Source organism: Gallinula chloropus (assembly GCF_964237585.1).
Source record: "Gallinula chloropus genome assembly, chromosome: 34".
Taxonomy (NCBI): Eukaryota; Metazoa; Chordata; class Aves; order Gruiformes; family Rallidae; genus Gallinula; species Gallinula chloropus.
Window position 1 is genome coordinate 1,009,804 of NC_140119.1, and position 70,438 is coordinate 1,080,241.

Genomic DNA, 70,438 nt, shown 5'->3' on the forward strand with positions numbered 1-70,438 from the left:
TGTCATACTGGAGAGCATCCCTGTGTACCATAGATGTGGCAATGGACAGCCTGCCTCTGTACCAGGGGTGTCACAATGGGCAGCCTGGTTCGCTGCCACTGGTTTCGTAATGGACAGCCTGCCTCTGTACAGGGTGTGTCTAGCACCCCTTGCCTCGGTACCGGGGTGCTGTAAAGGACAGCCTGCCTCTGTATCATGGGTTTCTTGCACCCTGGGTGTCTGTACGGGGTGTGTGGTAATGGACAGCCTGCCCATGTACCATGTATATCGAAATTAAAAGCCTGACTCTTTATCAGGGTGTTGTAATGGAAAGTTGGCTTCTGTATCAGCTGTGTCTGGCATCCCATTCCTCTGCACCAGCTGTGTCTAGCACCTCATGCCTCTGTACCAGGGTGCTGTAAAGGACAGCTGGCCTTGAACCAGAGGTGTCTTGCACCCTGTGTGTCTGTACAGGGTGTGTGGTAACGGTCAGCCTACCTCTACACTGGGGGTGTTGTAACGGACAGCGTGACTCCATAACGGTGGTGTCTTGCACCCGCTGCCTCTGTACCACAGTTGTCATAATGGACAGCCTGGCTCTGTGCTGGGGATGTCATAATGGACAATCTGCCTCTGTCTGGGTCACCTCACACACTATGCCTCTGTACCAGGGTGCTCTGAAGGACAACCTGCCTCTATACTGGGGGTGACTCGCACCACAAGTCTCTATAAGGGGTGTGTGGGAATTTAAAGCCTTCTTCTGTACAGGGGGTGTCTTAATGCACAACCTGCCTCTGTACCAGGGATGTCATAATGGACAGCCTCCACAGCTACTGTGGATGTCACAATGGACAGCCTGCCTCTGTACAGGGTGTGTCTAGCCCTGTTTGTCTCTGTACTGGGGTGCTGTACAGCCTCCCTCTGTATCGGGGGTTTCTTGCATCCTGTGTGTCTGCACAGGCTGCATGGTAATGGACAGCCTGCCCATGTAACAGGGGTGTCGTAATGGAAAGCTTGTCTCTGTACAGGGTGTGTCTGGCACCCCTTGCCTCTGTACCAGGGTGCAGTAGAGGACAGCCTGCCCTTATAACCAGGGGTATCTTGCACCCTCTGTGTCTGTACCGTGTGTGTGGTAACGGACAGCCTGCCTGCGGAAGAAGTGTGTCTGCAACCCCGCAGCCATGTACATGAGATGCCAGAATAGGAAGCCTGCCTCTGTCATAATGGACAACCTCCCTGTGTACCATGGATGTCACAATGGACAGCCTGCCTCTGTACTGGGGATGTCACAATGAACAACCTGCCTCTGTCCATGGAGTCTGGCACCCCGTGCCTCTGTACCAGGGTGCTATAAAGGGCAACCTGCCTCTATGCCAAGGTTGTCTTGCACCAGGTGCCTCTGTATGGGGTGTGTGGTAATCAAAATCCTTCCTCTGTACCAGGGATGTCACAATGGACAGCCTGCCTCTCTACCGGGGGTGTCATAACGGACCATTTACCTCTGTACTGGGTGTGTCATAATGGACAGCCTGCCTCTGTACAGGGTGTGTCTAGCACCCCTTGCCTCGGTACCGGGGTGCACTAAAGGACAGACTGCCTCTGTAATGGGGGTTTCTTACACCCTGTGTGTCTGCACAGGGGGTGTTGTATTTGGCAGCCTGCCTCTATACTGGGGGTGCTGTAATAGAAAACTTTACTCTCTACAGGGTGTGTCAAGTGTCAGTTGATAGGGCCTTGCTGTCGGAAGATTTCAAGCTGTACAGAAAGGTAGGACCCACCCCCTCTCCTCAGGTAACCAATAGTAGGTAGCCAGTGATGTAAGCAGACGGAAGAGACATCTGACCCCTGGGGTATAAAGCCCCGTGCCCCTCTCCAATAAACGCCATTTGCCGTCCCCCACATTGGTGTCTGTGAGCTGATGGACCGTGCTGCCAGAGTTCGGCGCCGTTGCCGTTCCTGAACCAGGTCGCCACGTCTAACAAAGGCAACAAGTGGTGCCGAAACCCGGGAAATTCGCCTGGATTCGGGTGAATGGTGGCCGGAGTGGTGGGACCAGCCCGGCGGGGAGGACGCTCCCGGACCAACAAGGAGGATGGAAGCCCTTGTGAAGGTTGTATTGGAGTTGCATAAGCAGTGGGGTATTGAGAGTAAGGCTAAAGATTTTACTCTCGTCGTTGCGAGACTTTTAGAAATCGGGGTCATTGACCAGCCGGTTGATATTCTCCACCCTGAGGTGTGGGGGAAGCGTACTAATCCTTTGGCTGAGGAAACTATTTCCTCAGGTAGTGGGAAAAATCTTAAATCGTGGGGGAGGGTCGTGCAGGCCCTCCGGAAGGTGATACAAGAGCAGGAGACTTGGAGGGCGGCAAAAGAATGTTTGTTGGTCACCCCAAAATTGGGCATCGGGGCGGCCACACAAAGTTTGCAGCCCCCAGACGGTGATAAGCCTGCTGAGCCCAAAGATTGAGAGGGCGATAAGCCTCCTCCATCCCCGAACCCCGATCTGCTTACGGAGGGTCAGATCGAGCAAAACCTTTTACGGAGGGGCAGGAGCGAGCAAAATCTTTCTGGGGAGGGCTAGCCAAGGAGGCCAGGGCTGCCGCTAGGAAATCAGAATCTCAGGAAGCTGCTCGGAGCCACCTCCCTATATGCCCAAAGATGGTGCCGAGAGCGGAGAAGAAGGGCGGGGCAAAAATCCTTTTGGTGCGAACAGGGATGAAATTCCAGAGCTGGCTGGCTGACGTGAAAGGGAAGGGTGGTAGAGATAGAGAAGGAAGGGACAGGAACATGAGCGACAGGCGGAGAGCCAATCAGAACCCACTGAGGAGGAGGGGCGGGTCGAGGGGGCGGGAACAAAGACCCACCCACAAAGCTGGTGGGCGGGGTTGGAGCCCAACAAAAAGGAGTGGAAAACCGTAAGTGGCCAGTCAGTCGAGTTCCAGCTCCGAGTCGAATACCAGCCAAGGCGAGTGGCTCACAATTGATCAAATTAAAAGCCTAATTCTCTCCATCAAAAGCAAAAAGGACCAGACCATCGGGCGCCTTGGTAATCCGTGCACCCTGGTGGCTGAGGAGGACAACAAGTCAGCAAACACCCTGTCCGCACCTGGAGGTTCCACACTGGCAGAATCCAAACGATGGCGAGACAAACCCCCATGGCAAAGGGCCACAATGTCTCTGGGTGATTTTACTTTTCGGGTTTGTCGTACCGTCTACTGGTTTGTATGAACATCGACCGCGGGAATGGGTGTTAGGGAGATGGGAGGACCAGAAAATACTCCAGAAAATCGTCACCTCAGGCCCTCCTAGCTTTAAAGTGCATCTCTGTAGCTCAGTCTCAGTGGACCCTTGTCTGTGGGATGCAAGGTACTATGTATGTCCTAGCTTTAATCCAGGCAGACCTCAGTGCAACTCCCCTAGTCAATACTATTGTCCTACTTGGGGATGCGAAACCATAGCCTCTGACTGGACAGCAGCAGCAGGACCAGACAGGTACCTCAAAATGCAACTCGGACCTCACAATTGTGTAAGGTACAAAAAAACAGTAGTGGGGAGATCTTGGAGGGTTCCGGGTGTAAGAAGACCTAAGGATGGAGAGTTATGTAGATATTTTATACTCAATGTAACAAATGAGAATGACTGGGGATGGACTAATGGCAAAACCTGGGGCTTTAGGTACTGGGAAGGTGGCATTAATAGGGGAGGACTATTTATTATTAAAAGAAAGGAGCTGAGAACCACCTCAGCAATCGTTCCCAATATTAGGATCGAAAGCAATAACCAACAAGAAAAAGAAAACTTGACAGTTCCTACTTCGGCCCCAACCAGTCCCCTACCAGCTGAACAAAAGGTTCCCTTAGGCAATTCGATCACAGACTCCCACCTTTTGGCTGGCAAATCATTCTTAGGTGTGTTAGATGCTACTTTCCGATCACTGAATCAATCCAACCCCAATCTTACTAAGGCATGTTGGCTGTGTTATGATGCTTATCCCCCTTACTATGAGGGTATTGCCCTCAACACTCCTTTCAGCTACTCATCGAAAGATAACCCGACTCAGTGCAAGTGGGATACACCACGGAGAGGAATCACTTTGGACCAGGTTAGAGGCCAAGGCATATGTTTTGGCAATGCCACCTTAGCGAGCTGGAACAGCGCGGTCTGTGCAAAAACCGTTGCGATCGATAGAACCCATAAATGGGTCGTCAGACAGGTCTGACCCCCTGTGTGTCCATTAAGCATTTCAACCCTACAACTGACTTTTCTGCACAAATTTTGATTGTTCCCAGGTCCTATATCATTCAGATGAAGAAATGAGCTATCATTGGGGAGATGCAGACAACAGGATCCAAAAGAGAGCAATACTGACAGCACTGACAATAGCAACACTGCTCGGCCTGGGAGCAGCCGGCACAGCCACAGGAGTGACCTCTCTGGTGAACCATCAGTGAGACCTGTCTCAACTACAAACCGCCATCGATGAAGATCTGCAAAGAATCGAGGAATCTATGACCCATCTAGAACAATCTGCCTCTTCACTCTCAGAGGTTGTCTTGCAGAACAGACGAGGACTAGACCTCCTGTTCATGCAGCAAGGAGGCCTTTGTGCCGCCTTGAAAGAGGAATGCTGCTTTTATGCTGACCACACAGGATTAGTCAGGGATTCGATGGCTCAACTGAGAGAAAGGTTAGCTCAAAGAAAAAAGGAAAGAGAGGCCCAATGAGGATAGCTGGGATCATGGTTTAGTTACTCACCATGGCTAACCACCTTAATATCTACCTTGTTGGGACCAGTTGTAGTGATCATAATAGCACTGATTTTCGGACCCTGCGTACTGAACAAGCTCACAGCATTCGTCAGGAGTCGTCTAGAGAGGGTTAACATTCTCTTTGTAGAAAACAGACAGATGCTTTAAGAAAGTAACCACTGAGCACTACCCCTACTGTTCTGTAGTTGTCCCTAGTATACCCTACTGTCTAGGCTACCTCTGAATATCATTCTCCTAGTGTGCCTTATGTTATCACTATTATAACTTACCACTATTATAAGCTATCACCATTATAACTTATCACTATTATTAACACTATTATATATTATCACTATTATATATTATCACTATTGTTATCACTATTATATATTGTCACTAACGTAGTCCAACACTGTTATGAGCTATCACCATTTTATATATCAGTATTGTGTGTCACTTTTGCACTTTGCACTATAAGTAGTTTTAGTGAGCACAGGGAGGATGGAAATGTCAATAGATAGGGCCTGGCAGTCGGAAGATTTCAGGCTGTACTGAAAGGTAGGGACCCCCCCTCTCCTCAGGTAACCAATAGTAGGTAGCTGGTGAGGTAAGCGGACGGAAGTGACATCCTATCCCTGGGGTATAAAGCCCCGCGCCCCTCTCTAATAAACGCCATTTGCCGTCCACCATATTGGTATCTATGAGCTGATGGACCGTGCTGCCAGAGTGTGGCGCCGTTGCCGTTCCTGAACCAGGTCGCCACACCTAGCAAAGGCAACAGGGCTTGGAGGACCTTCTCCCCCTACATCACCGACCTCATTGTCTGCAAAGTCCCTTACACTTTCTCACTCCTTTTTCTGGTGGCAAAAATCAGCTGCTGATTTTTATTTTCCTTCTTAAAAATATTGTCACAGAGTTGCTCTTAAAAATGCTCTGCTCCACATCGCCAATACATTGTCTCTGCCCCTCTGCCATGGCAATGCTGTTGTCCAGTTCTTCTGTGAAATCCCCAGATCCTCAAGCTCTCCTGCTCAGTTGCCTACCTCAGGGAAAATGTAGTCAGAGCTTGTCTAGCTTTTGGGTGTTTTGTGCTCATCGTGGTGTCCTATGTGCAGATCTTCAGGGCTGTGCTGAGGATCCCATCGGAGCAGGGACAGGACAAAGCTTTTCCACCTGCCTCCCTCACCTGGCTGTGGTCTCTTTGTTTGTGAGCACTGGTGTGTTTGCCAATCTGAAGCCCCCCCTCCACGTCCTTCATATTTCTGCACCTGGTAGTGACATTTCTTCACTTAGTGGTTCCACCAGCAGTGAACCACATCATTGACAGCTTGATATCCTAAGGATCTCTTTTCAGCAGACTGCCTGGACGTATGCACTTCACTTGGCCTACAGGTTTCCACCTCTGCTTGCTCTTAGGTCTTTCAGATGATGCTCAGTCTCCGGTGTCTGATTTGAGCTTCAGAGAGTTGGAAAACATCCCATCTTTCAGTACTCTTATGAACTGTTCTGGCAGGAGGTCAGTGTGTTTGTTAGCGACCTTTCTATGTATCTGATTTAAACTGTTCTGGGAGAGACTGTGAGGAAAAGTGTTGGGAGTCCCAGGAGGCCAGCTGGGGAACTGTTGGTCTCCAGGAAGAGCAAGGTTCTCCATAAAAGGTTGGATCTTAAGAAACTGCCTTTCCTGCCTGTCCAGATCTCCTTAGGAGACAGATATCCATCACATGATGCAGCTGTCACTCCTTATATCAACTGAGCCATGGCAGAAAATACCTAAGACTGGAAAAAGCTCCTTCATGGGAAATTCCTTTGAAATCTTCATCACTAAAGACCTAACTAAAGTCCAAGTAGTTGTGGAAGTCTTGAGTTCTTTAATTTGTTTTTTTTTAAATTTTGAGACATTCTTGTAAGGGCTTTCTGGATGTTAATGAGCCCCATGGTGTCTTTTATTCTCAGATACCTCAGATACCAAGTGGAGAGTGAGGAAACCTCTCAAGAAGTTCAAGTCAGGAGTAATGCCCAAAGTACCTTGAAGCATTAACAAGACCCACTGGGAGCTGTTACTGACAAAGCCTCCCCATGGGCTCCTTAAAGCAGACAACTGGAGGCCATGAGGACAAACACAGGCTCAGCGCAGGCAGCTCTGATGCTGAGGACACCCTGGCTTGGTCTGATGAAGCAGAAATGCCAAGTGCTGACCCCCAGCCCTTGGGCAGGGAGACTCTGACCCCCACCTGTGTCTCAGGGCTCTTCCTTGGGGTGTGATTACAAGGGACGGACATTGGTATAACAAATGGTGTCCTCCCCTGCCATGGATGTAAGGAGGCAATGATACTCCATGACTGTGAGGACAATGTGTCTCCTCTGAGGCCTCTATGGCAGGGATATCAGCTCTAGTCAAGGAGTCAAAGACCTGGCTGGCACCCTTCTCCATCTGCACCACAGCCCATCCCACACTGCCCCACGCCTGTGCTGTTTCCCTGCAGGCTGCAGGTACCCAACCCCCTTCCCCACCTTGATCTCACTCCATGATGTACCTGCCTGTTCTGCTGTCTTTCCCTCCTCATCAGCTGTTCCCACAAACACAAAGCCACCAGCTCATCCACATTTCCTCCAAGTGACTTCAAGCACCACAGCACTGCCCTCAGAGTGACATTTCTTTATCCTCATGGCAACTCTGACCTTCAAAGCTGCAGTTTCACCTTGACTTCCTTTCTTATGTTTTCTTCATGTAGCACAAGAGGGCTTCCCTCAGGCTCCCCTTCCCCAGGCTAAAGAAGCCCAGGTCTGTCATCCTCTCCACACAAGACCCCTACCCGTATCTTGGCAGACTTTCTGCCCATGTGACAGTTCCTCCCCATTCCTCCAGACCGGGGAGCCCCACACTGGGACTGGCTGCTCCAGAGGTGGCCTCACCTGTGCTGAGTCCAGATGGACCAGAAGGGCACTTGTCTGCGTGGCCACGTTCCTCCCAGTGCAGCCCAATGTGCTCATGGCCAGATTCCAGTTCAGCACCTCTGATTGCTATGGCATCCCCTGCAATGCAAAAATTCTTCTCCTTGCAGCAACTTCCCCATCTAGTCATGTCTGAGCTGCCTTGATGTGTGGGTGTTGTGCTGGAACCTTTTGTCATGGTATCTCCCTAGAAGATTTAGAAGATTTGAGAGAGAGAGAGAGACAGACAGACAGTGTGCAGCAGGGGAAGGGGGTGTGGATTTCCACCCCCTCCAACTAAGAAGGAAAACAACTCGGGAGCAACTGACTGAAACCACATTCCCCCAGGCCCTGCCTCTCCCTGTGTCACTGTGGGGTGGATGACAGGAGAAAAATCATGACTAAAGTGAAGTGTGCTAAGAAGGGAGGGATGGGGGAAGGTGCTTCAAGACCTGGACACTCTTCTCATTACCTGACTCTGGTGTCACTGGGTGTGTAGCTGTAGTGTAATAAATTACTTTTTTTTCCTTTATTCTGTGTTGAGTTTGTTTTGCCCGTGACACTAATTGCAGAGTGATACCTCTCTGTCCTTATGTCAAATCCTAAGCCTCCCACTATCTATGTTCTCCCCTTTCTGGATGAAAAGGGGAGTGATAGGAGGATTTTGATGGGCATTTGGCCTGTAGACAGGGCCAAACCACCGCAGTTTTCAATAGACTGTGGAGGGGCATAAAGTGCCTGTATTACACATGAAAAACCTGTTGGGGAAGACACTCTGGGATGTTCCTTCTTCAGACAAAGGCAAACCCATCCACAGGATTGCTTTTGCTCAGGGATTTTGGTCCACTTGGTGGGGGATGTGAAAGAATGGGGAAGTCCAGTGTGTACCCAAAGGGGTTGTAGTTCTAGTTAAGCATAGACAGTAAATTTTTGGTGTATTACTAAATGGGTCCATGGCAGATGTTCTACATAATAGATCAGTGATGTTATGAGCGTCCCCAATACTCTGAAAATGTAAGGTCTGGCCATGATGTGTATGGTGTGGAAACAGGGGTGGATAATGTCCTGGTTCTGGCAGTCTGTCTTTGCTGTCAGACAGCACTCTGTAATTGTCAGGTCAATAAGGTACCCTGTGTTAGCACTGGCTGTCAGTGTAACTGGCCAATATTATTCTACCTTCATGGTGAATTTTGTCAGCAAACTGTCCTTATCCCCTTCTGTCAAGGTGGGAAAGCATTAACATTACAGGCACGTCCTCAATTTGTTCAGCTGATGAAAATGTTCTTGTAATTTTTTTATTAATCAAAGGGTAAAAAAAGAGGAAAAAAATGGCTCTGTGGAAGCAGACATGATGCAAAGAAAGCACAGCTCATCATTACATGGAAGAGCAGAAGATACTGCATTAAGAATGAGACGAACGTTGACTGTGTTTTTATAGCTTAACAAAACTAGAGTGAAACCAAAAAAGAACAACGAAAACCCCTATTAAAAATGAACTGATCATAACAGGAGTTACATTTTCAGTGGTATGCAGAAGACAAGCAGTTTATTGCTGCTTAGAAACATCCAGTCATCACTTTCCACATGGCATCCTTGAGCTCCTGGTTCCTCATGCTGTAGATGAGGGGGTTCACTGCTGGTGGAACCACTGTGTAAAGAAATGCCAATACAAGGTCCAAAGATAGGGAGGAGATGGAGGGGGGCTTCAGGTGGGCAAACACACCAGTGATAATAAACAGGGAGACCACCACCAGGTGAGGGAGGCAGGTGGAAAAGGCTTTGTGCCGTCCCTGCTCTGAGGGGATCCTCAGCACAGCCCTGAAGATCTGCACATAGGACACCACAATGAACACAAAACACCCAAAACCTAAACAGGAACTGAACACAAGGACTGCAGTTTCCCTGAGGTAGGCATCTGAGCAGCAGAGCTTGAGGATCTGGGGGATTTCACAGAAGAACTGGTCAAGGGTATTGCCATGGCAGAGGGGCAGTGAAAATGTACTGGCTGTGTGCAGCACAGCATGGAGAAACCCACTGCCCCAGGCAGCTGCTGCCATCTGGACACAAGCTCTGCTGCCCAGGAGGGTCCCGTAGTGCAGGGGGTGGCAGATGGCAACGTAGCGGTCATAGGCCATGACAGTGAGGAGACAGAGCTCTGTAGAGATCAAAAATAAAAAGAAAAAGAGTTGAGCCACACATCCTGTGTAGGAAATGGCCCTGGTATCCCATAAGGAATTGGTCATGGATTTGGGAACAGTAGTGGAGATGCAGCTAAAGTCAAGTACAGAGAGGTTGAGGAGGAAGAAGTACATGGGGGTGTGGAGGTGGTGGTCACAGGCTATGGTGATGATGATGAGGCCATTGCCCAGGAGAGCAGCCACGTAGATGCCCAGGAAGAGCCAGAAGTGCAGGAGCTGCAGCTCGCGTGTGTCTGCAAAGGGCAGGAGGAGGAACTGGCTGATGGAGCTGCTGTTGGACATCTGCTGACATTAAGTGTGGAGACCTGTCCAAGAAGGAAAAGGCAAAGAGAAATTAGGGAATCTTTCCTTGAGGAAAATCCCTTCCACTACTTATGGAATGCCCTCAAATTGACTCTCTGTATTCAGGGAGAATTTTGTCAGGTCCCTTTTGGGAGGTCTGCTTTGTTCTGGCTTGATTCTACCACTGCTGGAAAGAGGGAAGTCCTACATATTGGGGTCCTGAAGTGAGGGTCAGCTCAAGGTCAGCCCCACCAATGGACATGCCCAGAGCCCCAGGTAACCAGGAGACAAAGGCAGTAAGGACAGGAGAGGAAACAGGGAGAAATGCTCCAGCCCAGGCGGGAAGTACAGGGACAGACAGACAGGTACTCGGGGGTTTTTCCTCTCTGTGGGTTGGGCTGCCAAGGAGAAGGCTCAGCCTGAAACACTGGCACTCTGTGTGCAGAGTCTGTGCTGGGTGACAGAAACCAGGGGTTTGGAGAGGGAAAGGCTCTGCATTGCAAGGAATGTCAGGGAGGTACCAAATCGCCACTGCCAGGGCATTTCTGGGAGCAGCTCCTTCTCTCTCCCTGACAATGTCTCTGCTGCCTGGAGATGACACTGCAGCTACCTGTCTTTGCCCATGTCACCTCCTGCTCTGTGTTCACAGACCTCATCCAACCTGCCCTGCGGTCAGCTGTGCTCTGCAGACCCCTCCTGGCATCAGGGCACTGCCCAGGGGAACCTCTGTGTGTGCAGGGCTCAGGAGAAGCTCTGACAAATCCTAATGACCAATGAGCTTGCACTGCCTTCTGCAAAGTTATCGAGAAAAGCTCAGCTCCCACTTCCCATCCAGACACCAAGAGCAGAAAATTCAAAGCAAAGTCTCTTTACCTTTCTCTTGCAGTGAGCTCTCAGCTTCCATCAGCTCTCAGCTTCACAGGTCTCCCCTCAGTGCCTACAGGCAGTGTCCCCAGCCCTGTGTGCTTGGCAAAGGAGCTGCTCCTGGGCAGAGCTGTCTCTCTGCAGCGCTGCTGGGTTGCCATGAGCTCTTTCCATCCCAGGAGCCTGACTCAGATCAGCAGGAGAAGACACGTTCTTGTAGGCTCCCTCTTGGTGTCTCAGACCTCATGGGGATCACTCCCTGATCTCATCTCTGAGATCATTCTGCCTGGGAGCAGAATGATCAGGACAGAGAAATCAGGCAGGGAGAAAGCACAGGGGGAGGTCATGCAGCTGTTACTCTCACTGGCAATACAGACTTGACACCAACAATAAAATCAATCTATTGCATCACTCAATCCAAAGAGAGCAGAGAAATGAGAAAAGAACCTAGAGAAATGAAATTTTTAAACACCCACCGATGACTCTCCCTTCATATCCCAGGGTCCACTTCACTCTTTAACTCTCTACTGTCTCCAGCTGAGTGGCACTGGGGAACAGGGAATGAGGGTTGGGGTCTGTTCATCGCACATCGTCTCAGCTGCTCCTTCCTGCTCAGGGGGAGGACTCCTCACTGTCTCCCCTTGCTCCAGCATTGGGTCCCACCCACAGGAGACAGTCCTGCATGAAAGTGAGTCTTTCCCACATAACTTCAGATAATTACAGGCTGCTCCAGCGTCGGTCCTCCACAGCCCTACCAGCAAACCTGCTCCAGCACAGGCTTCCTATGAGGTCACAGCCTCCTTCAGTGTCCTCACATGCTCAACCTTGGGGACCTCTATCGACTGCAGGTAGAATCACTGTTCCACATCATCCAACATGGGCTGCAGAGAACAGCCTCATTCACCATGGTGTTCTCCACGGGCTGCAGGGGAATCTCTGCAATGAGGCTTGGAGGACCTTCTTCCCCTACTTCACCGATCTTGTTGTCTGCAAAATCCCTTACACTTTCTCACTCCTTTCTCTGGTGGCAAAAAGGAGCTGCTGGGTTTTATTTCCCTTCTTAAAAATACTGTCACAGCGTTGTGATTCACAGTGCTCTGCTTCCCACGGCCAATGCATTGTCACTGCCCCTCTGCAAGGGCAGTGCCTGTGACCAGTTCTTCTGAGATATTTCCCAGATCCTCAAGCTCTCTCACTCATGGTCCTACCTCAGTGAAATTGTAATCAGAGCATGTCTAGCTTTTGGGTGTTTTGTGTTCATCGTGGTGTCCTATGTGCAGATCTTCAGGGCTGTGCTGGGGATCCCCTCGCAGCAGGGACGGCACAAAGCCTTTTGCACCTGCCTCCCTCACCTGGCCGTGGTCTCCCTGTTCCTCATCACTGCTGTGTACACCTACCTGAAGCTCCCCTCCATCATTTGCACCTGGTAGTGACAATTTTTAGTCAGTGGTTCCTCCAGAATAAAAATTTCCCATCTACAGCATGAGGAACCAGGAGCTCAATGATGCCGTTTGGAAAGTGATGACTGGATGTCTCAAAGCAGCAACAAACTGCTCACTCTGTGTATCACTGGCCATGTAACTCATGTTAGGACCAGTCTGTATTTAGTAGGGTTTTTAGCTGTTGGGTTGGGTTTTTTTTCCCCTCCTAGTTTGTCTCAGCTTTAATAACATGGACCAGCTTCATCCCATTTCTAATGCAGTATCTCCTGGTCTTGTGTGACCCAGACACTGCGTAATGATGAGCTGGGCTCTCTTCCCATCATCTCTGCCTGGAAAGGGGCACAACTTTTTATTCCGTTTTTTCCCCCTGACATTTATAAAAGTTTTACAAGCACATTTCCAACAGCAGAACCACTCAACTATGTTTCTGAAATGACAGTGCTTTCCCACCATGACAGAACAGGAATTTCCTGGAAGTGTACCAGAGAATCATAGAATCACTTAGGTTGGAAGAGACCCTTATGATCATTGAGTCCAACCAAAGCCTACCCCTGCCTAGTCCACCTCTAGGCCATGTCCTCAAGCACAACATCTATAAGAACCTTTTAAATCCCTCCAGGGATGGTGACTCCACCACTTTCCTGGGCAGCCTGTTCCAATACTTGACTAATGTTTCAGTAATGAAATTCTTCCTGATATCCAACCTAAATCTCCCCTGGTGCAATTTGAAACCATTCCCTCTCATCTTATCACATGTTACCTGAGAGAAGACACTGGCTCTCACCTCTCTACATTCCTCCTTGCAGGTAGTTGTAGAGAGCGGCAAGGTCTCCCCCTCAGCCTCCTTTTCTCAAGGCTAAAACACCCCAGTTGCCTCAGCTTCTCCTCAGAGGACTTGTGCTTCAAATCCTCCATCAGCTTCGTTGCCCCTTCTCTGGACACGCTCCAGCATCTCAGTGTCCTTCTTGTAGTGAGGGGCCCAAAACCGGACACAGCACTCCAGGTGCAGCCTCACCAGAGCTGAGGATAATGGAACAATCACTTCCCTACTCCTGCTGGTCACACTATTCCTGATCCAGGCCAGGATGCTGTTGGCCTTCTTGGCTGACAGGCCTGCAGTTCCCTGGGACCTCCCTCTGGCCTCTCTTCACGATGGGCGTTGCAGCTGCTTGTGGTTTTTTTCTCCTCTGTGTGATTCCCAGAGGCTCTGTGACCATCGCAGATTCGCTCGGCCCTGGTCAGCAGCACCTATGGCCTTGAACTGGCCAATGTTTACTCTTCAGGACCTGCAGAGAGCTCTGGCTGTTCCTTACACCAGACATTTCCTGCAGCCCCAGTTCTCTCCCAGCACCCAGCTACACAAAACTGCGACACTCACAAACTCCTTACCTCACAATCCACTTAACTCACAATCTGTCTAATTCCTTACCTCACAAACTATCTCTCAGTCAATCTCCTGACCTCACAATCTATTTCTCAGTCAATCTTTTTACCTGACAGTCTGTCTATGAATCAATCTCTTTACCTCACAAACTCCTTAACTCAAAATCCCCTTTACCTCACAATCCCCTTACCTCAAAATCTATTAGTTACTCTCCTTACCACACAATCTATCTCATTCAATCCCCTTACCTCACAATCTGTCTGTCAATCAATCCTGTGACTTCATAATCCCCCTCTCATTCATCATACCTCACAATCCCCTTACCTCACAATCCCCTTACCTCATAATCTATCAATCTCATTAACTCACATCTTTCTATCAGTCCATGTTCTTACCTCACAATCTATCTATCAATCTCCTTACCTCACAATCTCCTTATGTCACAATCTCTCTATCAGTCCCCTTACCTCACATCTATCTATCAGTGAATCCCTCTCTACCGGCTTACCTCACTATCTATCAGTCAATCCCCTTACCTCATCTTTCAATGTATCAGTCAATCCCCTTGCCTCACAATCTATTAGTCACAGAGTCACAGAATTGTAGGGGTTGGAAGGGACCTCACGAGATCATCAGGTCCAACCCCCTGTCAAAATAGCTTCCCTAGGACAGGTCGCACAGGTCAGTGTCCAGAAAGGTCTTGAATATCTCCAGAGAGGGACACTTCACAGCCCCCCTGGGCAGCCTGTCCCGGGCTCTGTCACCCTCACTGGGAAAAAATCTTTCCGCATGTTGTTGCGGAACTACCTGTGCTCCAACTTGAAACCATTGCCTCTTGTTCTGCCCCCACAGACCATTGATAAGAGGCTGAAAATTTTCCCCTGTGTCCTACACTTCAGATACTTATAAACATTAATAGGATCCCCTCTTAACCTTCTTTTCTCAAGGCTGAATAGTCCCAGCTCACTCAGCCTTTCCTCATAGGGCAGATGCTCCAGGCCCTTAATCATCTTTGTAGCCCTTCTCTGGACTCTCTCCAGGAGATCCCTGGCTTTTTTGTCCTGGGGAGCTCAGAACTGGACACAATACTCCAGGTGGGGCCTGACCAGGGCAGAGTAGAGGGGGAGGATCACCTCCTTTGACCTGCTGACCACGCTCCTCTTGATGCCCCGCAGGATCCCATTGGCTCTCTCAGCCCCCAAGACACACTGCTGGCTCATGGCCAACCTGTCACCCACCAGGACCCCCAGGTCCTTCTCTGCAGAGCTCCTCTCCAACAGGTCATCCCCCAGCCTGTACTGATTCAAGCAGTTATTTCTTTCCCAGGTGATGGTGTCAGGCACTGTTAGGAACGATCCCTTGGTAGGGGCAGACATGAGTCCCAAGGTTACTGGGGCTGCTACTGGGCTACCTGGCATGGTTTCAGGACAGGAACATATTTCTGCCCTCAATCCTCTTGTTTGGGAGCTACTGCTGGACCTTTATCAGTTTTAAATATGGACACTGTTAGCACACGGAATGACAGAGGCATCGTTAGGACCATTCCCTTGCCAAGGAAAGACCTGAGGGTCGTGGTTTTACCCCAGCTGAGAGCTGAGATCCAGGCAGCTGCCTGCTCTTTAAAGGAAAAAAGGAGGGGGAGAAGAGATGATCAAAAACCTCCCCATTTCCCTGGGCACTGGACGACCACTGGGCCCTGTGGGGTGACAGGACACATCCAAGTGGCTCCATGACACAGCACATCTGTATCTTCTCACTTTGTCATCCTGAAATTGCTCCCTCTGATTTTCTGCTCTAATCAGCATTCAGGGAGGCATGTGTCAATGTTCTGAAGGAGTTTCATCACCCACAGCCCTTAGCAGCTTCTACTAAACCTCCAGGAATCTTCATTCCTGCCATGGCCCTCCACACTCAGTGCCTTTCCCCTGGAAGCTTGTCAGTGTGCAGCCACTATCATCAGTTTATTCTTGCCTCTCAACTCAGACTAAGTTAGGAACTCTGGGGATATGTATTAAAAGTAGGAGGGGAAATACACATCCTCCTGAGTCCTTGGGGTGTCAGGACACTGTCACACTGTGCACTGAAACTTGCCTTTCGGGTATTTCCACCTGCCCTGAGGAAACCGACTGTGTCTCAGGGCCCCTTTTCAGCAGACTCTCTGGCCATGTGCCCTGTCCTTTGCTTTTGGGATTTACTCCACACCCTTACAGTTTTTTACTCAGAGTTGGGGAATGTGTTTTATTTCCTTTATAACTTTTTTCAAAATGAGGAAGAATTCTGTTTCTATTCCCAGCCAGTCCTCAGGGTAAACGGGGTGGGAATTGCAGCAAAGGGGCTGCAACATTCAGCTGCAGAGTCAGAGCAGAAGCCTGATGGAGGAAAAGCGTGCAACTCCCAAACATCCCTTGGAGTTGGGGAGTTGTAAAGGTGTCTAGGCAGTGTGGGAACTCAGGGAGACAGCTGTTATGACCTTTCCACACCTCCTTAGGAGATCCTCTGGTTCAATTTTAGTTGGAGAAAGCTCCTGTCACTTCTATAAATTGCAAAACTAAAAAGCCTGAAAAATATTAAAACTACTTTTTTATTTTATTAATTAAGTGCTTATTGAAATCTTCCACTTTAAATAGAGTCCTGAAACCTCTCCAATTAGCTGTACAAGTCTTGAAACTCTGAAGAAAAGACACATAGCTCGTTAGGGCTTTTTCAATTTTAATGAGCCCCGTTGTGTATTTGGTGCTGATTCCATGAACTGCAGATCCTGTGAGGAGATTGAAGCAGCCTCTCCAAGAGTTAAGGTCAGAAGAAAAAGCTGAACTGCTGTAGAGTGTTAATTGGCCCCACTGAGGCCCATTACTGAGAAAGCCTCTCTCCTCAGGAATGGGTTAGAGCAGAAAATGGGAGTCTGTGATTTAAGGTAGACTGAGGCACTGTGCAGGTGGATGTGATGCTGAGTAAAGCCTTGATGTATTTTATCAAGCAGAAGAGCCAGCCCCACAGAAGTGGGATTCTGCCCCCTGCACTGCCTCAGGGCTCTTCCTGGGCCAGTGTCACATGGGGTGTGTGATGCAGCGTGTGGTACAAGGGTACCACAGCTCCCAGCATCCTGAGGGGGTGCAAGGAAGCAATGAGGCCCCAGTTCTGTGAGATTAGTATGTTTGGTGGTTTATGCCTGGCTGGAGGCCAGATGCCCACCAAAGTCGATCTATCACTCCTCTTTTTTTGGACAGGGGAGAAAATAGATATAGAGAGGCTCAGGAGTCAAGATAAGCACAGGGAGAGATCATCCTGTAGTCAACGACACGGCAAAACAGACTCAACACAGAGTGAAGGACAGAAAACTCTCTGATTGGTGACACTGCACTACACAGACAGTGACACCAGAGTCGGGTCAGAAGCGTGACCAGATCTCAAAGCACCTTCCCCCACCCCTCCCTTCTTAGCAGACTTTAGTCAGGATTTTGCTCCCTTCTCTGGTGGCAAATGCAGCTGCTTGTGTTTCTCTTTCTCCTGTATGTGATTCCCAGAGGCGCTGTGACCATCACCAATTGGCTCGGCCTTAGTCAGCAGCAACTCCAGCCTTGAATCAGCCAATGTTTACTCTCTGGGGTCTGCAGAGAGCTTCTGGCTGCTTCTTACAGCACCCATTTTCTGCAGCCCCCATTCTCTCCACCAGCCTCACCTCTAATTTTCCCCAAAATTCTCTTAAATTTTCCTCAAATTCTCATAATTATTCCACAAATTCCTTAATTATCTTTTAAATTTCCTTAATTTACCCCAAAATTCCCTCGTATTTTCCCCAAATTCCTTCATTTCCCTCAAAAATCCTTTATATTCCTCCAAAATCCTCTAATTTTTCCAGCTGGGACACTGGTGGAGTCCAGAGGGGCTTCAAGACACCCGGGGGGTCCCTGCGCCTCCTCTGCAAGGCCTCTGGCTTTGACTTCAGCAGCACCCACATGTTCTGGGCTCGCCAGGCCCCCGGTAATGGGCTGGAGTGGGTCACACACATTAGCAACGATGGTAGCAGCACCGACTACGGGTCATCGGTCAAGGGCCGGTTCACCATCTCCAAGGACAACTCCCAGAGCACGGTGATGCTGCAGATGAACAGCCTCAGGGATGGTGACACGGCCACCTACTACTGAGCCAGAGCTCCTGGTGGTGCTGGTGGTGGCCTTGACCCCATCCCTGTATCCCCACCTCCCTGGAGAACCATTTTGTCCCATTCTCAATCTCTTTTAAGTCAACTTGGAGTGTTTCTAATGAAAATCTCCCCCAGTTTCCTTCAGAACCCAACTGTGGGGCCGACCGATCCCTTGAAGGAAATCTTGGCGGCACAAGAACAGGCTGTCCCAGGCTGTGGGAAGAGGAGTCGGCCAGGAAGGAAGCCAGCTTGGCTGAGGAGAGAGATACAGGAAGTCGCCTCCACGTCCGTGTCCTCGTCCTTCAAGGGGAGAAAGTCTGGGCTGAGCCTTTACCATGGCTCCAGGGGTCAAGGTTTGGGTTGGGGTTTGGGGCAAACACGGCCGAGCCATGAGGGGAATGGTCAAAGGACCCAGACATTACCATTCCACCCCAACCCTCCACTGGTCACCCCAACCCTCCACTGGTCACGCCAGCCATCTGCCCTTGGAGCGACGCGTGGCCCAGCTTTGGCGTCCTGCCCCCAGCTCAGCCTCCTCCAGCTCTGTCCCAGTTCTGGGTCGCTGGGTGCTGGGAGAGAAGAGGGGCTGCTCAGAGCAAGTTCTGTGCTTGGGGGGGGGACCTTGACCCAGAGGTTCACTCCCTTTCCCATCTTCTTACCGTGGCTTTCACATGGCCTCTGGGCAGCTGGCAGGCTTGGGGACTCATCCTGAATCCTGGAAAAGTCAGAATCAAAGCCTCAGCAGGCCCCCAGCTGACCCTCACCCCCCGGGCAAGGGGCTGGGGGCATTTGGGAGGCCAGGGCCAGCTCCTCTTGGTCTCCCAGGCGACGCCAGGCACTGACTTTGCCCAGGTGGCGGCACGTGGTTGGCTGCCCCTTGCACTGTCACCTCTCGGCACTGTGATGTCATCACACGTCACACTCACCCTCCACTATAACTTGGGGTGTTGCGGCTGTGGGGCTGCCAGAAGGCCAGGAGCAGCCGTGGCAGCAGGAGCCATGGCCGGGTACCGCTGCAGCCACAGCTGGAGCAGCCGCCGGCAGAGACCCCGCTCCAGGCGCACCCGGCAGACACACAGCCGGAGAAGGGGGAGGCAGCCAGCTGCCAGCCACAGGCAGCAACGCCAAGGGAGGCCATGGCAACGGGGGCCCGTCCCCAGGCAGCGTGGGATGTCCTGGGGCTGCGGGTGGTGGGCAACGGAAGTCTGGTCACTAAGGTGGCTGGTCAGGCATGGTGGTCGTTCAGACAAGGCTTCTGGTCAGCAAGGGAACTGGTCAGGCAAGGAGACCAGTCTACATGGTGACCAGTCAGGCAAGGCATCAGGTCAGGTAGGCGGCTGGTCAGGCAGGCGGCCGGTAACCAAGGCAGCTGGTCAGGCAGGCATATGATCAGGCAAGGTGGCCAATGAGGCAGGGAGGCCGGTCAAACATATTGTCTGGTCAGCAAGACGTCTGGTCAGCAAGGGAACTGGTCAGGGAAGGCGGCACGTTACCAAGGTGGCCTGTCAGGCAGACAAGCAGTCAGGCAAGGTGTCTGGTCAGGCAGACAGCGGGTCACCGAGGCGGCCGGTCAGTGAAGGTGGCCAGTGAGGCAGGTAGCCGGTCAGTGAGATAGCCAGTCACTAAGGCAGCAGGTCACTCAGGTGGCCGGTTGGGCAAGGCCACTGGTCAGGCCAGGAAGCCAGTGTGCATGGTGGCCACCTGACCCGCCACCTGACGTGACCTGTCACCTCCCCTGACACGCCGTGAACAGCATCTATGAAGCACTTCTGCGGCCGTGAACAGCACCTATGGAGACAGCTCAAAGGTTTCCTGGCAAACTAAAGCCCTCAGAGCAACAATGCTAGGGGCTGCTTGTGGGCCGCCTGAGGAGGTTTCAGGCCAGCTATGTCTTTCAGTCCTGGCTCCTTTGGTTTGGAAGCTATTGCTGGACGTTCGGCATGTTTTCAGTGGAGCGCTTCTGAGGCCGTTTAAAGCACCTATGGAGAGAGCTCAAAGGCAAACGAAAGCCCTAGGAGCCGCCTACCTGACCTGAACACCGGCCTTGCCCAACCGGCCGCCTAACCTGACTGGCCACCTTGACTGACCTGACCGGCCACCATGCCTGACTGGCCGCCTGACCTGACCTGCCCGGCCGCCTGACCTGACTGGCTACCTTGTCCGACTTGACCGGCCACCAACCTGACCAGCCGCCAGACCTGACCGGCTGCCATGCCCTACTGGCCGCCTCACATGACCTTACCGGCCACCTGACCTGATCGGCCGCTATGCCCGAGTGGCCGCAATACCTGACCTGACCAGCCGCCCGACCTGACCAGCCGCTTGCCCCACCTGACCAGATGCCTGACCGACCTGCTGCCTGCCCGACCGTCCGACTGACCTGACTGGCCGCCTGACCTGACTTGAGAGCCCGCCTTGTATGACCTGACCGGCCACCTGCCCAACCCGCCGCCTGACCTGACCGGCCGCCTGACCTGATTGGCCGCCTTCACGATCTGACCGGCCGCCTTGCCCGACCTGACTGGCTGCCTGCCCAACCGACGGCCCGACATGAACGGCCGCCTTGCCCAACAGGACTGACCGCCTTGCCTGACCTGACTGGCCGCCTGCCCCACCTGACCAGACGCCTGACCGACCTGACCGTCCGCCTTCCCGACCTGCAGCCTGACCTGACCGGTCACCTTGCCCAACTGGCTGCCTGACCTGACCTGACCGGCCGCCTGACCTGACCTGCCGCATGACCTGACGTGACTGGCTGCCTTGCCCGACCTGACCGGCTGCCATGTCTGAACTGACTGGCAACCTGACCTGACAGGCTGCCTTGCCCAACCGGCCACCTGACCTGATGGGCTGAATGACCTGACCTGACCTGACCAGATTCCTGACCTGACTGGCCGCCATGCCCGACCTGACCGGCCGTCTGCCCGACTGGCTGCCTGACCTGACCGGCCACCTTGCCCGACCAGCTGCCTGACTTGACCGATCGCCTTGCCCGACTGGCCGACTGACCTGACCGGACGCCTTGCCCGACCTGACCGTCATGCGGCCGGTCAGGTCAGGTCAGGCGGACGGACAGGTCAGGCGGTCGTTTGGGCAGGCGGCCGGTCGGGCTGGCTGCCGGTCATGTCGGGCAAGGCGGCCACTCAGTTCAGGCAGCTGGTCGGGCAGGCGGCCTGTCAAGTTGGGCAAGTCAGCCGGTCAGGTTAGGCGGCCGGTCAGGTCAGGCGATTGGTCAGGTTGGGCAGCCAGTCAGGCAGGTGGCTGGTCAGGTTGGGCAAGGCGGACGGTCAGGTCAGGAGGCCAGTCAGGTAGGGTGAGCTGGTTGGTCAGGTCGGGCCGTCGGTCAGCCAGGCAGCCGGTTTGGAGGGACAGGCGGCCAGTCAGGTTGGGCAAAGTGGTCAGATGGGCAAAGCGGCTGGTCAGGTCAGGTGGCCTGTGAGGTCAGGTCAGGCGTCCGCTTGGGCAAGGCAGCCGGTCACGTCAGGTGGTTAGTCGGGCAAGGTGGCTGGTAAGGTCGGGCAAGGCAGCCGGTCAGGTCAGGCAAGGCAGCCAGTCAGGTTAGGAAGGCGGCCAGTCAGGTCGGGCGGCTGGTCTGGCAGTTGGCCGGTTAGGTCAGGTCAGGTCCAGAAGCGGCCAGTCAGGTCAGGTGGCCAGCCAGGCAGGCGGCTGGTTGGGCGAGGTGGCCGGTCAGGTCAGACAGCCGTTCGGGCAGGAGGCCACTTAGGTCAGGCAAGGCAGCTGGTCAGGTCCAGAAGCGGCCAGTCAGGTCAGGCGTCCGGACAGGCAGGTGGCTGGTAAGGTCGGGCAAGGCGGCCGGTCAGGTCAGGCAGCTGGTCGGACAAGGCGGCCGGTCAGGTCTTGCTAGGCTGCCTGTCAGGTTGGTAGGCCGGTCAGGTCAGGCAGCTGGTCAGGTCAGGTCAGGCGGCCAGTTTGGCAAGGCGACCGGTCAGGTCAGGCGGCCGGTCGGGTAAGGCAGTCAGTCAGGTCGGGCGCCTGGTCGGGCAGGCGACCGGTCAAGTCTGACAAGATGGCCGGTCAGGTAAGTTGGCCGGTGATGTGAGGTGGCCGGTCAGGGCTGGCGGCCGGTCAGGCAGGTTGCTGGTCAAGTCTGGCAAGGCGACCATTCAGGCAGGCGGACGGTCAGGTCAGGTCAGGCAGCCAGTCGGGTAAGGTCAGGTCAGGCGGACGGTCAGGTAAGGTCAGGCGGCCAGTCAGGTCAGGCAGGTGGCCAGTCAAGCAAGGTGGGCAGTCAGGTCAGGTGGCCTGTCAGGTTGTGCAAGGTGGGCAGTCAGGTCATGTGGCCGGTGAGGTTGGGCAAGGTGGCCGGTCAGGTCAGGCGGCCTGTCAGGCAGGTGGCCTGTCAGGCAGGCGGCCTGTTGGACAAGGTGGCCGGTCGGGTAGGTGGCCAGTCTGGTTGGGCAAGGCAGCCGGTTGGGCAAGGCAGCTGGTTGGGCAAGGTGGCCGGTCAGGTCGGGCGTCCAATCGGGCAGGAGGCCGGTCACGTCGGTGGGCTGATCGGGCAAGAGGCCGGTCACATCGAGCAAGGGGGCCAGTCAGGTTGGGCCGTTGGTCAGACAGGCTGCCAGTCCCGTCGGACAAGGCAGCCGGTCAGATCAGCTGGCCGGTCAGGCAGGCAACCAGTCAACTCTGGGAAGGCGGTCGGTCAGGTCACACGGACAGTCAGGTCAGGTCACATCAGGCGGCCGGTCAGATAAGCTGGCCGGTCAGGCAAGGCGGCCGGTCAAGTCAGGCGGCCGGTCTGGTCACGTCAGGTGGCCGGTCAGGTCAGGCGACTGGTCGGGCATGCGACCGGTCAGGTCAGGCAAGGCAGACGGTCAGGTCAGGTGGCCATTCTGGCCAGGTCAGGTTAGGCATCCGGTCAGGTCAGGCTGCCGGTCAGGCAGGCGACCAGACAAGTCTGGGAAGGCGGCCGGTCACGTCGGGCGGCCAGTCAGGTAGTCGGCCAGTCAAGTCTGGCAAGGCAGCCTATCAGGTCAGGCGGCCGGTCACGTCAGTTCAGGTCAGGCATCTGGACAGGTCAGGCGGCAGGTCAGGTCAGGTCATGTCAGGTGGCCAGTCAGGGAGTGGGCCAGTCAGGTCAGGTCAGGTCAGGTGGTCGGTCGGTCAGGTGGCCAGTCAGGTAAAGGAAGACGACCGGTCAGATCAGGCAGGCGGCTAGTCGGGGAGGCAGCCTGTCAGGCAAGGTGGCCGGTCAGGTCAAGCAGCTGGTCAGGTCAGGTCAGGCGGCTGTTCGGGAAAGGCAGCCGGTCAGAGAGGCCAGTCAGGTCAGGCGGCCGTTCAGGTCAGGAAGGCGGCCGGTCAGGTGGGGCGGCTGGTCCAGCAAGGTGGCCGGAAAGGTCAAGCGGCCGGTCAAGTCAAGTCAGGTCAGGCGGCCGGTCAGGTCAAGCGGATGGGCAGGTCAGGCGTCCGGTCAGGTTAGGTCAGGTCAGGTCAGGCAGCTGGTCCGTTCGGGCAAGGTGGCCGGTCCGGACAGGTCAGGTGAGGCAGCCGGTCAGGTCAGGCAGCCAGTCAGGTCAGGTCAGGTCAGGCGGCCGGTCAGGTCAGGTGGCCAGTCAGGTCGGGAGAGTTGTACGGTCACGTGTGGCGGCTGGTCGGGCAGGCATCTGGTCAATTCGGGTAAGGTGGCTGGTCAGATCAGGTCAGGTCAGGCGGCCGGTCAGGTCAGGTCAGGTTAGGCGTCCGGTCAGGTAGGCAGCCGATCAGGTTGGGCAAGGCGGCTGGTCAGGCGGCCGGTCAGGTCAGGCAAGGTGGCCGGTCGGGCAAGGCGGCCAGTCAGGTCAGGTGTCTGGTCATGTCAGGTCATGTGGCCGGTCAGGCAAGGCGGACTGCTAGGTCACGTGGAAAGTCAGGTCAGGTCAGGCGGCCAGTCGGGCAAGGCAGCCGCTCAGGTGAGTCAGCTGGTTGGGCAGGCGGCATGTCAGGTCGGGCAAGGCGACTGGTGAGGTCAGGATGCCGGTCGGGCAGGTGGCCGGTCAGGTCGGGCAAGGCGTCAGGTCGGGCAGGCGTCTGGTCAATTCGGGTAAGGTGGCCAGTCAGATCAGGTCAGGTCAGGTGGCTGGTCAGGTCAGGTGGAAGGTCAGGTCGGGCGAGGTGGCCGGTCAGGTCAGGCGGCTGGTCGGGCAAGGCAGCCGGTCAAATCTGGCAGGCGGCAGGCCAGATCACGCGGCCAGTCAGGTCAGGCAAGGAGTCCTGTCAGGTCAGGCGGCAGGTCGGGCAGGCAGCCAGTCAGGTTGGGCAAGATGGCCGGACAGGTCGGGCCGTTGGTCAGGCAGGCGGCCTGTCAGGTCAGGAGGCCGGTCAGGTCAGGTCAGGCATCGAGTCAGGCATGGCGGCCGGTCACGTCAGGTGGCTGGTCTGGCAAGGCGGGCAAGGAGGCCTGTCAGGTCAGGCGGCTGGTCAGGTCAGGTCAGGTAGCCAGTCGGGTAGGAGGCCAGTAAGAAGAGCAAGGCAGCCAGTCAGGTCAGGTGGCCGGTCAGGACAGGCAGCCGGTCACTCAGGCGGACGATCAGGTCGGGAAGGCAGCGGGTTGGTCAGGCGGACGGTAATGTTGGGCAAGGAGGCTGGTCAGGTCAGGCAGGCGTCCGGTAAGGTGGGGCAGGCGGCCAGTCAGTTCGGGCGGGCGGTCAGGTCAGGTGGCCGGTCAGGTGAGGTCAGGCGGCCCGGTCGGGCAGGCGGGTGGTCAGGTCGGGCGAGGCGGGTGGTTAGGTCAGGTGGCTGGTCAGTTCAGGCCAGGCAGCCAGTCAGGGAGGCAGCCGGTCACGTCGTGCAAGGCAGCCAATCAGTTCAGGTGGACGGTCGGGTCACACGGCCAGTCAGTTCGGGCAGGTGGCCGGTCAGATCGCGTAGCCGGTCAGGTCAGGCAAGACGGCCGGTCAGGTCAGGCCGCCAGTTGGGTCAGGTCAGGTCAGGCGGCCGGTCAGGTCGGGCGAGGTGGCTGGTCAGGTAGGGTGGCCGGTCGGGTACGCGGCCGGTCAGGTCGGGCAAGGAGCCCGGTCAGGTCAGGAGGCTGGTCGGGCAGTGGACAGTCTGGTGGGTCGGGCGGCCGGGCAGGTCGGGCAGGCGGCCGGTCAGGTTGGGAGAGGCGGATGGTCAGTTGGCCTGTCAGGTCGGTCAAGGAGGCTGGTCGGGCATGGCGGCTGGTCAGGTCAGGAGGCCTGTCAGCTAAGATCAAGTGGCCAGTTGGGCAAGGCGGCCGGTCAGCTCAGGCGGCCAGTCAGGTCAGGTCAGGCGGCCCGTAGGACAGGGGGACCAGTCAGATCGCACAGCTGGTCAGGTCGGGTAAGGCAGCCGGTCAGTTCAGGCGGCCGGTCGGGCAGGCGGCCTATCAAGTTGGACAAGGCGGCCGGTCGGTTCAGGCGGCCATGCAGGTCAGGTCAGGCGGCCAGTCGGTCAAGGCAGCTGGTCAGGTCAGGCAAGGCGGCTGGTCAGGTCAGCGAAGGTGACCAGTCAGGTTACGCGGCTGGTCAGGCAAGGCCGCCGTTCAGGTCAGGTGGGCGGCTCTTAGGGCTTTTGTTTGCCAGGAAACCTTTGAGCTCTCTCTGTAGTTGCTGTTCACGGCCTCAGAAGTGCTCCCTTGAAAACATGCCGAACGTCCAGCAATAACTCCCAAACCAAAGGAGCCAGGACTGAAAGACATAGCTGGCCTGAAACCTCCCCAGGCAGCCCACAAGCAGCCCCTAGCATTGTGGCTCTGAGGGCTTTAGTTTGCCAGAAAACCTTTGAGCTGTCTCCATAGGTGCTGTTCACGGTGGGTCAGGGGAGGTGACAGGTCACGTCAGGTGGCGGGTCAGGTGGCCACCATGCACACTGGCTGCCTGGCCTGACCAGCCGCATTGCCCAACCGGCCACCTGAGTGACCTGCTGCCTTAGAGACTGGCTGCCTCACTGACCGGCCACCTGCCTCACTGGCCACCGTCACTGACCGGCCGCCTCAGCGACCGATCGCCTTGCCTGACCTGCCGTCTGCCTGACCAGACACCTTGTTTGACCGGCCTCCCTGCCTCACTGGCCACCTTGCCTGACCATACACCTGCCTGACCAACTGCCTTGGTTACCGGCCTCCCTGCCTGACCAGCTGCCTACCTGACCTGATACCTTGCCTGACCAGCCACCATGTAGACCGGTCTCCTTGCCTTACTGGCCGCCATGTTGACCGGTCTCCTTGCCTGACCGGCCGCCTTGCTGACTGGGCCTTACCTGACCGGCCGTATGTGGGGAGATCACATGGGGAGAAAGTCAGAAGGGCTGAAGCCCAACTGGGACTCAGCCTGGCCAGTTCTGTACCAGAGAATCAAAGTCCTTCTCTAGGGAGATGAACAGGAACAGGAGGGTCAAGGGGAATCTCCACCCCTGACTGGACGCAGGGGGAACAGGAGTGACAAGGGATGAGGACAAGGCTGAGGTCCTGAATTCCTTCTTTCCCTCAGCCTTTACTAGTCAAATTATTTGGGAGACCAAGAGGAGCTGGCCCTGGCCTCCCAAATGCCCCCAGCCCCTTGCCCGGGGGGTGAGGGTCAGCTGGGGGCCTGCTGAGGCTTTGATTCTGGCTTTTCCAGGATTCAGGATGAGTCCCCAAGCCTGCCAGCTGCCCAGAGGCCATGTAAAAGCCACAGTAAGAAGATGGGAAAGGGAGTGAACCTCTGGGTCAAAGCCCCCGCCAAGCACAGCACTTGGTCTGAGCAGCCCCTCTTCTCTCCCAGCACCCAGCGACCCAGAACTGGGAAAGAGCTGGAGGAAGCTGAGCTGGGGGCAGGACGCCAAAGCTGGGCCACGCGTCGCTCCAAGGGCAGATGGCTGGCGTGACCAGTGGAGGGTTGGGGTGACCAGTGGAGGGTTGGGGTGGAATGGTCATGGCTGGGTCCTTTGACCATTCCCCTCATGGCTCGGCCGTGTTTGCCCCAAACCCCAACCCAAACCTTGACCCCAGGAGCCATGGCAAAGGCTCAGCCCAGACTTGCTCCCCTTGAAGGACGAGGACATGGACGTGGAGGCGACTTCTTGGATCTCTCTCCTCAGCCAAGCTGGCTTCCTTCCTGGCCGACTCCTCTTCCCACAGCCTGGCACAGCCTGTTCTTGTGCCGCCAAGTTTTCCTTCAAGGGGTCGGTGGGCCCCACAGTTGGGTTCTGAAGGAAACTGGGGGAGATTTTGGTTAGAAACACTCCAAGATGACTTAAAAGAGATTGAGAATGGGACAAACCGGTTCTCCAGGGAGGTGGGGATACAGGGATGGGGTCAAGGCCACCACCAGTAGTAGGTGGCCGTGTCACCATCCCTGAGGCTGTTCATCTGCAGCATCACCGTGCTCTGGGAGTTGTCCTTGGAGATGCTGAACCAGCCCTTGACCGATGACCCGTAGTCGGTGCTGCTCCCATCGTTGCTAATGTGTGTGACCCACTCCAGCCCCTTACCGGGGGCCTGGCGAGCCCAGAACATGTGGGTGCTGCTGAAGTCAAAGCCAGAGGCCTTGTAGAGGAGGTGCAGGGACCCCCCGGGTGTCTTGAAGCCCCTCTGGACTCCACCAGTGTCCCAGCTGGAAAAATTAGAGGATTTTGGAGGAATATAAAGGAATTTTGGGGGAAATGAAGGAATTTGTGGAAAATATGAGGGAATTTTGGGGTAAATATTTGAGGGAAATGAAGGAGTTTGTGGAAAATATGAGGGAATTTTGGGGTAAATTAAGGAAATTTAAAAGATAATTAAGAAATTTGTGGAATAATTATGAGAATTCTGGGAAAAATTAATAGAATTTGGGGGTAAATTATGGGTGAGGCTGGTGGAGAGAATGGGGGCTGCAGAAAACGGGTGCTGTAAGAAGCAGCCAGAAGCTCTCTGCAGACCCCAGAGAGTAAACATTGGCTGATTCAAGGCCAGAGCTGCTGCTGACCAAGGCCGAGCCAATTGGCGATGGTCACAGCGCCTCTGGGAATCACATACAGGAGAAAGAGAAACACAAGCAGCTGCATCTGCCACCAGAGAAGGGAGCAAAATCCTGACTAAAATAAGTCTGTAAAGAAGGGAGGGGTGGGGGAAGGTGCTTTGAGATCTGGTCACACTTCTGACGCGACTCTGGTGTCACTGTCTGTGTAGTGCAGTGTCGTCAATCAGAGAGTTTTCTGTCCTTCACTCTGTGTTGAGTCTGTTTTGCCGTGTCGTTGACTACAGGATGATCTCTCCCTGTGCTTATCTTGACTCCTCAGCCTCTCTATATCTATTTTCTCCCCTGTCCAAAAAAAGGGGAGTGATAGACCGACTTTGGTGGGCGTCTGGCCTCCAGCCAGGCCTAAACCACCACACATACTAATCTCACAGAACTGGGGCCTCATTGTTTCCTTGCACCCCCTCAGGATGCTGGGAGCTGTGGTACCCTTGTACCACACGCTGCATCACACACCCCATGTGACACTGGCCCAGGAAGAGCCCTGAGGCAGTGCAGGGGGCAGAATCCCACTTCTGTGGGGCTGGCTCTTCTGCTTGATAAAATCCATCAAGGCTTTACTCAGCATCAGCTCCACCTGCACAGTGCCTCAGTTTACCTTAAATCACAGACTCCACTTCTCTGCTCTAACCCCTTCCTGAGGAGAGAGGCTTTCTCAGTAATGGGCCTCAGTGGGGCCAATTAACACTCTAATTAACACTTCAGCTTGTTCTTCTGACCTTCACTCTTGGAGAGATGCTTCAATCTCCTCACAGTTCATGGAATCAGCACCAAATACACCACAGGGCTCATTAAAATTGAAAGAGCCCTAACGAGCTGTGTGTCTGCCCATCATTTTCTTCAGGGTTTACCACACTTGTGAAGATAATTGGAGAGGTTTCAGGACTCTAATTAAAGTGGAAGATTTCAATGAGCACTTAATTAAAAAAAAAAAGGGTTTTTAAATATTTTCAGGCTTTTTAGTTTTTCAATTTACAGAAGTGACAGGAGCTTTCTCCAACTAAAATTGAACCAGAGGATCTCCTAAGGAGGTGTGGAAAGCTCACAATAGCTCTCTCCCTGAGTTCCCACACTGCCTAGACACCTTTACACCTCCCCAACCCCACCATGTCTCCAAGGGATGCTTGGGAGTTGCTCTCTTTTCCTCCATCAGGCTTCTGCACTGAGTCTGCAGCTGAATGTTGCAGCCCCTTTGCTGCAATTCCCACCCCATTTACCCTGAGGACTGGCTGGGAATAGAAACAGAATTCTTCCTCATTTTGAAAAAAAATTATTAAAAATGATAAAAAACCCATAAAACACATTCCCCAATTATGAGTAAAAAACTGTAAGGGGGTGGAGTAAACCCCAAAAGCAAAGGACAGGGCACATGGCCAGAGAGTCTGCTGAAAAGGGGCCCTGAGACACAGTCCATGTCCTCAGGGCAGGTGGAAATACCCTAAAGGCAAGTTTCAGTGCACAGTGTGACAGTGTCCTGACACCCCAAGGACTCAGGAGGATGTGTATTTCCTCTCCTACTTTTAATACATATTCCCAGAGTTCCTAAGTTAGTCTGAGTTGAGAGGCAAGAATAAACTGATGATAGTGGCTGCACACTAACAAGCTTCCAGGGGAAAGGCACTGAGTGTGGAGAGCCATGGCAGGAATGAAGATTCCTGGAGGTTTAGTAGAAGCTGCTCAGGGCTGTGGGTGATGAAACTCCTTCAGAACATTGACACGTGCCTTCCTGAATGCTGATTAGAGCAGGAAATCAGAGGGAGCAATTTCAGGATGACAAAGTGAGAAGATACAGACGTGCTGTGTCATGGAGCCACTTGGATGTGTCCTGGCACACCACAGGGCCCAGTGGTAGTCCAATGCCCAGTGAAATGGGGAGGCTTTTGGTCATCACTTCTCCCCCTCCTCTTTTCCTTTAAAGAGCAGGCAGCTGCCTGGATCTCAGCCCTCAGCTGGGGTAAAACCACGACCCTCAGGTCTTTCCTTGGCAAGGGAACGGTCCTAACGATGCCTCTGTCATTCCGTGTGCTAACAGTGTCCATATTTAAAACTGATAAAGGTCCAGCAGTAGCTCCCAAATAGGAGGATTGGGGGCAGAAATATGTTCCTGTCCTGAAACCATGCCAGGTAGCCCAGGAGCAGCCCCAGTAACCTTGGGACTCATGTTTGTTCCTACCAAGGGATCATTCCTAACAGTGCCTGACATCATGACCTGGGAAGGAATAACTGCTGGAATCAGTACAGGCTGGGGGTTGAACTGTTGGAGAGGAGCTCTGTGGAGAAGGACCTGGGGGTGCTGGTGGGTGACAGGTTGGCCATGAGCAAGCAGTGTATCCTGGGGGCTAAGAGAGCCAGTGGGATCCTGGGGGGCATCAACAGGAGTGTGGCCAGCAGGTCACAGGAGGGGATCCTCCCCCTCTACTCTGCCCTGGTCAGGCCCCACCTGGAGTATTGTGTCCAGTTCTGGGCTCCCCAGGACAAAAAAGCCAGGGATCTCCTGGAGAGAGTCCAGAGAAGGGCTACAAAGATGATTAAGGGCCTGGAGCATCTGCCCTATGAGGAAAGGCTGAGTGAGCTGGGACTGCTCAGCCTTGAGAAAAGAAGGTTAAGATGTGATCCTATTAATGTTTATAAGTATCTGAAGTGTGGGATACAGGGGGAAATGGCCAGCCTCTTTCCAATGGTCTGCAGGGGCAGAACAAGGAGCAATGGCTGCAATTGGAGCACAGGAAGTTCCGCACCAACATGCGGAAGAACTTTTTCCCAGTGAGGGTGGCAGAGCCCTGGGACAGGCTGCCCAGGGAGGTGGTGGAGTCTCCACCTCTGGAGATATTCAAGACCTCTGGACGCTGACCTGTGCGACCTGGTAAAGAGATTGACTGACACATAGATAGTGAGGTAAGCCGATAGACAGATAAACACATTGTGAGGTAAGAACATGGGCTGATAGATGTGAGGTAATGAGATTAACTGATAGATTATGAGGTAAGGGGATTGTGAGGTATGATGATTGTGAGGTAAGGGGATTGACTGATATAGATTATGTGGTAAGGAGAGTAACCAATTGTGAGGTAAGGGGTTTGTGAGGTAAGGAGATTGATTCATAGATAGACTGTCAGGTAAAGAGATTGACTGAGAAATAGATTGTGAGGTCAGGAGATTGACTGAGAGATAGTTTGTGAGGTAAGGAATTTGACAGATTGTGAGTTAAGGGGATTGTGAGGTAAGGATTTTGTGACTGTCACAGTTTTGTGTAGCTGGGTGCTGGGAGAGAACTGGGGCTGCAGAAAATGTCTGGTGTAAGGAACAGCGAGAGCTCTCTGCAGGTCCTGAAGAGCAAACATCGGCCAATTCAAGGCCATAGGTGCTGCTGACCAGGGCCGAGCGAATCGGCAATGGTCATAGAGCCTCTGGGAATCACATAGAGGAGGAAAAAACCACAAGCAGCTGCAACGCCCATCATGAAGAGAGGCCAGAGGGAGGTCCCAGGGAACTGCAGGCCTGTCAGCCTGACCTCAGTGCTGGGGAAGGTGATAGAACAAATCATCTTGAGTCCCATCATGCAGCACATGCAGGACACTCAGATGATCAGGCCCAGTCAGCATGGGTTTAGGAGAGGCAGATTGTGCTGGACCAACCCGATCTCCTTCTATGACAGGGTGTCCTGCTGCCTTAGTGGATGAGGGGAAGGCTGTAGATGTGGTCTACCTAGATTTCAGTGAAGCCTTCATCACTGTCTCCCAAAGCATTTCCCCTGCTGGAGAAACTACCCGCTCATGGATTAGATGGGTACACTCTGTGCTGGGTTAGAAACTGGCTGGGCAGCCAGGTCCAAAGGGTTGTAGTGATCTGAGTTAAGTCCAGCTGGTGGCAGGTCCCAAGGTGTGTTCTCCAGGACTCAGTGCTGGGACCTGTCCTCTTTAACATCTTTATTCATGATCTGGACGAGGGGATCGAGTGCACCCTCAGTGAGTTTGCAGATGACACCAAATTGTGTGGGAGTATTAATTGTCTGGATGACACGTAGGCTCTGAAGAGTGATCTGGACAGGCAGGATTGATGGGCAGAGGCGAATTGTATGAGGTTCTTGGGTTATTGTGGCCAAGTGCCAGGTCCTGCATTTTGATCAGAATAACCCCAGGCAACGCTACAGGCCTGGGTCAGAGTGGTTGGAGAGCTCCCTGGAGGAAAAGGATCTGGGGGTGTCCGTGGATACCTTGGCTGGACATGAGCCAGCACTGTGCCCAGGTGGCCAAGGCCAACAGCATCCTGGCCTGGATTAGGAATAGTGTGACCAGCAGGAGTAGGGAGTGATTGTTCCATTACCCTCAGCTCTGGTGAGGCTGCACCTCGAGTGCTGTGTCCGGTTGTGGGCCCCTCACTACAAGAAGGACACTGAGATGCTGGAGTGTGTCCAGAGATGGGCAACAAAGCTGATGAAGGATTTGAAGGACAAGTCCTCTGTGGAGCAGCTGAGGCAACTGGGGCTTTTTAGCCTTCAGAGAAGGAGGCTGAGGGAGAGACTTTGCTGCTCTCTACAACTACCTGCAAGGAGGAATGTAGAGAGGTGAGAGCCGGTGTTTTCTGTCAGGTAACGTGATAAGGTGAGAGGGAATGGTTTCAAATTGCACCACTGAGATTTAGGTTGGATATCAGGAAGAATTTCATTACTGAAGCATTAGTCAAGTATTGGAACAGGCTGCCCAGGGAAGTGGTGGAGTCACCATCCCTGGAGGGATTTAAAAGGTTCCTATAGATGTTGTGCTTGAGGACATGGCCTAGAGCTGGACTAGGCAGGGGTAGGCTTTGGTTGGACTCAATGATCATAAGGGTCTCTTCCAACCTAAGTGATTCTATGATTCTCTGGTACACTTCCAGGAAATTCCTGTTCTGTCATGGTGGGAAAGCACTGTCATTTCAGAAACATAGTTGAGTGGTTCTGCTGTTGGAAATGTGCTTGTAAAACTTTTATAAATGTCAGGGGGAAAAAAACGGAATAAAAAGTTGTGCCCCTTTCCAGGCAGAGATGATGGAAAGAGAGCCCAGCCCATCATTGCGCAGTGTCTGGGTCACACAAGACCAGGAGATACTGCATTAGCAATGGGATGAAGCTGGTCTGTGTTATTGAAGCTGAGACAAACTAGGAGGGGGAAAAAACACAAACCCAACAGCTAAAAACCCTACTAAATACAGACTGGTCCTAAGGTGAGTTACATGGCCAGTGATACGCAGAGTGAGCAGTTTGTTGCTGCTTTGAGACATCCAGTCATCACTTTCCAAACAGCATCATTGAGCTCCTGGTTCCTCATGCTGTAGATGGGAAATTTTAATTCTGGAGGAACCACTGACTAAAAACTGTCACTACCAGGTGCAAATGATGGAGGGGAGCTTCAGGTAGGTGAACACAGCAGTGATGAGGAACAGGGAGACCACGGCCAGGTGAGGGAGGCAGGTGGAAAAGGCTTTGTGCCATCCCTGCTGCGAGGGGATCCTCAGCACAGCCCTGAAGATCTGCACATAGGACACCACGATGAACACAAAACACCCAAAAGCTAGACATGCTCTGATTACAATTTCACTGAGGTAGCACCGTGAGCGAGAGAGCTTGAGGATCTGAGAGATTTCTCAGAAGAACTGGTCACAGGCACTGCCCTTGCAGAGGGGCAGTGACAATGTATTGGCTGTGGGGAGCAGAGCACTGTGAATCACAACACTGTGACAGTATTTTTAAGAAGGGAAATAATAACCAGCAGCTGCTTTTTGCCACCAGAGAAAGGAGTGAGAAAGTGTAAGGGATGTTGCAGACAACAAGATCGGTGAAGTAGGGGAAGAAGGTCCTCCAAGCCTCATTGCAGAGATTCCCCTGCAGCCTGTGGAGAAGCCCATGGTGAATGGGGCTGTTCCCACACAGTCTATGTTGGATGATGTGGAACAGTGATTCTACCTGCAGCCGATAGAGGTCCCCAAGGTTGAGCATGTGAGGACACTGAAGGAGGCTGTGACCTCATAGGAAGCCTGTGCTGGAGCAGGTTTGCTGCCAGGGCTGTGGAGGACCCAGGCTGGAGCAGTCTGTTGCTGAAGGACGGCACCTCGTTCAAGTGACCCACCCTGGAGCAGTTGGTGCTGATTTGAAGCCATGTGGGAAGGACTCACGTTGGAGGGGTTCATGGAGGACTGTCTCCCGTGGGTGGGACCCAATGCTGGAGCAAGGGGAGACAGTGAGGAGCCCTCCCCCTGAGAAGGAAGGAGCAGCTGAGACGATGTGTGATGAACAGACCCCAACCCCCATTCCCTGTCCCCCAGTGCCACTCAGTTGGAGACAATAGAGAGTTAAAGAGTGAAGTGAACCCTGGGATATTTGAAGGTAGGGTCATAGGTGGGTGTTTAAAAATTTCATTTCTTTGTTTTTTCTCATTTCTCTGCTCTCTTTGGATTTAGTGATGCAATAGATTGATTTTATTGTTGGTGTCAAGTCTGTATTGCCAGTGAGAGTAACAGCTGCATGACCTCCCCCTGTGCTTTCTCCCTGCCTGATTTCTCTGTCCTGATCATTCTGCTCCCAGGCAGAATGATCTCAGAGATGAGATCAGGGAGTGATCCCCATGAGGTCTGAGACACCAAGAGGGATCCTACAAGAACGTGTCTTCTCCTGCTGATCTGAGTCAGGCTCCTGGGATGGAAAGAGCTCATGGCAACCTGGCAGCGCTGCAGAGAGACAGCTCTGCCCAGGAGCAGCTCCTTTGCCAAGCACACAGGGCTGGGGACACTGCCTGGAGGCACCAAGGGGAGACCTGTGAGGCTGAGAGTGCTGATGGATGCTGAGAGCTCACTGGAGGAGAAAGGTAAAGAGACTTTTCTTTGAATTTTCTGCTCTTGGTGACTGGGTGGGAAGTGGGAGCTGAGGTTTTCTCGATAACTTTGCAGAAGGCAGTGGAAACTCATTGCTCATTAGGGTTTGGACCCGATGATCTGGAGGTTGGACCCAATGATCTCTCGAGGTCCCTTCCAACCCCTACAATTCAGCGATTCTGTGATTCTGTGACTTGTTAGAGATTCTCCTGAGCCCTGCACACACAGAGGTTCCCCTGATGCCAGGAGGGGTCTGCAGAGCAGAGCTGAGCACAGGACAGGTTGGATGATCTCTGTGAGCACAGAGCGGGAGGTGAGATGGGCAAAGACAGGCAGCTGCAGGGACAGCTGCAGGCAGAAGAGACATTGTCAGGGAGGGAGAAGGAGCTGCTCTCAGCAATGCCTTGACAGTGGGGATTTGGTACCTCCCTGACATTCCTTGCAATGCAGACCCTTTCCCTCACCGACCCCCTGGTTTCTGCCACCCAGCACAGACTCTGCACACAGAGTGCCAGGGTTTCAGGCTGAGCCTTCTCCTTGGCAGCCCAACCCACAGAGAGGAAAAACCCCCGAGTACCTGTCTGTCTGTCCCTGTACTTCCCGCCTGGGCTGGAGCATTTCTTCCTGTTTCCTCTCCTGTCCTTGCTGCTATTGTCTCCTGGTTACCTGGGGCTCTGGGCATGTCCATTGGTGGGGCTGACCTTGAGATGACCCTCACTTCAGGACCCCAATCTGTAGGACTTCCCTCTTTCCAGCAGTGGTAGAATCAAGCCACCACAAAGCAGACCTCCCAAAAGGGACCTGACAAAATTCTCCCTGAATACAGAGAGTCAACCTGAGGGCATTCCATAAGTAGTGGAAGGGATTTTCCTCAAGGAAAGATTCCCTAATTTCTCTTTGCCTTTTCCTCCTTGGACAGGTCTCCACACTTAATGTCAGCAGATGTCCAACAGCAGCTCCATCAGCCAGTTCCTCCTCCTGCCCTTTGCAGACACACGCGAGCTGCAGCTCCTGCACTTCTGGCTCTTCCTGGGCATCTACCTGGCTGCTCTCCTGGGCAATGGCCTCATTATCATCACCATAGCCTGTGACCACCACCTCCACACCCCCATGTACTTCTTCCTCCTCAACCTCTCTGTACTTGACTTTAGCTGCATCTCCACTACGGTTCCCAAATCCATGGCCAATTCCTTGTGGTATACCAGGGCCATTTCCTACACATGATCACAGAATCACAGAATCACAGAATCTTAGGGGTTGGAAGGGACCTCAAGAGATCATCGGGTCCAACCCCCCTGCCAAAGCAGGCTCCCTATCTCATATTACACAGATAGGCATCCAGATGAGACTTGAATATCTCCAGAGAAGGAGACTCAACCACCTCCCTGGGCAGCCTATTCCACTGCTCCGTCACCCTCACTGTGAAAAAGTTCTTCCGCATGTTGGTGCGGAACTTCCTATGCTCCAGCTTACAGCCATTGCCCCTAGTCCTGTCCCCACAGACCACTGAAAAGGGGCTGGCCAAATCCCCCTGCGTCCCAAGTCTAAGATATTTATAAACACTAATTAGGTCTCCCCTAAGCCTTCTTTTCTCAAGGCTGAACAGACCCAGCTTACTCAGCCTTTCCTCATAAGGGAGATGTTCCAGGCCCCTAATCATCTTCGTGGCCCTTCTCTGGACTCTCTCCAGGAGATCCCTGTCTTTTTTATACCATGGAGCCCAGAACTGGACACAGTACTCCAGGTGGGGCCTGACCAACGCAGAGTAGAGGGGGAGGATCACTTCCTTCGACCTGCTGGACATACTCTTCCTGATGCATCCCAGGATCCCATTGGCTTTCTTCGCCACCAGTGCGCACTGCTGGCTCATAGCCAACCTGTCATCAACCAGGACCCCCAGGTCCTTCTCCACAGAGCTCCTTTCCAGCAGGTCATCCCCCAGCCTGTACTGATACAGTCGGTTGTTCCTCCCCAGGTGCAAGACTTTACACTTGCTCTTGTTGAACCTCATCTGGTTTCTCCCAGCCCAGCTCTCCAGCCTGTCCAGGTCTCTCTGGATGGCAGCGCAGTGTTCCTGCATGTCAGCCAATCCTCCCAGCTTTGTATCATCGGCGTACTTGCTGAGGGTGGATGCTATACCCTCATCAAGATCGTCAATGAAGATATTAAACAGGACTGGACCCAACACCGAGCCCTGGGGAACACCACTAGTCACAGGCCTCCATTCAGATTCTACTCCACTGATCACGACCCTCTGAGACCGGTCCGACAGCCAGTTCTCGACCCACCTCACTGTCCACTCATCTAACCCTTGTTCCCTCAGCTTCTCTATCAGGATGTCGTGGGAGACAGTATCGAAAGCTTTGCTAAAGTCAAGGTAGACGACATCCACTGCTCTCCCTCCGTCCACCCAGTTGGTGATGACATCATAGAAGGCTATGAGATTGGTCGAGCACGATTTCCCCTTGGTGAATCCATGCTGACTACTCCTCATAACCTTCTTCTCTTCCAGTTGTTTGGAGATGGCATCCAAAACAAACTGTTCCATCACCTTTCCAGGGACAGAAGTGAGGCTGACTGGCCTGTAGTTACTGGGATCCTCCTTCTTGCCTTTTTTAAAGACTGGAGTCACATTGGCTATTCTCCAATCTTCAGGCACTTCTCCTGTAGTCCAGGACCTATTGAAGATGATAGAGAGTGGCTCCGCAATCACCTCCGCCAGTTCTCTCAGCACACGTGGGTGTATCCCATCTGGACCCATGGATTTGTGTGCATCCAATCCTTTGAGTCGCTCCTGGACTACCCCTACCTCAACTAGAGGTGAGCCGTTCATTCCCCAACCACTGCTACTTTCGTCTGGTATCTGTGGGTCCCGAGAAGCCTTCGGAGTAAAGACCGAGGCAAAGAAGGCATTCAGCAGATGAAGCCCCCCTCCATCTCCTCTCTATTTCTGGACCTGGTAGTGTCATTTCTTTACTCGGTGGTTCCACCCGCAGTGAACTCCCTCATCTACAGCATGAGGAACCAGGAGCTCAAGGATGCCATGTGGAAACTGATGACTGGATGTTTCTAAGCAGCAATAAACTGCTTGTCTTCTGCATACCACTGAAAATGTAACTCCTGTTATGATCAGTTCATTTTTAATAGGGGTTTTAGTTGTTATTTTTTGGTTTCACTCTAGTTTTTTTTAAGCTATAAAAACGTGGTCAACGTTCGTCTCATTCTTAATGCAGTATCTTCTGCTCTTCCATGTAATGATGAGCTGTGCTTTCTTTGCATCATGTCTGTTTCCACAGAGCCATAATTTTCCTCTTTTCTTTTTACCCTTTTATTAATAAAAAAATTACAAGAACATTTTCATCAGCTGAACAAATCGAGGACTTGCCTGTAATGGCAATGCTTTCCCACCATGACAGAAGGGGAAAAGGACAGTTTGCTGACAAAATTCACCATGAAGGTAGAATAATATTGGCCAGTTACACTGACAGCCAGTGCTAACACAGGGTACCTTATTGACCTGACAATTACAGAGTGCTGTCTGACAGCAAAGACAGACTGCCAGAACCAGGACATTATCCACCCCTGTTTCCACACCATACACATCATGGCCAGACCTTACATTTTCAGAGTATTGGGGATGCTGATCTATTATGTAGAACATCTGCCATGGACCCCTTTAGTTATACACCAAAAATTTACTGTCTATCCTTACCTAGAACTACAACCCCTTTGGGTACACACTGGACTTCCCCATTCTTTCACATCCCCCACCAAGTGGACCAAAATCCCTGAGCAAAAGCAATCCTGTGGATGGGTTTGCCTTTGTCTGAAGAAGGAACATCCCAGAGTGTCTTCCCTAACAGGTTTTTCATGTGCAATACAGGGACTTTATGCCCCTCCACAGTCTGTGGAGGACTGAAATGGTTTGGCCCTGGCTAGAGGCCAAATGCCCATCAAAATCCCCCTATCACTCCCCTTTTCAGCCAGAAAGGGGAAAACATATGTACTGGGAGGCTTAGGATTTGACATAAGGACAGAGAGGTATCACTCTGCAATTAGTGTCACGGGCAAAACAAACTCAACACAGAATAAAGGAAAGAAAAGTAATTTATTACACTACAGCTACACACCCAGTGACACCAGAGTCAGGTAATGAGAAGAGTGACCAGGTCTTGAAGCACCTTCCCCCATCCCTCCCTTCTTAGCACACTTCACTTTAGTCATGATTTTTCTCCTGTCATCCACCCCACAGTGACACAGGGAGGGGCAGGGATTGGGGGAATGTGGTTTCAGTCAGTTGCTCCCGAGTTGTTTTCCTTCTTAGCTGGGGGGGTGGAAATCCACACCCCCTTCCCCTGCTGCACACTGTCTGTCTCTCTCTCTCTCTCTCTCAAATCTTCTAAATCTTCTAGGGAGATACCATGACAAAAGGTTCCAGCACAACACCCACACATCAAGGCAGCTCAGACATGACTAGATGGTTACCTGCTGCAAGGAGAAGAATTTGGGCATTGCAGGGATGCCACAGCAATCCGTCCCCGTGTCCCCCCCACCTGGAGAAAAATTTTGACCCATTATCAGCACTTTTTGACCAATTGTTGAGTATTTTAAGCTCAAATCCTCACCAGTTTCCTTCAAAACCTGCCTGTGGTTCCCACCAGCCCTTGAGCCATTTACCCAACCCTTGGTCCCTGGAGCGACACGTTGCCCAGCTTTGTCATTCTGACCCAGCTCGAGCTGCTTCGTGCCAAGCACTGACCATGTTTGGCTCCATGTGGCCAATGGCCAAGGGCTGGGCAAAGGGCTCAAGGGGTTGGTGAGCACCACAGGCAGGTTCTGAAAAACAATGGGCAAGATTTGGGCTGAAAATACTCAAAGTTGGGTTAGAAAATGCTGATAATGAGCAAAAATTGTTCTCCAGGGAGGTGGGGACACAGTGACAGGGTCAGGGACACCTCCAGGCCCGACCACAAGTCCCCACCACTACCATAATCACCAGCTTCTTTGGCACAGTAGTAGGTGGCCGTGTCACCGTCCCTGAGGCTGTTCATCTGCAGCGTCACCGTGCTCTGGGAGTTGTCCCTGGAGATGCTGAAACGCCCCTTGACTGACGGCACGTAGACTGTGTTGCTCCCATCCTTGGATGGAGAGGATGATGATGATGATGATGATGATGATGATGATGATGATGATGATGATGATGATGATGATGATGATGATGGTGGGAGCGGGCGACTCACTGGTGTCCTTCCTCCTTCCCCAGGGCTGCGGGCGGCCGTGACGCTGGTGGAGTCCGGAGGGGCCTCCAGACACCCGGGGGGTCCCTGCGCCTCCTCTGCAAGGGCTCTGGCTTCGACTTCAGCAAATTCGCCATGGGGTGGTTGCGTCAGGCACCCGGGAAGGGGCTGGAGTGGGTTGCAGGTATCGACAGCTCTGGTAGCACAGACTACGCACCCTCGGTCAAGGGCCGGTTCAGCATCTCCAGGGACAACTCCCAGAGCACGGTGACGCTGCAGATGAACAGCCTCAGGGACGCTGACACGGCCACCTACTACTGCGCCAGAGCTGGTGATGTTTATGGTGCTGATGATGCTGGTGGCCTCAACCCCCTCCCTGTGTCCCCACTTCTCTGCAGAACAATATCAGCCCCATTATCATCCTATTCTGACCAGTCTTTGGGTGGTTTTTGCCCAAATCTCACCCACGGTTGTTCAGAACCTGCCTGTGGTTCCCACCAGCTGCTTGTCCCCCCTGCCCAACCCTTGGCCATTGGCCTCCAGCTCTGACTGGTTCCCCCCAACCTCAACACTCTCCAGCCCAACTCTCAACTGCTCACCCCAATCCACAACTGGTCACCCCAAACCTTGGCCCTTGGAGCATTGTCAGTAGCTCAACCCAGACTTGTTCCTCCCGAGGGACAATGATACAGATGAGGAGGGTGTTGGGGAGACCGGGTGACTCAATGGGTCAAAACCAGTTGATGTTGCAGCTCAAAATTGTTCCCAGGGAAGTGGGGACACAGGGATGGGATCAGGGACTCCACCAGCATCAGCACCAGCACCAGCTTTGCTGAAGTAGTAGTTGGCCCAAACCCCAACCCATCACCCCAAACCTTGGCAGCAGAGCCACACCGTGACCGTCCTGGCCCCAAACACCTGCCCTGGGACCCAAACCTGGGACACTGGCCTCCAGCTCTCCCCAGCCCCACTCAGAGTTGATCATTTGACCAAAACCTCAACTGATCAACCAAAATCTTGACTGGCTTTGCCCCAGACCTCAACTCCTCACTCCAGATGCTGGAGCGATGTCAAAGGCTCGATCCAGACTTGTTCCTCCTGAAGGACGAGGACTCGGACACGGACTGTGCGGGTGGGACCCGTGCTTGTTGGGTCCAGCTTGGGTCAGGGAGAGACAAAATCAGGGCCATGAATGTCCCCCTGGGGAGGTGTGGACACGGTGATGGGGTCGGGGCCACAACCACAGGGACACCCCGGGTGTCTGGAGGCCCATCTGGACTCAACCAGCATCACGACTGCCCACAGCCCTGGGGAAGGAGGAAGGACACCAGTGAGTTGCCCAGTCCCACCAGCACACTCCATGTCCACAACATCAGCCTCTACTGGGATTAAGTCTGAGGCTGGGTGTCAGGGGACAGGAATTAAATGGGGAAACCAGGGAGTCCATGTCAGACACCCGGCAAAAGTAATCAAGAAATCAGTTAATCAAGGAGTCTATAGTGTGTCCATGGCAGGCTCACTGTGAAAATAATGAAGAAATCTGGTAATTAATTAATTAATTATAGGGAGTCTGTAGAGAACCCATGGCAAGTGCACAAATGAAGCCATTAAAGGGGGTCTGCAGAGAGCCCCAGGCAGATGCCCAGCCAAAGTGCCTCTGCAGGGGCCCTGCTGGGCTTGTTGTTTGTACCCAGAGAAGGCCCACTGGGGGATGGGAAGGGTGGAGGACGCCTGGGGCACAGTGACCATGAGCTGAGAGAATTCTCAGTGCTGGGAGAAGGCAGGAAGGGAGAGAGCAGAACAGCCAGCTCAGGCTGCCCTAGGGCTGCCTTTGGGCTGCTCAGCCAGCTGCTGGAGAAGATCCCAGGGGAGGCAGCCCTTGAGGGCAAAGGAGCCCAGGAGGGGTGGATGCTGCTCCAGAAGGAAATCTTGGCGGCACAAGAACAGGCTGTGCCAGGCTGTGGGAAGAGGAGTGGGCCAGGAAGGAAGCCAGCTTGGCTGAGGAGAGAGAGCCAGGAAGTCGCCTCCACGTCCGTGTCCTCGTCCTGCAAGGGGAGCAAGTCTGGGCTACAGATGAGCAGCCCATTTCCCAGGGAATCCCCAACTCCCCAGGGTCTTTGATGGTTGGATCAAGAGTTGACCCAGCTGACCCATCTCTTGGCCACTGGCCTCCAGCTTTGACCAGTCCCCCCAACCTCAACACTTTTCCCTGCAAAACTCAGCCGATCAGCCCACCCTTCAACTGGTCACCACAACCTACAACTGGTCACCCCAAACCACAACTAGTGACCCCAACCCACGGCCACTGGAGCGACGCCTTGCCCGGCTTTGCCATTCTGCCACCAGCTTGGGTGGATTCGGGCCAAGAGCTGACCATGTTTGGCTCCATGTGGCCAATGGCCAAGGGTTGGGCAAAGAGCTCAGGGTGTTGATGGGCACCACGGGCAGGTTCTGAACAACAGTGGGTGAGATTTCGGCTGAAAATACTCAGAATGGGTCAGAAAGTGTTGATAATGGGCCAGAATTGTTCTCCAGGGAGGTGGGGACACGGGATTGGGGTTGGGGCCACCAGGATAATCACCACCAGTATCAACACATTTAGTGCAGTAGTAGGTGGCCGTGTCACCGTCCCTGAGGCTGTTCATCTGCAGCGTCACCGTGCTCTGGGAGTTGTCCCTGGAGATGCTGAACCAGCCCTTGATTTTCGGCGTGTAGTCTGTGCCTCCAACGCTGTTAATAACTGCGACCCACTCCAACCCCTTCCCGGGCGCCTGGTGCACCCAGCTCATGTAGGTGCTGCTGAAATCAAAGCCAGAGCCCTTACAGAGGAGGTGCAGGGACCCCCCGGCCCTGGGGAAGGAGGAAGGACACCAGTGAGTCACCCGCTCCCACCATCATCATCATCATCATCATCATCATCATCATCATCATCATCTCCATCGCCACGTCCTCACCACCCCCTCATTACCTGGTAGGCCAACAAGGAAGAGGAGGATGGGGGAGGCCCAGTGGGTGCCCATGGCGATGGGTGGTGGCTTTGGGGAGGGGGGTGATGACGCCTTGACAGGGGTCGGGGGGTTCTTATAGGGTGGAGGGGTGGGAGGTGATTTGCATAATGAGGCCAGGCGGATGGGGAGGGAGATTGGGGCTCATTACCTCGCGTTGGGAATCGGAATGCTAATGAGAGCACCCAGTTTGTGTGTGTGTGTCTCCAGGGAATCCATTTGGCTAATTAATTAATTAGTTAGTTAGTTAACAGACCTGAAAGTTACCCCAGGGATCCCGCAGCAGCTGTACAGCCAAAAAACAATCATCAGCTAATAATTAATTACAGGGGTACTTTGGGAAGACGACGATCAGGTGTACGGCCAGAACAATTAATGAATTCATTAACTAATGAAGGGCGGTATCTCTCTGGGGAAGCGGCCATTTGGCAAAACAACCAATTAATTAATTAATTAATTCCAGGTCCCCCAGGGAGCTTGAGAATTGGCGAATTAATCAATTAACTAAGCAGGGGCGGTATGGTGAAACCTGATCACTTCTGTGCCCTTAGTTAATTACAAGCCCTGATCGCTTCTTTACACTCAATTAATTAATTACCTTATCTACCTGGTTTGCTTCTTTGCCCCTAATTAATTAATTGCAAGCTGTGCCATATCACTTCTTAACCCCAATTACTTAATGAAAGCCTCTACATTGATCTCTTATTTGCCATTAATTAATTAATTGCAAGGCATGATCACACGTTTACCCCAAATAATTAATTAACTGCCAGCTGTGCTTGATACCTTCTTTTCCTTTTAATTAATTATGACCTCATCACTGAGGCCAGAATTGAGCTTTGCCCTGTGTCTCCCCCCTCCGTATTTGGGGGAAATCTGGGGCATTTGGGGAATAAGTGGGAATTGGGAGGGGGGAGGGAATTTTATTGGGAAAAGTGGGAAAACTTGGGGTAGCAAAGGAATTTTGCTGGAAATGGGGGAATTTGGGGGGAATTAGGGAATTTTGGCCAGAAATTAAGGCGCTTTGAGGAAAAAATGAGGGGATTTAGAGGAGAAAATTTAAAAAATTGGGGGCAATTAGGGAATTTTGTAGGGAAATGAGGGAATTTAGGGGAAATCAGGGATTTTTGGGAGGAATATGAAGGAATTTGGGGAGAAATGTGGGAATTTGTTGGGGGATATGACAGAATTCCTGGAGGAAGAGGGAAATTTGGGGCAAAATGAGGAAATTGTGGGGAATATAAGGGAATTTGGGAGGAATACGAGGGAATTAGGGATTAAATTAGGGAATTTAATGGGAAAAACAGGGAATTCTATGTAAAATGACAGAATTAGAAGGGAAAGGAGGGGATTTGAGAGGAATATGAGGGAATTTAGAGGAAATTCGGTAATTTGGATAGAATATGAGAGATTTTAGGGGGAAATGAGGGAATTCAGAGGAGAATGTGTTGGAATTTGGGGGAAAAAGTGGATTTTGGGGGAAATGTGAGGATTTGGGGGAAGAGATGAGGATTTGGAAGAATTCCCAGTTTCTCGGGCACAGAGAACATCCTTGAGCTACTGGAGGTGAAACCAGATGAGTCACAGACAGGAATCCAGAGAGGATTTTGGGTGAAATTCCAAAGGTTTTGGGTTTTGTGCCTGGAACAAGACCTGGATCTTTGTGCCAGGACACCAGGGAGATGCTGGGAGGTGGGGACATGGCGATGGGGTAGTGACCACCATCACCACCACCACCACCATCTCTGGCACAGTAGTAGGTGGCCGTGTCATCGTCCTTCACTGATGATGCGTATCGGGCGTGGAAACCATCTCCAGCCCCTTCCTGGGAACCCCCAACACCCCGGGATCTTTCATGGTTGGATCAAGAGTTGACTCTGTTGAACCATCTCTTGGCCACTGGCCTCCAGCTTTGACCAGTTCCCTCCAAACTCAACTCTTTTCACCCCAACCCTCAACTGGTCACCCCAACCCTCGGCCCTTGGAGCAACGCCTGGCCCAGCTTTGCCATTCTGGCCCCAGCTCGGGCTGCTTCGGGCCAAGTGCTGACCCTGTGGCCAATGGTTGGGCACAGGGCTCAAGGGGTTGATGGGCACCACAGGCAGGTTCTGAACAACAGTGGGCAAGATTTGGGCTGAAAATACTCAAAGGTGAGTCAGAAAGTGTTGATGATGGGCCAGAATGGTTATCCTGGGAGTTGGGGATACAGGGATGGGGTTGTGACCACCAGCACCAAAATTACCATCAATACTTTTGGCGCAGTAGTAGGTGGCCGTGTCACCATCCCTGAGGCTGTTCATCTGCAGCGTCACCGTGCTCTGGGAGTTGTCCCTGGAGATGGTGAACCAGTCCCGGAGAGATGGTGCATAGCTGGTGCCTCTACCAGTGCTGCCGATCCCCGCCACGTACTCCAGTCCCTTCCCAGGTGATTGACGCAACCATCCCATGCCGGTGTCGCTGAAGGTGAAGTCAGAGCCCTTGCAGAGGAGGTGCAGGGACCCCCTGGATGTCTGGAGGCCCCTCCGGACTCCACCAGCGTCACGGCTGCCCGCAGCCCTGGGGAAGGAGGAAGGACACCAGTGAGTCGCCCGCTCCCACCATCATCATCATCATCATCATCATCATCATCATCATCATCATCATCATCATCATCATCATCATCATCATCATCATCTCCATCACCACGTCCTCACCACCCCCTCGTTACCTGGGAGGGCGACGAGGAAGAGGAGGATGGGGGAGGCCCAGCGGGTGCCCATGGGGATGGGTGGTGGGTTTGGGGAGGGGGGTGATGGTGCCACGATGGGGTCGGGGTTTCTTATAGGGCGCAGGGACCCCCCAGGTGTCTGGAGGCCCCTCCGGTCTCCACCAGCGTCACGGCCGCCGGCAGCCCTGGGGAAGGAGGAAGGACACCAGTGAGTTACCTGCTCCCACCATCATCATCATCATCATCATCATCATCATCATCATCATCATCATCATCATCATCTCCATCGCCACGTCCTCACCACCCCCTCGTTTCCTGGGAGGGCAATGAGGAAGAGGAGGATTTTGGAGGCCCAGCGGGTGCCCATGGTGATGGGTGGTGGGTTTGGGGAGGGGGTTGATGGCGCCACGATAGGGTCGGGAGGTGCTTATGGGGCATAGGGGTGGGGGGTGATTTGCATAATGAGGTGTTGCAGGTGAGAGGAGGAGGGGGCCTTGGTAGCCACCCTCCCATGAATATCAGATAGCTCACAGGCACACCCATAATGTGGTTTGTTTTAAAAAATTTTGAAAGATTTTAAAACCCAAAAAATTTTGGGAGGGGAAGCGCCGGGCATGAATCGCGGTGGTTATACTGGTAATATTGATTTTTGGGGTGCCGGGATCGTTGTCACTGTCTCCTCAGGTAAGTCCTTGTCACCATCATCTCGCCAGGACCAGTTTTGGCCTTTTTTGCCGCAAAATTTACCTTCCCATGGCAGGGGCTGGTGGGGAAGGGGACGAGGGTCAACACACTCCCCCAAAATCCCACCCTCGAAGCCATCGTTCGGTCAAATTATGGTGTTTTGGGGGTGGGAAACTCCATTTTGAGGTGAGAAATTTGATTTTTAGGGAGAATTTGGGGAATTTTATTTTAATTTTGTGGGGTTTTAATTAGGGCGGTGCAATCTGCTGAGCCAAAAATGTCAATTTTTAGGGTGTTTTGGTAGTTTCCAACCCAAAAATTCATGCCAAGGCACTTGAAGGGTCAAAAAAGGGGAAAATAGTCAATTTTGGGGAATTTGGATTATTTTTTATTTTGGAATTGAAAATTTTGCTGAATTAATTTGTTTTTTGAGGGAAAAATAGAATTTTGGAAACCAAAATTGGCCCAAAATTGAATTTTTAGTGATTTTTATTGAGTGAAAAATAATCTGCAGGCAAATTGCTGTGGGAATATTGAATCTGGGGGGAATTGGATGGGAAAATTGTTCTAATTTGGGGTCTGATTAAAGTCAAGTGTGCGAAGAGAGGAGGGGTGGGGGGAAGGAGAAGCGTTGAGATCTGGGGCAAGAAAGCAGCTGGTAAGGAACGCCCAGAACCACAGTGCCCATTCCCTGCCCCTCCCCAGGCCATGTTGGGGGAGGAAGGGAGTCCAATGGTGATGGAGTTTCAGTTTGCTGAGCAGGGGAGGGGTGGGGGGAAGGTGCCTTAAGCCCTGGCCGCTTCCCATTCTTCTCTCCGTTCCGGGTCTCTGGGGGTAGCAGTTGCAGTGTAATAAATCCCTTTTCTTTCCTTGATTCTGTGCTGAGTCTCTTCTGCCCGTTGCAGTCCCTGGAGAGTGATCCCTCTGTCTTTCTCTCCAGTCCCAAGCCTCCCAAGAGAGATTGTCTCCCCTTTCTGGCTGAGAGGGGCAGTGAGCGAGTGGCTGGGTGGGCATTTGATCTCTAGCCAGGGCCAAACCGCCACAGCGCCGTCGGTCCAGGGTCGGTAGTAGGTGGCCGTGTCACCGTCCCTGAGGCTGTTCATCTGCAGCGTCACCGTGCTCTGGGAGTTGTCCCTGGAGATGCTGAACCGGCCCTGGAACGATGACCTGTACCATGTGCTGCTCCCAGCACTGTTAATCTGTGCAACCCACTCAAGGGTCTTCCCGGGAGCGGGGCGCACCCACTGCATGGGGAAGCTGCTGAGGGTGAAGCCAGAGCCCTTGCAGAGGAGGCGCAGGGACCCCCCGGGTGTCTGGAGGCCCCTCCAGACTCCACCAGCATCACGGCCGCCTGCAGCCCTGGGGAAGGAGGAAGGACACCAGTGAGTCGCCCAGTCCCAGCAGCACCCTCCATGTCCGTGTCCTCGTCCTTTGAGGGGATCAAATCTGGCTCTGGGGGTCTCAGGGCCCAGGAATGGTCACATCTGATGGGGCTGGGGAAAGCTGGAGGCCAATGGCCAAGGGTTGGGCAAAGGCCTCAAGGGGTCCGTAGGCCCCACTGTTGGGTTCTGAAGGAAACTGGGGCAGATTTGGGCCAAAACCACGCAAAAATCGGTCAAAAGAGGTTGAGAATGGGGCAAACTTTTTCTCCAGGCAGGTGGGGACATGGGAACGGGGTCAGGGCCACCAGCAACACCAACAGTAACACCACCAGCACGTTTGGTGCAGTAGTAGGTGGCCGTGTCACCGTCCCTGAGGCTGTTCATCTGCAGCGTCACCGTGCTCTGGGAGTTGTCCTTGGAGATGCTGAACCGGCCCTTGACCGAGGGCACATAGTACCTGCTGCCACCACTGGTAATATATGCGATGACCTCGAGCCCCTTCCCAGGTGCCTCATGTGCCCAAATCATGTCATTGCTGCTGAAGGTGAAGCCAGAGCCCTTGTAGAGGAGGCGCACGGAACCCCCAGGTGTCTGGAGACCCGTCCAGACTCCACCAGCCTCACCCCTTATTTACCCCCAAATCTCATTTTTTACCCGTAAATTCCCTCATTTTCCTCAAAAATTCCGTCATTTCCCACCAAATTACCTCGTATTCCTCCAAAATCCTCCTATTTTTCCAGATGTGACACTGTTGGAGTCCGGATGGGCCTCCAGCAAAATTTGCTCCCCTCAAAGGACGAGGACACAGACATGGAGGGTGCTGGTGGGAGCGGGCGACTCACTGGTGTCCTTCCTCCTTTCCTAGGGCTGCAGGCGGCGGTGACGCTGGTGGAGTACAGACGGGTCTCAAGGCACCCGGGGGGTCCCTGCCTCTCGTCTGCAAGGGCTCTGGCTTCGACTTCAGCTACACCTACATGGCATGGGTGCCACAAGCACCCAAGAAGGGACTAGAGTGGGTGGTGGGGACTGGTAACACTGGTAACAGCAGCCTCTACACGCCCTCGGTCAAGGGCCAGTTCAGCATCTCCAAGGACAACTCCCAGAGCACGGTGACGCTGTAGATGAACAGCCTCAGGGACGGTGACACGGCCACCTACTACTGTGTGAAATATGCTGGTGGTACTACTGGTGGTGCTGGTGGTAATTGGTGTGGTTTGGGCCTCAAGTGTGTAGCCTGAGTCCCCTGAGCCTGTTCCCCCACCCCTCGGCTTCCATCTTCTCTCTCCTTGGCCCAATGGCGCTCGGTTCTCCTCAGCCTCAGCCCTCGGCACCCGGCCTGGGACAGGGGCCCAAGGGACAAGGGGTGGGGGGACCAGTTGAGTGTTGAGGGGACCAGTTGAGGGGTTGGGTTGAAGAACGTTGAGGTTGGAGGGAAACGGTCACAGCTGGAGGCCAATGGCCAAGGGTTGGGCAAAGGCCTCAAGGGGTCGGTAGGCCCCACAGTTGGGTTCTGAAGGGAACTGGGGGAGATTTGGGACAGAAACACTCCAAGTTGGGTCAAAATTGGTTGAGAATGGGGCAGACTTGTTCTCTGTGGAGGTGGGGACACGGGGATGGGGTCGGGGACTCCACCAACATAAGCAGCATAACTACCAGCGTATTTGGCGCAGTAGTAGGTGGCCGTGTCACCGTCCCTGAGGCTGTTCATCTGCAGCGTCACCGTGCTCTGGGAGTTGTCCCTGGAGATGCTGAACCGGCCCTTGACCGAGTGTGCGTAGTAGGTGTAACCACCACTGCTGTGAATACTCGCGACGTACTCAAGCCCCTTGCCGGGTGCCTGGCGCATCCAGCCCATGTTGTTGCTGCTGAAGGTGAAGCCAGAGCCCTTGCAGAGGAGGCGCAGGGGCCCCCCGGGTGTCTGGAGGCCCCTCCGGACTCCACCAGCGTCACGGCCGCCCGCAGCCCTGGGGAAGGAGGAAGGACACCAGTGAGTTGCCCGCTCCCACCACCACCACCATCATCATCATCATCATCATCATCATCATCATCATCATCATCATCAATCATCTCATATCGTCCTGGATCTCTCTACTCAGCCAAGCTGGCTCAAACCAGTTACAGACCTACTATTCCAGCTGGACTGTCACAAGTCCCTGGGGCCAGATGGGATCCGCCCGAGAGCACTGAGGGAACCGGCGGATCCGGTTGCTGGGCTCCTCTCCATCATCTCTCAGCAGCCATGGGCAACCAGAGAGGTACCAGATGACTGGAGACTTGCTCATGTGATGCCCATCTATACTAAAGATCCTGGGCAAGATCCAGGGATCTCCAGGCCTATTAGACTGACCTCAGTGCCAGGGAAGATTATGGGGCAAGTCATCCTGTGGGTAATCAGAGAGCAAATATATGACAACCAGGGGATCAGGCCCAGCCAGCACAGGTTCACGAAGGGAAATTCATGCTTCTAGAGGTGATGAAGTAGTGTTGAGGTTTATTTTCACAAAGCAAGCCCTGGCAGAAGATGTGCAGTTGGTATAGAGCGGGAGACAGACAGAGAGACAGAGACACCCATGCTGGAGCAGGTTTTCTTGGGTTGGGGGGGCTTGTGACTCCCTGGAGGACCAGGCTGGAGCAGTCTGGGCTTGAGAGACTGAGAGACATTCTATGATGTCATGTCTGCACCCCGCAGCAGTGACCCACTCTGGGGCAGCTGAGGAAGAGCCGAAGCCCCGTGGGAAAGGACTCAGGTTGGAGAAGTTCCTAGAGGACTGTCTGCTGTGGGTGGGACCCCAGGGTGCAGCAGGGGAAGGGGGTGAGGAATGAATGCCCCCTCCTGAGATGGAAAACAGCTGGTGAGGAACTGACCAAAACTCCCATCGCTCCCAACACCCTTCACCATCCTGGGGGGAAGAAGGGAGAGCAATCCTGAGTGAAGTGAAGTCTGCTGAGAGGAGGGGGGTGAGGGAGGTGTTGTAAGATTTAGTTGTACTTATTATCTGACTCAGGTGTCCCTGGGTGTGTAGTGTGGTGTAATTAATTAGTTTTCTTTCCTTTATTCTGTGCTGACTCTCTTTTGTCTGTGACACTAATTGCAGAATGATCTCTCCCTCTCCTTTCCTTGTACTGAGTCCTCCCCAGCTCAGAGCTTCCATCCCACCAGGGAGTCAATTATCTTGTTCTCACGCTCTGCAAACCAGGAGGGACACGATGCATCAGGAGCCTTTAGTTCCCTTTCTGCTCGAATCCCTGGGACACTTCAGAAAGAGTGGAGCCTTCAGGGGCTGCTGGAGACTCATCGTCAGAGCAGACGTCACCTCCACATGACAAGGGCTACAGGTTTGTGCTGGGTGTGATGAGGGTGGGTGAAACCTGGGTGGTACTAGCCAAGCTGTGGGGTCTTTGTACAGGTGACCCGAGAGCATAGAGAGCAGAGTCTCAGCCTTGCTCCCTCCTGCCTGTGCTTCCACCCCAGCTCCCCTCTTCTCCCAGAAACCCCCAAACTCCTGGCACTGCACCCTAAGATCCAAGAGACAGCTGCTGGACGCTCTCCCACCTTGACTGGGTGGGTGATCTTTTGGGTCATGTTGTCTGTGCCCTTCATCCTTCCCAGGGATATTTTAGGTTCCTTTTGTTCTGGTCATTCTTTAGATTGTTTTCCTTGCTGCTGTTCGTGTTCTCCCACTCTCAGAGTTATCACCATGTAGGTTTGTTCTCCAGCTCTCAGCTTTCTCAGTTCCATGCAGTGTAGAGGTCTGGGAGTATCAGTTCCTCTGAGTAGCTTTTGGGAAACTCTCAGAACATCCTGCCCCACACATCCTGCCCCATAGATCCTGCCCCTTGTTTGGCACTGCTGGAACACCTGCATTCCAGCCCCAGAGGTGGGTGTGACACACTGAGAGGGAGCTGAAGCTGAAGGCAGGACACACGTGCTGGAAACACAGCTTTAAGCAGCAGAGACATTGTCAGGCAGCTCACTTGTGCTCCTTCATCCTAATGACTTCTAGGCATCGTCTGCTAGGCAAGGAGCTGACATTCTTTAGGAGGTCTCACCTTCACCAGGCCTGACTGTCTGCTTGATCTACCCCACTGGGCTTGTGTGGTCTCCCTGCAGAGAGGCATGGCTCTCATGTAGTGTCCCAGGGAGTGCTGCTCCACCACTCGTGGGCTGCCAGTTTCCTCTGCTATTCCTTTGTTTCTTTCAGAGAGGGGCCGTGTTCTGCCTCCTCCATCAAGTTTCCACCTTGGGACTGGAAAAAGAAGAGGTCCTAGGTCTGCCCTCTGCCTGGCTTGTCCTAAGAGGATTTCTACACCTCAAACTAGTGCACAACCCGTGGCAGTAGAAAGACTCCATGGCAGCACGTGGGCAGAGGTCTCCTGCCTCTCAAAGAACATCCAGATAGGACTGAGAAATCAAGCAAATGGCTTGGGACTGGCTGAGGTAGCAGGATGTCTGTGAACAACGGAGTGGCTTTGCTCAGAAAAAAGTGGTGTATTATTCCTCTGTGTTTTCCTCCTTAGGAAAATGCCCCCAGGTCCAGAAGAAGAAAATGTCCAACAGCAGCTCCATCAGTCAGTTCCTGCTTCTGGCATTGGGAGAAACGCGGGAGCTGCAGCTCCTGCACTTCTGGCTCTTCCTGGGCATCTACCTGACTGCTCTCCTGGGCAATGGCCTCATCATCATCACCATAGCCTGTGACCACCACCTCCACACCCCCATGTACTTCCTCCTCCTCAACCTCTCTCTTACTGATCTGGGCTGCATCTCCACCACTGTCCCTAAAGCCATGGCTAACTTGCTGATGGAAATCAGGGCTATTTCCTACACAGGATGTGTTTCTCAGGTCCTTTTCTTTTTCTTTCTAATGTCAGCAGAGTTCTTTCTTCTCACAGTCATGGCCTATGACCGCTACGTTGCCATCTGCCACCCCCTGCGCTACGGGACCCTTCTGGGCAGCAGAACTTGTGTCCACATGGCAGCAGCTGCCTGGGCCAGTGGGTTTCTCTATGCTGTGCTGCACACAGCCAATACATTTTCCCTGCCCCTCTGCCATGGCAATGCTGTGAACCAATTCTTCTGTGAAGTTCCTCAGCTTCTCAAGCTCTCCTGCTCAGACACCCACCTCAGGGAAGCTTCTCTTCTCATTGCTAGTGCCTCTTTATTCTTTGGGTGTTTTGTGTTCATTGTGGTGTCCTATGTGCAGATCTTCAGGGCTGTGCTGAGGATCCCCTCGCAGCAGGGACGGCACAAAGCCTTTTCCACCTGCCTCCCTCACCTCACCGTGGTCTCCTTGTTTATCAGCACTGGTATTTTTGCATGCCTGAAGCCCCCCTCCATCTCCTCCCCAGCCCTGGACATGCTGGTGGCAGTTCTGTACTCGGTGGTGCCTCCAGCAGTGAACCCCCTCATCTACAGCATGAGGAACATGGAACTCATGACTGGAGTTTGGAGAGTGAGGAATAAATCCCTTACCTACCTCTCTGGCTTCACCTTGAGACCCTGTAAATGAATTTCCACCTCTCTCTGTATTTTAACATTAAAAATGACCCAGCAGTAATATTTCAGTCTGGTGTTTCATCCCCTCTGACACCTTCTCTGGAGCTGCAGCTGAGGCTCCTCTGTATGGAATCCTTGCACAGCAGGTCTTTGAAAGAGCTTGCCTCTCTAGCAGGATTTCCATCAGGAAAGGGAATCTCCTCAGGGCATTGCCCAAAGGGTTCAGGCTTTTTCCAGAAGCACTCTCAAGCCCATGCCCAAGGAACAGACTCAAAACCCCCTGATGCTTCGCTTGTTTGTCCAACAGACACAGTGGGGTGAGATCAGGGTCCCAGTGAGGTGTTCCAGGTGCTGAGGAACAGCTCAGGTGTTCTATCTTGTGGGCAGCACCCACACGTTGTGAATGGGCTCCAACTGACCTGCCTGGAGCTCTCCAGGCTGCGGCAGGGCTGGTGGCAGAGGGTTGTTTTTCAGGAAGGACTCAGGAGCTGACAGAAGAGCACAGGGGAGCTGCAGTGATATCATGTTCCAAGAGGTCAGGAGTGAACGGAGCCCAGTGGACGTGGGGCTGTCAGAGTTGAAGTGACCCAGAGATGAAGGGCTAAATCTGGGTGTGAACCCCCAAGCAGTTTCTGCAAGCCCAGGGGACTCTGCAGACACAGGGGCAGGAGCCTGCTGAGGGATTCCTGTTCCCATCACTGGACTTCTACAGACTGGACCCAGTGCAGCACCCAAACATGTCTTACAAAACCAGTGAGATCACCCTGCACGGCCACAGACGAGCTGCTGGGGGAGGCACTGAGTGGCATTCATATCCCTGAGCTGGGTTTGCTTCCCAGCCTGAGCAGCATGTCCCTTGCAGAGTCCTCCTGAGCCCAGGACCCACAACCCTCTTGCTCTGCAGAGTAGCACTGCCAGTGCAAGGGTGGAGGAGAAGATGGGAAAGGGATGTTGGAATGGCCAACCAGGCCATCACAGATGAGCATCACGGTTAGGAAAGGCTCTCTGGGGAGATGAGATGTCCTGGGAGAGGAATAGGACACCGTATATGTACGTGCAGGGAAGAACCAGCAAGAGAAACCCTTGGCTGTGGGTGCCAGCTTGGGACAGGCTGCCCTGCCCCGAGGTGAGATCTGCCAGAGGAGCTCCAGGGCAAGGGCTCTGTGCCAGGTTGGAAGAACCAGGGTGTGTAGGCACTCTGTGAGTTTCCATCCTCATGGTGACCAGAGAGTAACCTCAGCTGGTGATGAGCAAAAGCCTCCCCATTTCACTGGGCACTGGACGACCACTGGGCCCTGTGGGGTGACAGGACACATCCAAGGGGGTCCAGGAATCTTCCTTCCTGCCATCACCCTCCACACTCAGGGACTTTCCCCTGGAAGCTGGTCAGTGTGCAGCCACTATCATCAGCTTGTTCTTGCCTCTCAACTTCTGGACAGCTGCAGGGGGACTTTAAGGAGACACTGTCTTCTAGAAAGAGTTTTCCTGATGTGATGATGTCAGCGAACACAGGATACAGCACAAGTCCATTTCTTTCTCAGGCCTGACTCACTAATATTTTCAGCTTCAACAAACATCTTCATTTGACTGGAAAATATTCCCCCAGAAAACTCCAATTTCATTTTCTAAAGATGGGCCTGGGGTCAGGGGACACAGCCAAGGAGAAATGACCACAGGAGGCTGGGCAGGGAGTTCACTAGGGACAGGAGTTGGTGACAAGGCTCTGGGCAGGAAATCTGGCCAGGAATAAGGGCAAAGTGGGTGCTGAAGCTCTGCCAGAAAAGCCTGAGTAATTCCTTCACATTTAAAAAGATACAAGCACATTTTCACTGACTGAATATTTCCAAACAATCAACTGCTGTTTTCCTCAAATCAGACTAAGTTAGGAGCTCTGGGGATATGCATTAAAAGTAGGAGGAGAAATAAACATCCTCCTGAGTCCTGGGGGTGTCAGGACACTGTCACTCTGTGCACTGAAACTGGCCCTTTGGGTATTTCCACCTGCCCTGAGGAAATGGACTGTGTCTCAAAGCCCCTGTTCAGCAGACTCTCTGCCCATGTGCCCTGTCCTTTGCTTTTGGGGTTCACTCCACCCCCTGACAGTGTTTTACTCATAGTTGGGGAATGTGTTTTATGGGTTTTTTATCATTTTTTAATCATTTTTATTCAAAATGAGGCAGAATTCTGTTTCTATTCCCAGCCAGTCCTCAGGGGAAACGGGGTGGGAATTGCAGCAAAGGGGCTGCAACATTCAGCTGCAGACTCAGAGCAGAAGCCTGATGGAGGAAAAGAGAAGTGTGGGAACCCAGGGAGACAGCTGTTATGACCTTTCCACACCTCCTTAGGAGATCCTCTGGTTCAATTTTAGTTGGAGAAAGCTCCTGTCACTTCTGTAAATTGCAAAACTAAAAAGCCTGAAAAATATTAAAACTTCTTTTTTATTTTATTAATTAAGTGCTTATTGAAATCTTCCACTTTAAATAGAGTCCTGAAACCTCTCCAATTAGCTGTACAAGTCTTGAAACTCTGAAGAAAAGACACAAAGCTCATTAGGGCTTTTTCAATTTTAATGAGCCCCGTGGTGTATTTGGTGCTGATTCCATGAACTGCAGATCCTGTGAGGAGATTGAAGCAGTCTCTGCAAGAGTTAAGGTCAGAAGAAAAAGCTGAACTGCTGTAGAGTGTTAATTGGCCCCACTGAGGCCCATTACTGAGAAAGCTTCTCTCCTCATGAAGGGGTTAGAGCAGAAAATTGGAGTCTGTGATTTAAGGTAGACTGAGGCGCTGTGCAGGTGGATGTGATGCTGAGTAAAGCCTTGATGTATTTTATCAAGCAGAAGAGCCAGCCCCACAGAAGTGGGATTCTGCCCCCTGCACTGCCTCAGGGCTCTTCCTGGGCCAGTGTCACATGGGGTGTGTGATGCAGCATGTGGTACAAGGGTACCACAGCTCCCAGCATCCTGAGGGGGTGCAAGGAAGCAATGAGGCCCCAGTTCTGTGAGATTAGTATGTTTGGTGGTTTAGGCCTGGCTGGAGGCCAGATGCCCACCAAAGTCGATCTATCACTCCCCTTTTTTTGGACAGGGGAGAAAATAGATATAGAGAGGCTGAGGAGTCAAGATAAGCACAGGGAGAGATCATCCTGTAGTCAATGACACGGCAAAACAGACTCAACACAGAGTGAAGGAAAGAAAACTCTGATTGATGACACTGCACTACGCACACAGTGACACCAGAGTCGAGTCAGAAGCATGACCAGATCTCAAAGCACCTTCCCCCACCCCTCCCTTCTTAGCAGACTTTACTTTAGTCAGGATTTTGCTCCCTTCTCTGGTGGCAAATGCAGCTGCTTGTGTTTTTCTTTCTCCTATATGTGATTCCCAGAGGCACTGTGACCATCGCCGATTGTCTCAGTCTTGGCCAGCAGCAGCTCTGGCCTTGAATCAGCCAATGTTTACTCCCTGGGGCCTGTAGAGAGCTTCTGGCTGCTGCTTACAGCAGCCATTTTCTGCAGCCCCCATTCTCTCCCAGCACCCAGTTATGAAAAACTGCGACACTCCACTCCTCACCTCTATGAAACACATAGATGAGAATTGTTCTTTAAATCCCCATCCCAACAGAAATTCTCTACAGTTATTACACTACCCAGCTCTGTTCAGTCTGTTCTGCTCATTCCCTCAGCCAATTAGTGTCCTTATCGCAAATTCCTTGAGCCCCATGTTTGGCACCAAAAAAGACTGTGGTGGTTTGGCCCTGGCTAGAGTCCAAATGCCCACCAAGCCACTCACTCACTCCCCTTTTCAGCCAAAAAAAGGAGAAAACATATATATCGGGAGGCTTAGGATTCAAGATAAGGACAGAGGGATCACTTTCCAATTAGTGCAATGGGCAAAACAGACTCAGCACAGAATAAAAAAAAACCTAATTTATTGCACTACAGCTACACACCCAGTGACCCAGAGTTGGGTAATGAGAAGCGTGTCCAGGTCTTAAAACTTCTTCTCCCCCACCCCCCTCTTCTTAGCAGAGTTAAACTTCATTCACAATTTCACTCCCTTCTTCCACCCCAACATGGTGCGGGGTGTGGCAGGGAATGGGCAGGGGGATTCCAGAGGATCCTCACAAGCTGCTTTCCTTCCCCAGGTCTTAACACTTCTACTTCCCCCACACCCCTCGCTTCTTTGCAGACTGACTTGAATCATAAATACTCTCCCTTCTTCCCCCCCATCATGGCACAGGGAGGGGCAGGGATTCGGGAATGGGGGTTTTCAGTCCGTTCCTCCCAAGTTGTCTTCCGTCTTAGCTGGTGGGGGGGCGGGGATGGGGCATTCCACACACACACCCTTTGTCTGTGGCACCATGGGGGCCCACCCACGGGAGAGAGTCCTCTACAAACTTCTGCAGCATGAGTCCTCTCTATCAGGGAGTCATCTCCTCACCACAGGCCTCAGCAGGACTCCCTTCCATGGGGTGCTGACATTCGGGCCCAGACTCCCCCAGCCTGGTCCCCTGCAAAGTCACAAGTCCCCTGGCAAACCTGCTGTGGTGTGGATCAATCTCTTCACAGGCCATAGATGTCTCTGCTCCCCGTCCATATCCATGGGCTGTGAGGGGACACCCGCTCCACCATGGTCTTCTCCACGGGCTGCAGGGAAATCTCTCCTTCTAGCAACTGGAGTGTCCCATTCTTCTCCCCTTCTCCTTTGTCTCTGGCCTTGGTGTCACGCAGCTTGTTACATCTTCTCACTCCCTTCTCCAGTGGCAAAATGCACCTGCCTGCAGTTTATTTTTCTCCTATATGTGATTCAAAGATGCGCTGTGACCATCTCTAATTGGCTTGGCCCTGGTCAGCAGCAACTTTGGCTTTGAATTGGCTGATGTTTACAGTCTGGGGCCTGCAGAGAGCTTCCAGATGCTTTTTGCAGAAGCCATCTCAGCAGCACAGCTACGCAAAACTGCTAAGCCAGGGTGCCAGGCAACTGAGGTCACAGGAAAACAGCGTCCTGGAAAATCAGTGTCCCAGGAAAACAGTGGCCCAGGAAACCAGGGCCTTAGAAACCAGGGGTCATGGAAACCAGGGCTGCCAGGAAACTGGGGTGAATGGAAAAAAGGGGCAAGGGAAACTGGGCGTGTGAAAAAACATTGGCACTGGAAGATGGGAGTGAGGGAAACCAGGAGCACAGGTAACCTGGGTTCAAGGAAACTGGAGGCGCAGGAAACCAGGGTGAGGAGACCCCAGTGTGCCAGGAAACTGGGGTGCCAGAAAACTGGGCATGCAGGAAACCAGTGACATGGAAAATCAGTGCACCGGGAAACCAGTGGCCAGGGAAACCAGGGCCCAGGAAACAAGGAGCTTGTGGAAAACTTGGTGCCAGGAGACCGGGGTCCTGTAAATTCAGTGACCTGGGAAACCAGAAGCGTGGGAAACCTGGGTCCTGGGGAACTGGGGGCATGAGAAACCAGAGTGCTGGGGAACTAGGGGCACAGGACACCAGTGGCGTTGGACCAGGGGGTGTGGGAAACTAGGGGTGCAGGAGACCGGGTTGCCAGGAAACTGGGGTGCTAGGAGACTGAGGGTGCAGGAACCAGGGTGGCCAGACAATGATGTGCTAGGCAACTGGGCATGCGGGAAACCGGTGTCCCAGGAAACCTGTGTGCCAGGCAAATGGGGGCGCAAGAAACCAGCATCCTGGAAAACCAGTGCCCTGGGAAAACAGTGGCCCAGGAAATCAGGGCCCAAGAAACCAAGTGCTCATGGAAACCGTGGTGCCAGGAAACGGGAGTCCTGTAAATACAGTGGCCCAGGAAATCAGGGCCCAAGAAACCAAGTGCTCATGGAAACCGTGGTGCCAGGAAACGGGAGTCCTGTAAATTCAGTGACCCAGGAAACAAGGTGTGTGGGAAACCTGGGTGTTGGGAAACCGCATGGTGTAATTATACCTCAAACAAGGTATCAAGGTCTTTCAGTGTTCCTGTTGCTTTACCTAGAGGGGTATTGTTGTCTGCAATCAAGACTGGATTGATTGTAGTGGTAGTTATTGTAGTTGTGTTACTAATGTTGTCCTTTATTATCTCGCTGCTGCAAAGGGCGCTGCAGGAGACGATGAAGGTGATTTCTGTAGCACAAATACAAAAAGGGGGAGTTGTGGGGGACTACGACAGGCCTGTAGAACCCTTGGTTGAGAATATAGAGCTCGGCCTTGAAGATATTAAAGTGCACCCTTGAGAAAGAGGAAGTGTAGAACATCCAGAACCATTTTAAGGAATTTGCTGACTGCAGATAAAGGAACCTGGCAAGAGATAAAACTTGTTAGTGAAGTTACAAATGTCCACCAATTGCATGATAGCATCTACCTGAGAGACCATTAGCAAAAGGACATGTGTAGTAGAAGCATATAAAAATGAGGGTACAGAAATAAATCGGGTCCCTTTTGCTTGTGCACCAGGAGACCTCTTGTATGTGTCATTTGTCTGTCTCAACAGTGACCAGTTTCAACAAGGCCAAGTGCTGCGTCCTGCACTTTGGTCACAATAACCCCAGGCAATGCTACAGGCCTGGGGCAGATTAGTTGGAGAGCTCCCTAGAGGAGAAAAGGACCTGGGAGTGTTAGTGGAAAGGTGTGGGTGTTAGTGCAAAGCCAGCTGAACATGAACCAGGAATGTGCCCAGGTGGCTAAAAAGGCCAATATCTTCCTGGCCTGGATCAGGAATAGTGTAAGTATCTTGAGTAGGGAAGGGATTTCCCATTATTCTCAGCTCTTGTGAGGCCACACCTCAAGTACTGTGTCCAGTTTTGAGCCCCTCACTACATGAAGGACGTTGAGATGCTGGAGTGTGTCCAGAGAAGGGCAATGAATCTGGTGAAGGGTTTGGAACACAAGTCTTGTGAGGAGCAGCTTGAAGGAACTGAGGCATTTTAATCTCAAGAAAAGGAGGCTGAGGGGAGACCTTATTGCTTTTGGCCTACAGGTGGGTGTAGAGAGGTGGGGGTTGGTTTCTTATGTGAGATAACAAGCAATAGGATAAGAAAAATCGCTTGCTCGAGCAGGTGGAGCCACCTGAAGGAGGCTGTGACCCCACAGGAAGCCTGTGCTGGAGCAGGTTTGCTGGCAGGGCTGTGGAGGACCCACACTGGGGATGTCTGTTGCTGAAGGACGTCACCCCATTAAAATGACCCACCCTGGAGCAGTTGGTGATGATCTGAATTGGTGTGGGAAGGATTCATGTTGGAGTTCTAGGCTACAATAATGATCATTAAACTCTTGCCCAAAAGGGCAGACAGGTTCATTCGCCCTTGGAGAGGCAGAAGTGCAGGAGCTGCAGCTCCTAAGTCTCTGCAAAGATCAGGAGGAGGAACTGGCTGATGGAGCTGCTGTTGGGCATCTGCTGCCATCAAGTGTGGAGACCTGTCCAAGGAGGAAAAGGCAGAGAGATGTTAGGGAATTCTTCTTTGAGGAAAACCTCTTCCAATTCACATTGACTCTCTGTTGGACATTTGGACATTGAGCTGCTGTTGGACAGCTGCCGCCTCTGGGCATGCAAAAGTGTTGCAGGAGGAAAGAAGAGAAGGAGAGAAAAACTAAAATGCTTGATTTGTCTCACATACACCCAGGTGTACATCAGTAGCAGAAGCCACTCCCATGGGCTACCAAAGAGTCATTCCTGGTCTTCAGTTTTGGGTATGGGCAAAAGGGGGTGAACAACAACTGACACAAATTCTCAATCAGATCAGATCCACTCTCATGAGGAAGGGGATCTTGGAAACTTGCCTCCGACCCCAGTAATTCCCATGGAAGCTGTGACCAGAAGCTCCCAGGCAGAAGGTGCCTATTTTGTGCTTACCAGAACAAGAGGAATCCCAGCTCTGGTGGGTTTGTGGCAGACATAGGCCATAGCTGCATCCCCTTCCAGAAAGGATGATGTCCCTGGAGTGACATAACTGACTCCTTTCCCCTCCCTGTCTCTGTCTGGGGGTCCTGTGTCAAGGGGAGACAAGGAAAGGTGATTCCCCTGCCCAGCTCTGGTTTGATCAGGAGAAAGGACTCTGTTGGACACAAGAATTTCTCCCCAGTCGAGGGAAAGAACATCAGAGATGAGATCATAGAGTGATCCCCATGAGGTGTGAGACACCAGGAGGGAGCCTTGAAGAACGTGTCTTCTCCAGCTGAGCTGGGCTCCTGGGATGGAGGGAGCTTATGAAACATTGCAGCACTGCAGAGACAGCTCTGCCCAGGAGCAGCTCTTCTGCCAAGGCACAGGGCTGGGGACACTGCCTGTAGGCTTTGAGGAGGGGTGTGAGGCTGAGAGAGCTGATGGATGCTGAGAGCTCACTAGAAGAGAAAGGTAAAGAGACTTTGCTTTGAATTTTCTGCTCCTGTGGGCTGGGTGGGAAGTGGGAGCTGAGCTTTTATTGATAACATTGAAGGCAGCAGTGCAAACTCTTTTGTCATTAGGACTTGTCAGAGCATCTCCTGAGCCCCGCACACACAGAGGTTCCCCGGGGCAGTGCCCTGATGCCAGGAGGGCTCTGCAGAGAAGAGCTGAGCACAGGGCAGGTTGGATGAGGTCTGTGAGCACAGAGTGGGAAGTGAAATGGACAAAGAGAAACAGCTGCAGGGACAGATCCAGACAGATTTTGGCATGTACAGGAGAAGAAGCTGCTCTCAGAAATGCCCTGGCAGTGGGGATTTGGACATCCCCCACACTGCAGACTCTTCCCCACAGTGACCCCCTGGTTTCTTTAAGACAACACAGATTCTGCACTGAGATTTCCAGGGTTTCAGGCTGAATCTTCTCCTTGGCAGCCCAAACCCACAGTGAGGAAAAACCCTTGAGTGCCTGTCTGTCTGTCCCTGAACTTCCAGCCTTGGCTGGAGCATTTCTTTCTGTTTCTCCTGCTGTCCTTGCTGCCTTTGTCCAACCTGGGGTTCTGGGAATGTCAATTGGTGGGCCTGGTACTGAGCTGACCCTCGCTTCAGGAGCCCCATCTGTAGGACTGAGGAATTTCTAGGGGCATCTTTTGGGCTTCAAGGCTGCCTCCCACAGGGGCACAGCTCTCCTAAAGGCTCTTGTGCCCCAGAGAGGAGTCCCATGCAGAAGACATCTCAGCACTGAGGCCATGGCAATGCTGCTCATTGCCTGTGTGTGGGCAGCTGCAATGAGCCCTCTGTGTCCCTGGCTGAGTGAGGAGCTGAGATCCTACTTGGGTAGGATGACACCACAGAAGGGCCTTGGAGCTCTGCCCTGGGAGAATGGATTCTTCAGCTCTCTGTGGAGTCCAGTTTCTTCTACAGGGAACACCAGGGTGTGATTACAGAGTGTCCAGCACAAGGCAGTTGAGACCAGGGCTGATGGACAGAGCAGTTCTCCCCTCTCTCTACTCAGGGGAAGGTTTCACTGGCACTGCAGCAGCAATATCAGGGAGTTCTGACAGAAGAAACACTCCTCAGGTACAGGCAGGAGAAAACCAAAACTCCAAAGCTCTGCTCTGATCTCGGCTGAAACTGGAGTGACAGTGCTGAAAAGCTCATTCCTATCCACAGGGGATTTAGTCTGAGATCAGACCATCCTTCTATTTACTGACTGCTGCCAGGCAGGACTGAGTTGTTGAGAGCCACAGCTGACCCTCCTCCCAGCAGTGGCACGCTCAAGCCAGCACAAAGCAGACCTCCAAAAGGGACCTGACAAAAGTCTTCCTGAATATAGAGAGTCAATCTGAGGCTATTCCCTGAGAACTGTAAGAGGTTTTCCTGAAAGAAAAGTTCCCTAAATTCTCACTATCTTTTCCTCCTCTGACAGGTCTGCACACTTGACAGCAGGAGATGTCCAACAGCAGCTCCATCAGCCAGTTCCTCCTCCTGCCCTTTGCAGACACACGGGAGCTGCAGCTCCTGCACTTCTGCCTCTTCCTGGGCATCTACCTGGCTGCCCTCGTGGGCAATGGCCTCATCATCATCACCATAGCCTGTGACCACCACCTCCACACCCCCATGTACTTCTTCCTCCTCAATCTCTCTGTTCTTGACCTTGGCTGCATCTCCACCACTGTTCCCAAATCCATGGCCAACTCCTTGTGGGACTCCAGGGCCATTTCCTACACAGGATGTGTGGCCCAACTCTTTTTCTTTGTATTTTTGATTGTCACAGAGTACTGTCTTCTCACTGTCATGTCCTATGACCGCTACGTTGCCATCTGCCACCCCCTGCACTACGGGACCCTCCTGGGCAGCAGAGCTTGTGTCCACATGGCAGCAGCTGCCTGGGCCAGTGGATTTCTCTATTCTCTGCTGCACACAGCCAATACATTTTCACTGCCCCTCTGCTATGGCAATGCCCTTGACCAGTTCTTCTGTGAAATCCCCCAGATTCTCAAGCTCTCCTGCTCAGATGCCTACCTCAGGGAAACTGGACTCATTGTGGTCAGTTCCTGTTTAGCTTTTGGGTGTTTTGTGTTCATCGTTGTGTCCTATGTGCAGATCTTCAGGGCTGTGCTGAGAATCCCCTCGCAGCAGAGACGGCACAAAGCCTTTTCCACATGTGTCCCTCACTTGGCTGTGGTCTGCGTATTTCTCAGCACTGGTGTGTTTTCCTACCTGAAGCCCCCCTCCATGTCCTCCCTTATTGTGGACCTGGTATTGGCATTTCTTTACTCAGTGTTTCCACCAGCAGTGAACCCCCTCATCTACAGCATGAGGAACCAGGAGCTCAAGGATGCAATGTGGAAACTGATGACTGGATATTTCTAAGCAGCAGCAGCTGCTCGTATCACCAACCATGTAACTCACCTTATCTCCACTCCCTTTTTTTAGTTGTTTTTTAGTTCCGGGTTTGGTTTTTTTCTCCTGCCTGGTTCTCTAAGCTGTAATTACATTGTTCACATTCACCCATTACTAATGCAGGATCTCCAGGTCCTGTGTGACCCAAATAATGTGTAATAAAAAGCTGTGCTTACTTTGTATCCTGTCTGCCTGGAAAGTGCCATACTTTTTCATATTTTTTTTTTCTTATATTTGAAAAATATTTACTGTCTTTAACAGCTTAATCATTTGACTACCTGGGAATTTCCAGGTAATGTACCAATGCCAGTAGATGAAATATTCACTTTCCCCTTTACCTGCTTTATTGCTTGTGGTCTCTTTCACCTCCCTCATCATTCAAGTGTTTCCTCTTCTCCTGATGATACATCCATGTCTAAGGACATCTTTTCAGCAGACTAGCTGGATGTATGCATTTCACTTTGATCACTGGATTCCAACTCCACTTCGTCTTTGGTCCTGCAGATGCTGATAATCGCTCTGTTGTCTGATTTGAGCTACAGAGAGCTAGAAGACATCCCATCTTTCAGCAGTCTAATGAACTGTTCTGTCAGAAGGTCAGTGTGTTGATAAGTGACCTTTCTATGTATCTGATTCAAACTGTTCTGGGAGAGAATCTCCTCTGAACGCTGACCCCCTTCACACGCTGCTTGGCTGTAGCAGGCAGCTGAGGAGAGAGATTTCATGGTGATTCCGTTACCCACAGATCCTGCCCCACAGGGTGATTCCGTTACCCTCAGCTCTGGTGAGGCCGCACCTCAAGTGCTGTGTTGGGTTTTGGGCCCCTCACTACAAGGACCCTGAGATGCTGGAGCATGTCCAGAGAAGGGCAAAGGAGCTCATGGAGGATTTGAAGCACAAATCCTATGAGGAGCGCCTATGATGAGCAGCTGAGGCAACTGGGGCCTTTTAGCCTTGAGAAAAGGAGGCTGAGGGGGAGACCTTGCCGCTCTCTACAACTACCTGCAAGGAGGAATGTAGAGAGGTGAGAGCCAGTGTCTTCTCTCAGGTAACATGTGACAAGATGAGAGGAAATGGTCTCAAATTGCACCAGGGGAGATTTAGGTTGGATATCAGGAAGAATTTCATTACTGAAACATTAGTCAAGTATTGGAACAGGCTGCCCAGGAAAGTGGTGGAGTCACCATCCCTGGAGGGAATTAAAAGGTTCCTATAGATGTTGTGCTTCAGGACATGGCCTAGAGGTGGACTAGGCAGAGGTTGGCTTTGGTTGGACTCAATGATCATAAAGGCCTCGTCCAACCTAAGTGATTCTATGATTCTGTGGTACAGTTCCAGGAAATTCCTGTTCTGTCATGGTGGGAAAGCACTGTCATTTCAGAAACATAGTTGAGTGGTTCTGCTGTTGGAAATGTGCTTGTAAAGCTTTTATAAATGTCGGGGGGGGGGGGGGGGGGGAAGAAGAAAATGTTGTGCCCCTTTCCAAGCAGACATGATGGAATTTGAGCACAGCTCATCATCGCGCAGTGTTTGGGTCACACAAGACCAGGAGATACTGCATTAGCAATGGCATGAAGCTGGTCCGTGTTATTAAAGCTTAGACAAACTAAGAGGGGGAAAACAAAACCCAAACCCAACAGCTAAAACCCCTACTAAATACAGACTGGTCCTAAGGTGAGTTACATGGCCAGTGATATGCAGAATGAGCAGTTTGTTGCTGCTTAGAGACATCCAGTCATCACTTTCCAAAGGGCATCATTGAGCCCCTGGTTCCTCATGCTGTAGATGTGAAATTTTAATTCTGGAGGAACCACTGACTAAAAACTGTCACTACCAAGTGCAAATGATGGAGAGAAGCTTCAGGTAGGTGAACACAGCAGTGATGAGGAACAGGGAGACCACGGCCAGGTGAGGAAGGCAGGTGGAAAAGGCTTTGTGCCGTCCCTGCTGCGAGGGGATCCTCAGCACAGCCCTGAAGATCTGCACAGAGGACACCACAATGAACACAAAACACCCAAAAGCTAGACATGCTCTGATTACAATTTCACTGAGGTAGGACCATGAGTGAGAGAGCTTGAGGATCTGGGAGATTTCTCAGAAGAACTGGTCACAGGCATTGACCTCACAGAGGTGCAGTGACAATGTATTGGCTGTGGTGATCAGAGCACTGTGAATCACAACGCTGTGACAGTATTTTTAAGAAGGGAAATAAAACCCAGCAGCTCCTTTTTGCCACCAGAGAAAGGAGTGACAAAGTGTAAGGGATTTTGCAGAGAACAAGATCGGTGAAGTAGGGGTAGAAGGTCCTCCAAGCGTCATTGCAGAGATTCCCCTGCAGACCGTGGAGAAGCCCATGGTGAATGAGGGTGTTTCCACACAGCCCATGCTGGACGATGTGGAACAGTGATTCTACCTGCAGCCTGTAGAGGTCCCCAAGGTTGAGCATGTGAGGACACTGAAGGAGGCTGTGACCTCATAGGAAGCCTGTGCTGGAGCAGGTTTGCTGGCAGGGCTGTGGAGGACCCACGCTGGGGCAGTCTGTTGCTGAAGGACGGCACCCCGTTCAAGTGACCCACCCTGGAGCAGCCTGTGATGATCTGAAGCCATGTGGGAAGGACTCACGTTGGAGGGGTTCATGGAGGACTGTCTCCCGTGGGTGGGACCCAATGCTGGAGCAAGGCGAGACTGTGAGGAGTCCTCCCCCCGATCAGGAAGGAGCAGCTGAGATGATGTGTGATGAACAGACCCCAACCCCCATTCCCTGTCCCCCAGTGCCTCTCAGTCAGAGAGAGTAGAGAGTAGAGAGTTAAAGAGTGAAGTGGACCCTGGGATAAGAAGGGAGGGTTGTAGGTGGGTGTTTAAAATTTCATTTCTTTAGGTTCTTTTCTCATTCCTCTGCTCTCTTTGGATTGAGAAATGAATTAGATTGATTTTATTGTTGTTGTCAAGTCTGTATTGCCAGTGAGAGTAACAGCTGCATGACCTCCCCCTGAGCTTTCTCTCTGCATGATTTCTCCCTGTCGTGATCATTCTGCTCCCAGGCAGAATGATCTCAGAGATGAGGTCATAGAATGATCCCCATGAGGCCTGAGACACCAGGAGGGAGCCTAGAAATACTGGTCTTCTCCAGCTGAGCTGGGCCAGGCTCCTGGGATGGAGGGAGCTCATGGCAAACTGGCAGCTCTGCAGAGAGACAGCTCTGCCCAGGAGCAGCTCCTCTGCCAAGCACACAGGGCTGGGGACACTGCCTGTAGGCACCGAGGGAGACCTGTGAGGCTGAGAGCTCACTGGAGGAGACAGGTAAAGAGACTTTGCTTTGAATTTTCTGCTCTTGGTGACTGGGTGGGAAGTGGGAGTTGAGCTTTTCTTGATAACTTTGCAGCAGGCAGTGCAAACTCATTGGTCATTAGGACTTGTCAGAGCTTCTCCTGAGCCCTGCACACACAGAGGTTCCCAGGGCAGTGCCCTGATGCCAGGAGGGCTCTGCAGAGCAGAGCTGAGCACAGGGCAGTTTGGATAAGGTCAGTGAGCACAGAGCAGGAGGTGACATGTGCAAAGAGAAGTAGTTCCAGGGACAGCTCCAGGCAGCAGTAACATTGTTAGGGAGGGAGAAGGAGCTGCTCCCAGAAATGCCTTGACAGTGGGGATTTGGTACGTCCTGACAGCCCCGCAGTGCTGATATGATGAGGGCATTCCATGAGAAGTAGAAAGAGTTTTCCTCAAAGAAGCATTTCCCAATTTCTCACTGCATTTCCCTCCTTGGACAGGTCTCCACATCTGACAGCAGCAGATGTCCAACAGCAGCTCCATCAGCCGGTTCCTCCTCCTGCCCTTTGCAGACACACAGGAACTGCAGCTCCTGCACTTCTGCCTCTTCCTGGGCATCTACCTGGCTGCTCTCCTGGGCAATGGCCTCATCATCATCACCATAGCCTGTGACCACCACCTCCACACCCCTATGTACTTCTTCCTCCTCAACCTCGCTGTTAATGACCTTGGCTACATCTCTACCACTGTTCCCAAATCCATGGCCAATTCTTTTTGGGACACCAGGGCCATTTCCTACACAGGATGTGTGGCTCAACTCTTTTTCTTTTTATTTTTGATCATCACAGAGCTCTGTCTTCTCACTGTCATGGCCTATGACCGCTACGTTGCCATCTGCCACCCCCTGCACTACGGGACCCTCCTGGGCAGCAGAGCTTGTGTCCACATGGCAGCAGCTGCCTGGGCCAGTGGGTTTCTCAGTGCTGTGCTGCAGACAGCCAATACATTTTCACTGCCCCTCTGCCATGGCAATGCTGTTGAGCAGTTCTTCTGTGAAATACCTCAGATCCTCAAGCTCTCCTGCTCAGATGCCTACCTCAGGGAAACTGGAGTCCTTGTTGTCAGTGTCTGTCTTGGTTTTGGGTGTTTTGTGTTCATTGTGGTGTCCTATGTGCAGATCTTCAGGGCTGTGCTGAGGATCCCCTCGCAGCAGGGACGGCACAAAGCCTTTTCCACCTGCCTCCCTCACCTGGCCGTGGTCTCCCTGTTTGTCAGCACTGGTGTGTTTTCCTACCTGAAGCCCCCCTCCATCTCCTCCCTATTTCTGGACCTGGTATTGGCATTTCTTTACTCAGTGTTTCCACCAGCAGTGAACCCCCTCATCTACAGCATGAGGAACCAGGAGCTCAAGGATGCCATGTGGAAAGTGATGACTGGATGTTTCTAAGCAACAATAAACTGCTTGTCTTCTTCATACCACTGAAAATGTAACTCCTGATCAGTTCATTTTTAATAGGGGTTTTAGTTGTTCTTTTTTGGTTTCACTCTAGTTTTGTTAAGCTATAAAAACACAGTCAACGTTCATCTCATTCTTAATGCAGTATCTCCTGCTCTTCCATGTAATGTCGAGCTGTGCTTTCTTTGCATCATGTCTGCTTCCACAGAGCCATTTTTTTCCTCTTTTTTTTACCCTTTTATTAATAAAAAAATTACAAGAACATTTTCATCAGCTGAACAAATTGAGGACGTGCCTGTAATGTTAATGCTTTCCCACCTTGACAGAAGGGGATAAGGACAGTTTGCTGACAAAATTCACCATGAAGGTAGAATAATATTGGCCATTTACACTGACAGCCAGTGCTAACACTGAGTACCTTATTGACCTTACAATTAGAGAGTGCTGTCTGACAGCAAAGACAGACTGCCAGAACCAGGACATTATCCACCCCTGTTTCCACACCATCCACAACATGGCCAGATCTTACATGTTCAGAGTACTGGGGACGCTCATAACATCACCGATCTATTATGTAGAACATCTGCCATGGACCCATTTAGTTATACACCAAAAATTTATTGTCTATCCTTACCTAGAACTACAACCCCTTTGGGTACACACTGGACTTCCCCATTCTTTCACATCCCCCACCAAGTGGACCAAAATCCCTGAGCAAAAGCAACCCCATCAATGGGTTTGCCTTTGTCTGAAGAAGGAACATCCCAGAATGTCTTCCCTAACATGTTTTTCATGTGTGATACAGGCACTTTATGCCCCTCCACAGTCTGTGGAGGACTGAAATGGTTTGGCCCTGGCTAGAGGCCAAATGCCCATCAAAATCCCCCTATCACTCCCCTTTTCAGCCAGAAAGGGGAAAACACATGTACTGGGAGGCTTAGGATTTGACATAAGGACAGAGAGGTATCACTCTGCAATTAGTGTCACGGGCAAAACAAACTCAACACAGAATAAAGGAAAAAAAGTAATTTATTACACTACAGCTACACACCCAGTGACACCAGAGTCAGGTAATGAGAAGAGTGACCAGGTCTTGAAGCACCTTCCCCCATCCCTCCCTTCTTAGCACACTTCACTTTAGTCATGATTTTTCTCCTGTCATCCACCCCACAGTGACACAGGGAGGGGCAGGGCCTGGGGGAATGTGGTTTCAGTCAGTTGCTCCCGAGTTGTTTTCCTTCTTAGTTGGGGGGGTGGAAATCCACACCCCCTTCCCCTGCTGCACACTGTCTGTCTCTCTCTCTCTCTCTCTCTCTCTCTCAAATCTTCTAAATCTTCTAGGGAGATACCATGACAAAAGGTTCCAGCACAACACCCACACATCAAGGCAGCTCAGACATGACTAGATGGGGAAGTGGCTGCAAGGAGAAGAATTTGGGCATTGCAGGGGATGCCATAGCAATCAGAGGTGCTGAACTGGAATCTGGCCATGAGCACATTGGGCTGCACTCTCAGGAGGAACATGGCCACGCAGACAAGTGCCCTTCTGGTCCATCTGGACTCAGCACAGGTGAGGCCACCTCTGGAGCAGCCAGTCCCAGTGTGGGGCTCCCCGGTCTGGAGGAATGGGGAGGAACTGTCACATGGGCAGAAAGTC

General features: G+C 52.5%; 4 protein-coding genes across 4 annotated transcripts; 3 read left to right on the forward strand and 1 right to left on the reverse strand.

Annotated features, from left to right (window-relative positions):
* Positions 1-9,214: 9,214 nt before the first annotated feature.
* LOC311203000 (olfactory receptor 14I1-like) lies at positions 9,215-10,138 on the reverse strand (the record flags this gene model as incomplete). Its single annotated transcript, XM_084277638.1, has 1 exon — positions 9,215-10,138. The coding sequence occupies one exon, from the start codon at positions 10,136-10,138 to the stop codon at positions 9,215-9,217; it is 924 nt and encodes a 307-aa protein (XP_084133764.1).
* Positions 10,139-19,108: 8,970 nt separating this feature from the next.
* LOC311203003 (olfactory receptor 14A16-like) lies at positions 19,109-53,296 on the forward strand (the record flags this gene model as incomplete). Its single annotated transcript, XM_084277641.1, has 4 exons — positions 19,109-19,196; positions 41,048-41,143; positions 52,308-52,358; positions 52,479-53,296. 4 exons carry the CDS (start codon positions 19,109-19,111, stop codon positions 53,294-53,296), a joined length of 1,053 nt encoding a protein of 350 aa, XP_084133767.1.
* A 9,808-nt stretch (positions 53,297-63,104) lies between these two features.
* LOC311203004 (olfactory receptor 14I1-like) lies at positions 63,105-64,028 on the forward strand (the record flags this gene model as incomplete). Its single annotated transcript, XM_084277642.1, has 1 exon — positions 63,105-64,028. The coding sequence occupies one exon, from the start codon at positions 63,105-63,107 to the stop codon at positions 64,026-64,028; it is 924 nt and encodes a 307-aa protein (XP_084133768.1).
* Positions 64,029-67,848: 3,820 nt separating this feature from the next.
* Positions 67,849-68,772, forward strand: LOC311203005 (olfactory receptor 14A16-like; the record flags this gene model as incomplete). Its single annotated transcript, XM_084277643.1, has 1 exon — positions 67,849-68,772. The coding sequence occupies one exon, from the start codon at positions 67,849-67,851 to the stop codon at positions 68,770-68,772; it is 924 nt and encodes a 307-aa protein (XP_084133769.1).
* Positions 68,773-70,438: the final 1,666 nt, after the last annotated feature.